General features: G+C 33.8%; 5 protein-coding genes and 2 long non-coding RNA genes across 16 annotated transcripts; 4 read left to right on the top strand and 3 right to left on the bottom strand.

Moving 5' to 3' along the window:
- Positions 1-1,380: 1,380 nt before the first annotated feature.
- LOC110805904 (probable peroxygenase 4) lies at positions 1,381-10,871 on the bottom strand. 3 transcript variants are annotated; one of them, XM_022011521.2, is made up of 8 exons: positions 10,531-10,871; positions 9,751-9,902; positions 6,141-6,233; positions 5,902-5,987; positions 2,292-2,389; positions 2,013-2,138; positions 1,718-1,870; positions 1,381-1,609 (listed from the first exon to the last, which is right to left on the bottom strand). In XM_022011521.2, the coding sequence occupies exons 2-8, from the start codon at positions 9,845-9,847 to the stop codon at positions 1,588-1,590; spliced, it is 675 nt and encodes a 224-aa protein (XP_021867213.1). In that variant the 5' UTR covers positions 9,848-9,902; positions 10,531-10,871; the 3' UTR covers positions 1,381-1,587. The 3 variants fall into 3 exon arrangements, with proteins under 3 accessions (XP_021867213.1, XP_021867212.1, XP_021867214.1); XM_022011520.2 differs by having other exon boundaries at positions 10,519-10,871; XM_022011522.2 differs by lacking the exons at positions 9,751-9,902; positions 10,531-10,871 and adding an exon at positions 6,327-6,492.
- An 8,385-nt stretch (positions 10,872-19,256) lies between these two features.
- LOC130467806 (uncharacterized) lies at positions 19,257-23,434 on the top strand. Of its 6 annotated transcripts, XM_056836635.1 has the most exons (9): positions 19,257-19,508; positions 19,596-19,628; positions 19,802-19,861; positions 20,013-20,072; positions 21,165-21,242; positions 21,338-21,394; positions 22,020-22,076; positions 22,171-22,233; positions 22,485-23,434. In XM_056836635.1, exons 1-9 carry the CDS (start codon positions 19,450-19,452, stop codon positions 23,350-23,352), a joined length of 1,335 nt encoding a protein of 444 aa, XP_056692613.1. In that variant the 5' UTR covers positions 19,257-19,449; the 3' UTR covers positions 23,353-23,434. The 6 variants fall into 6 exon arrangements, with proteins under 6 accessions (XP_056692613.1, XP_056692614.1, XP_056692615.1 ...); XM_056836636.1 differs by lacking the exon at positions 22,171-22,233; XM_056836637.1 differs by lacking the exon at positions 21,165-21,242 and having other exon boundaries at positions 22,485-23,432.
- A 38-nt stretch (positions 23,435-23,472) lies between these two features.
- Positions 23,473-30,564, top strand: LOC130467318 (uncharacterized). Its single transcript, XM_056835793.1, has 15 exons — positions 23,473-23,523; positions 23,617-23,724; positions 23,996-24,223; positions 24,304-24,363; positions 24,449-24,553; positions 24,829-25,270; positions 25,917-26,244; positions 26,335-26,508; positions 26,960-27,987; positions 28,396-28,554; positions 28,634-28,793; positions 29,089-29,217; positions 29,321-29,464; positions 29,544-29,741; positions 29,920-30,564. Exons 3-15 carry the CDS (start codon positions 24,031-24,033, stop codon positions 30,022-30,024), a joined length of 3,225 nt encoding a protein of 1,074 aa, XP_056691771.1. The 5' UTR covers positions 23,473-23,523; positions 23,617-23,724; positions 23,996-24,030; the 3' UTR covers positions 30,025-30,564.
- A 227-nt stretch (positions 30,565-30,791) lies between these two features.
- On the bottom strand, positions 30,792-34,105 carry LOC130467319 (protein FAR1-RELATED SEQUENCE 5-like). The gene is made up of 5 exons (XM_056835794.1): positions 33,051-34,105; positions 31,845-32,850; positions 31,647-31,736; positions 31,482-31,544; positions 30,792-31,400 (listed from the first exon to the last, which is right to left on the bottom strand). The coding sequence occupies exons 1-5, from the start codon at positions 34,103-34,105 to the stop codon at positions 30,792-30,794; spliced, it is 2,823 nt and encodes a 940-aa protein (XP_056691772.1).
- Positions 34,106-45,936: 11,831 nt separating this feature from the next.
- LOC130466861 (uncharacterized) lies at positions 45,937-48,347 on the top strand. Its single transcript, XR_008927005.1, has 3 exons — positions 45,937-46,721; positions 46,974-47,037; positions 47,781-48,347. It is a non-coding gene; the product is annotated as an uncharacterized lncRNA (long non-coding RNA).
- Positions 48,348-49,508: 1,161 nt separating this feature from the next.
- On the top strand, positions 49,509-51,965 carry LOC130467807 (uncharacterized). Its single transcript, XR_008927697.1, has 4 exons — positions 49,509-50,162; positions 50,269-50,287; positions 50,489-50,634; positions 51,623-51,965. It is a non-coding gene; the product is annotated as an uncharacterized lncRNA (long non-coding RNA).
- An 11,008-nt stretch (positions 51,966-62,973) lies between these two features.
- On the bottom strand, positions 62,974-68,971 carry LOC110775918 (putative GDP-L-fucose synthase 2). 3 transcript variants are annotated; one of them, XM_021980516.2, is made up of 4 exons: positions 68,757-68,971; positions 67,968-68,078; positions 66,915-67,880; positions 62,974-63,491 (listed from the first exon to the last, which is right to left on the bottom strand). In XM_021980516.2, the coding sequence occupies exons 2-3, from the start codon at positions 67,984-67,986 to the stop codon at positions 66,931-66,933; spliced, it is 969 nt and encodes a 322-aa protein (XP_021836208.1). In that variant the 5' UTR covers positions 67,987-68,078; positions 68,757-68,971; the 3' UTR covers positions 62,974-63,491; positions 66,915-66,930. The 3 variants fall into 3 exon arrangements, with proteins under 3 accessions (XP_021836208.1, XP_021836209.1, XP_021836207.1); XM_021980517.2 differs by lacking the exon at positions 62,974-63,491 and adding an exon at positions 65,959-66,260; XM_021980515.2 differs by lacking the exon at positions 62,974-63,491 and having other exon boundaries at positions 66,683-67,880; positions 68,757-68,969.
- Positions 68,972-71,643: the final 2,672 nt, after the last annotated feature.

Below are 71,643 nucleotides of genomic sequence, written 5' to 3' on the forward strand. Positions count from 1 at the left end.
CAACATGCTCTTCTGCACATCTGCATTGACTGTCTTGCCCATATCAGCCTGGAACTCAGCCAGTATAGCTCGTAGGGCACCCACGGACACGGGCATGTCTGGATTTTCCTCAATTACTGTGCCTGATCGAGGATCTAGGTGCCCACCAGGGGGAGTGCGGTTCGCCTGCTCGTCCTCCTCACTGAGCACTTCCACCTCGGCGGCATGACGCGGTGTGTGCCCTGCTGCAAAAATCCGGGCGGCATCTCCAATGATTCTTGGAGACGACGTATGCTGCTACTCGGTCGGCGTTTCCCTTTCCATCGGTGGCCGTTCCACCCGTACAGGCCGCCCAGCATCATTTTCCTGTCGTTGCTCATCCATACTACCGTACCTCCCCACAGACGGCGCCAAATGTTGTGGGGTTTTTCCGGGAGACTAGATTTGGAGGTTTCCGGTAGCCAATGTTAAAACAAGAGGATTGTTAGAGAGAGAAAGTAGAGAGAAGGCAGAGCAGTAAAATGTTCTTGATTGTATTCTGTTTGTGACCCCTTTTTCTAGGGAAATGGGGCTATATATAGTACTAGGTTACTGTTGGAATAACCTTACATTCCTTTTACATGATTGGCTGAGGTATGAGAGGAGGACACATGTCCTTCCCTCTTACAGTTTCCTGGCCCTTTTAGGCAGAAGTGGGCTGTTAGGGCCTTTGTGCCCATCATAGAGTATTTGCTACGTATGCTCCTTAGGTATAAATACAAAACACATATTTATATACGTACATAAATACAAATACACATACTTTGCAGGTACGTAGACTGATACTTATACTCCGGAATAGACATCGTATGGTTTTTGCTTACGGGTCGTAATACGTGCCACGTGTCACATCTACATTGGTACACGATGGCACGATAATTTTGCCCACAACAACAACCATTGGAGATGCTCTTAGTTGTATCATCAACTAATAATAAAGATGTTTGGTAACAATGACCGTTGGTTGCTAATTTACAAATTACAACAGCATTAGTATTGGGGTAAAACAACCATCAAATATGTGAAAAAAAACACAATTAATTCCGTACATGCTCATGTTTCTATATATTAATCCGCTTAGTCAATTATAATCGTAAGAGATGGTACCCAACAAGCAAGAATGATAGTTTCCAAGCAAATTGATCATAATATATGTTTAGATTTTTTGTAGTGCTGATCTGGAAGAAAAAAATCCTGTGAATAAATATTTGAAAATGTATATAAATAAAACACCCCAATCAATCCATGATACATTGATGGTAAAGAATCAAATCTGGCCCAAGGCCCAATTGTAAGAACACCTGACAAATCAAACCCAATACTCTAGCTTTAAAGAATGAAGAAATGAAAGAAAATCGAACCTGACCAAAAGACGAGACATTATACATCCTTGTAATAAGGTACAAATAATTCATGCATTTCATAATTTACAACACCAAACAAACATCACAGTAACCGAAATGACCAGTGAAGATCATTTTGTAACACAAACCCAACTCTTAGAGATATATAGCCACACAACAACGAGTTGGTGCCGACCAGTGAAGATCAACTTCGATCAATGCTAACTTATTTATCTCCTCTGTGAATACTTCAGAGACGAAAAAGAAAAAGAAAAATTAGAAACTAATTAAAATCGCTTTACAATTATTACATATATTTGAATCATATACTCCAATTAGCTTCTTGGAAAGTTTACCCTTGTTTATGTTTCTTAGCAGATTGTGTGTCCATCTCCATCTTCTCGAATAAGCTTCCATCATATACTCCTCTAATCGTATCTTTTTGTAACAACCCATTCTTGTCCTTGCACAGATAAAATAGAATCTTCCATTCTGAAAAGGCCCCGACCCTTCAAAAACAATGACACAATTTAACAATCATGTAACATGAAACATTAAACATTAAACATTAAACATTAAACATTAAACATACTTGTATGCACATAAATATGAAACTTGATTCAGAATTTCAAGTAAAAAAGTAGTGCTAACCATCCTCCAAAGTCCTTTGGTTCTCTGTTTGCCTTCAGCATTTCACCAAGTTCATCAGAAGTAAGAGCGTCTGAATTTGTTCGTGCATGTTTCCTAAAGATATCTTCAAACTTCGATTGTACAAACCTTTGATAAAATACACAAATAGTTCAACACACATAATTTTGTCCATAAGAAACGGACGGTACACTTTGCAAAGGGGCACCAGGGTAACCCTCTCACATTTTCCCCTTGCCAGTGAGAAGACATTCATAGAAGTTAAGTATGCGTACAACATACCTTCCTTGTGAATCATAGACACCAGAATCACTCCCGTGTTTGGCTTTGACGATGTTCTTTATCTCTATAGGGAACAACAAATTAGGAAATAATTTCCCCTGGATGCAAAAATAAACCAACATAAAGAAAATGTCAATATTAACTTATGGAAATTGATTTTGGCACACCACCTTTTATCCAATTTAACACATGAATATACGTAACTATCATTACTAGGCTAATAGGTGTAATATAAGTCCCATTTTGCAAGTGTCGTTGATAGGTTTCCTTGCTTAATAGACTAGATTGCAATTTGCTTTTTTTAACCAAGGAAACGTGGGAGACTTCCTCTCTTTAAGCGTAGTCACCAAGGATTAACGAGCAACTAAAACGGAAATCCATAATATAAGTGTTAAAAATATTGGGGCAAATAAAGCCCGGTAATTAAGCAACAAAGACTCTACACAATCAATATAAGTCTACAACACTATAATGTAAGTAGGATATTTAGGTTTATATTAGCTTAATTATGTACATACAGAATATTAGCAAAAAAAATTATCTCTAACATGTTGTACGTACTTAGAGAAACATGCGTACAGAATATTCATATACTATGTACTTAAAGAAACGATGTATGGAGTAATCAGTAAGAGTTTTTATTCTACGTAAAGAATATTACCGGATTTTTTTTAATTGAGGAAATACAACTTCTATGAATTGAAGTTCAATGCATAATCCACCCAAATCAAACCTCTTCTCTGCCAACACCTTCGTAATTAAGAATTTTCATTATTTTTTCTTTTTGTATCACCCTGTATTTTTTAAGTTTTGAGATTTGAACCCGTGACATTTGCGTCATGTTGGCACTGATACCATGTCAAATAACCAACTTAACCAAAAGCTTAAGCTGATGGTTGAAGCCCCAATATTAGTTTTATACTATATCAGTTTTCTCCTCCCCTCTCATACTTCAATCTCTATCTTTTTCAAACAATTAATTTTATCACTTTCTCCCATAAGCAATTGAACAATATTGTATCAAACTCTGACCCACCCTCTTCTTTATTCTATTACATGTTCCATAGATAACCCAACCAATATTTAACATGAATAGAAGTGTACCGCTTAAAAACTAGTTTCCTAAGGAAATAACTTCGCTTTGATTTTTGTAATAGCATTTGTTTACATTAACCATCACTATTAATGAAAACTTATATATGTATGTTTATTAAAGTGAATTGTTATATAACGCTCTACTTTTACACAAAACGCCCTAAACTATCCTACTTTCCTATTTTACCCTTACTAAACTCCAATTCCCATTTACCCCTTTCACTTGATGTCTCATCTCATCTCATCGCACTTCCTTCTCTCTCCTGTATTTGACACTCACTTGCGGTTGATTGTGCAACTCCACCATCCTTGTCCCCTCTATCACACTCCGGTTATCGCACACACAACTATCACATTTCTCCGCCGCTGCCCAGCCCCTTGGTCGCTTCTCTCTTTCTCTTCCCCCGCCCTCAGCGCACACATAACACCTACGTTGCGCCACTCAGTTTAGCCATCAGGTTCTAGGCGGAAGGTGGTGTAGTGGTGTTCCTTATTGATGTAGGGTTGATGAATTGTCGAGTAAGGGAGCATCGGCGAGTTGAAGGCCATCACATTTTTCTGACTAATTGGCGGTGCTCTATCAACTGGTGGTTTATGTGTTTGGGAAAAGTAAAAGACATTGTAAAAGAAGTGAGAGGAGATAAGAGGAGTTGTATAAAATAGGACGTTTTTGCTTAATTTTAGGGCGTTAAATAACAACACTTTTATTGAAAGTTTACATACCCATAGTGTGCAATATAGTGAAATTGTATTACGTGATACAATTACTAAAAAAAATTCAACTTAATAATAATAGATTTTGATACTTATGCACCAAATTGATTTCCATTCTTTTACACATAGATAGCTAGCTAAAATTAATAGAACAAAACACAATCCATCGTACACTATGTTGGAATTTACATGAGAAAGTATTATTGCGCTTTTAGTTAGCATTGTATTTTTGGAAGTAATTTCATCTTAATTTTTGAGTGATAATTGAATAAGTGTAGAATAGTATAAGAGAATGTTTCATTTCATTCTTGTAGGGAAATGTTTACTTTCTATCGGCTATTAATAAATTCTAGTAAATGAACTAGTGTTGCCCTAAAAAATATAGTAATCGTATATATTTTTAGTAATGAACCTAACCTACTCATACAATGGAGGATTGCATACTTATAACACTTGTATGTCGGTAACTTGAGTTTCCAAACTCTCGCTAGATCATTCTACTCTTAGTTAACTAGATTAATTATTATAATTCTAGAATTTTAAGTTTCATGCTTCTTCTATTATTAGATATTTCTTAGGAATACTCTCGACTATAGTTCACATAAAGCAATTTTAGATTTTTCTAGATTAATATTACTACTCCCTCCGAGTTTTTTTTTAAAACTTAAATCACTTGGAATGGGCACACTTATCATTGCATCACTTGACCATTAAATGTCTCCAATTTTGTATTTGTAAAAAATATAAAATTTAACATTATAAAATTATGTAATGTGGCCAATGTAACAACATTTTAGATAATAACATTTGATTATTATATATTGGTAAAAAAATTCAAGACCAAACTTATTATATGAATAGCACCAAAATCTAAGTGATGCAAGTAAAAATAACAGACGGAGTAACCCACAACACGGCTCAAGTATCCAATTTTCTTGGGTCGGTTATGAACTGCTTCATTGCCCCACTGGCCAATTGGCCATCATCCTACCGACGACGGTCTTTAACTACCATGTGATATGGGGCAATCATTCTAGACATGTCAATTCACGACCTCATAAACAATATACGTACGGTGCATATTGAAACGCAAAATCCCATTTATTATTAGCACCAAATAAAGAAAGATATATTGAATTCAACAGAAAATTTACAATTAATGAGTTTTCTGAGTTGTTCTTGCATTTTATTGTGAATTATACGCATAATATTGTGTAAAACGTACTAAAAGTAGGGCGGTCCAAAACCGGACCAGATCAGAACCGGAATCAAGAAAGGTTTGTGGACCAGACAGGTTTTTCCGGTCTGGTTCGGGTTTAGACCGGTCTTATTATTTTAGTAATTGTGCTTAACAACCTATTGTTTTGAAGCGGATGTATCTTTTGTCTGTAATTAAACAAATATGTCTATTAAATTTACAAAACGACTCAGTTGTATACAACTGTGTACCTTTTACCTATTGGTAAACATGATTGAAGGAATTATATTTCAATCTATATCAGACCAAAACAAGTTCAAATATGGTAATCATAAGTTCAAATATGATACTGATACGTTAAAAAACTGGTACTCGAAAATTCTAAATTTGTATTCATTTCTCAAATATGATACTCAAAAAATTTCAAAATATGTTAAAATTATCGCCTAGTTCTTAGATATGTGTTTAAAAACACAGACTTAGACATAGGTACCCAATATAGTCCTAACATAGTCCTAACATATTATTATCAGGTTATCCCTATCCCTCGTACTAAACGGCGCAGTAAAATAATAATGTTTGAGAAGCGAGAAAAATACGTACCGGGCGTGTTTTGCCACTGAGGCCCATGTTTATGAAAAGGGCGGCAACTGTGGATAACGCAAGACCGCTTCCAATTGCACGAAATCCTACCAACAAAAAAACCCCACAATTTTTACATTATATAAATGATGAAACCAAACCAACACCCTCATCGATTAATCAAAAACCCAACTCAAATCAATAAAAAATAATAAGTTAATAATTTAAAAAAATTTAAGGGAATGAAGATTAAGAAGCACCTTGGAAGGTCTCCCATGGATAAACAACACCATCATGATCCCTATCGAAGAACGAAACATGTTTCACAAGAACATTCTCTCCTGTTCCTTCAACTGCATAATCCATTAATCCCACAGCAACTATTAATAATAATTTCATAACTTATTAAGCATGATTAGTACAAGTATTAATTGAAATTAACTTACCTTCATTCGAGACATTATCCATGTTTTAGAAGTAATTAGATTGATGTTTTTCTTGTTAGCAAAAGAAGGTGATGGGTAATGGAGGAAACGTTGAGAAAAGGCGGTGAGATGGTTAATGAGAGAAAGCAATTATTATTTATAAAGTTAAGAATGTGTAATAGTAAAGTGACCAAAGATACCGTCTTATACTTATATTTATATTTATACTAAGTTTTCCTTCCGTCTTATATTACTTGTATCATTTTGACTGTTTGCACTATTTACACAATTTATTTTGATAATATTTTATTTTACTAGCATGTGAAAATATATGCTAGTAAGAAAAAGTGAAATATTTTGTATATTGTTAGATTTATCTTTATAACTATATTTTTGCTCGTAAATAATTGATGAAATTGATGTTTAAAATTATGCGTTGACAAACGTATTTAGTCAGAATGATGCAAATCATTTACGACGAACCTAATATAAAAGTAATAATTGAGATTGCTTTATGTGTGAATGAACACGTTGCTTTTACATTATGTAACGTCTATTATTATTTGTAAATATAACCGCTTTTGTGAGCTGGAAGCATAACAATAACAAGTTTGCCACGCTTTCAGTTCAATTCTTTAAATGTGTGTTTTTTCTTTTGTCGTGGATTATAATTTGGATTTGGGAAGTTTCTTTACTTATCCCAATTCTCTTCTCTTCGTTGACAAGGAATTTATTAGTAGTAGTGTGTTGAAATTCTTGCAATACTTGATACGGATGGACGTAATTGATTCGTACTAGACTCATTGACATTTGTTAGCCAAATATAGGATTAATAGATTATGTAACCGATCTTTAATTAGGCCCGAGATTAACAAACCTCAAACACTATTTTCACTAAGGGGGTGTTTGGTAAGATTAGTGGAAATGGAATGGAAAGGATTTTGATAAGAAGGGGAAATGGTAATAAAAAGTGTTACCTTAAATGATTGTTTGGTATTATTATGGAATGGAAACAATTATAATGCATTCCTTTCTTTTTGTTTGGTATGATCAATAGTGGAATGGAAAGGAAACACGACTCTTATTTATTTATGCATATTTTTTTCAATTTTAAAAAAAAGGAAAAGAAAAATGCAAAAAATTGGTACGGTTAATTACAAGAATATTTCCACTCTTTAATTCTCTCTCCTCCAACTACAAGCAAACTCTGTTTTCATTATTTCTCTTCAATTAATTTGTCTTCTTCTTCTTTGATTTTTTGTTTTTTGTTTTATTCATCCTCAAAATCATCAGACCATCAAACATCAAAATCATTAACACCAGATCATCAAAAACAGATCATCGTAAAGGCAGATCATGGCTCACGAAGTCGTGATCATTTGCAATTACCATCATCCATTATCACGATTGTTTACAATCAGCATTTGATCATCACCCACCATCAAATTCAAATCGCGACCATCAATCGTAATCATGTTCGATCATCATGAAAACAATCAGATCAATCGCAAATAAACCCAGAAATACGTTGATGTTGATGATGATGATCAAATGCTGCAACCCATGAACCGTTTCCAATGATGTTGATGGTGGATGATGATGATCAAAGGTTGATGATCAACGGTCGTGAAGATAGATGAATGACAGGTTGATGAGTGTTTGAGCCGATGGAAACGGTTTTTGTTTCCTTGGGATTTTGAGCGGAAACAGAGTGGGGGGATGTGTTACCGTCGAGAAACGGTAATTGTTACCTCCAATCACTAATCAAACAAAAAGTAACGGCAATTGTTACTTGTTTCCGTTTCTTGTGTTAAAAAATGGCATACCAAACACCCCCTAAATATCCCTATTGCAAAATTTATTACACAAAATACTCATTCACATCTTAAAATTGTGGGCGAATGTACATGAAAAAACCGTAAACAAATTAATAACTAATACTACCTATGTTCCTTAATGTTCTTTATACTTCCTATTTGCACGGACTCCAATGCAATATTTGACCACTTATATATCCTATTTCGTATGTGAAAAAATTATAAAAAGTTAATATTTTCAAAATACATTTCGAGACCAATCTAAAAAGATCTTACATGATAAAGTTTTGATTTATATAATATATAACAGTGAGAATTTACAATCAAAGTTTTAATACTTTGCACACATATTCCAAGGCGTAAAGAACTTTAAAGAACAGAGGTAGTAATTGACAAGTGTTATTTTCATATTTTGAACGAATTTATTTACGGATTTGGTCAATGACAAAAGGTGAGATGGGAGATAGGGTCATTAAGGGTATATTCGGTGTGCGTGGCTGCTTCCGAAATCTGATGGGCTTAGGGATTTTCCGGAAACCTAGGCTTGGAGCATGGCTCCGGCGTTGGAGATTAGCAGGGGCGACGAGAGACGTGGGAGGTCGGCCGAGAGAAAAAAGAAGTAAAGGGGAGAGAGAAAAGAAAAAATGGGTTAATAAGATGTTGATTATTGCCCGATGGGGTCATTATAAGGATATTTTGTGTATCGAGTTTTGAAATAGGGGTTTTGGTGAATTTTTGAAACTTGAGAGTTATTTGATAAATTTCCTTAAAGCTTAGAGGCATCTCATGAAAAATTCGAAAAATCTATTTTAGTTAAAAATTGTATTTGGATAACCCTTATTTTAATGAACTTATCATTTCCGGATTTATCTAAACTTATATGAACTTATTTTTCCTAAAATAAGTGAAAGAAGGTGAATAGCACAAGAACTAAGCCTAACTTTCAAGATTTTCTTGGAGATTTGACAATGACTATCATCACAAAAGGTTAACCTTGATGAAAAGATTATAAAGGTTGAGTAATAATCAAACCTTGTTGGATCTGGTAGAAAACGCTTAAACTAAGAAAAAATAAAAATGAGAAATTGCTATGAGAGTGCTAGTAGAAGGCAGATGATAGATAAGTTGTTGCTATTAGGCCAAAAGGCTAATAGTTGGATTATTTGGATATGATTTAGTTCTAACTTCTAAATTCTTGGATATGATAAGTTGTTAACATTGTTCCACTAGTTGCCTAGTGTTTGTAAATGTGTCAATGAATGTTGACAAATGTCCACACGTTACTCCGACTCTTCATTTTACCTCAATTATCCGTATCGGATTCTCGACACTTCGGCATGGGTACGGACACTTCGACACTTCATTTTCGACTGAAATCCTGGAAAATTTTCACAATTTAGCCGAGTCGGACACTTGAACACGTACCCGTGTCCAACACTAGTACCCGAGTCCAAGTAACATAACTCACACATCGAATGACCCATGTGTGTTACCATTAAATTTGTCTCGAAGTATACTCTCACATACCAGCTTTATAAATTCTTTTACTCATTTTATCATTATTAGAGATATTTGTGATCAAAATAGTGCGTTGAAAATAATAAAAAGAGAATGTGGCTAAGCATTACCCTCAAAAGTTAGCCATGAAAATGTGGACAACCATAGAATGCCCACCAACCACACATACATGTACACTTTTTCCACTAGTGCTTGCCTTTGCTCCATTAGTCTTGGGGGTCTCTCCAACTCTAGTTACATACTGTCTCATTCCCACTGCATGCTGTAAATCCACAAGAATAAACATCCAATTGAAGGAAGATCAACTAGCTAATTGATCTTAATTAACTACTCGGGACTTAGATTTTAAAGCTCATTACATTGTTGTTTGGGCATCAATACACATGGGTTAAGACGGCAAGAAACTGCGAATAGGCGATAAGGGCAATACCAATTATAAATGGAGGAACGGAATTCGAACATAAGAACTATCATACACATATATATATATATATGCCTTCAGTCGTAATTATTAAGGATAGTATATCAAGGAGATGATATCTCCTTGATTATAGACTTAGAATATATTAATTGATTGATTTCAATCAATCAGAATAATTTAATTTAGTATAGTAATGAACCTAAATAAGAAGATTACAATCAACTATATATGGTAGTAAATACATTAGAATAAAATCTATACTAAATTAAATTATTCTGATTGATTAAAATCAATCAATTAATATATTCTAAGTCTATAATCAAGTATACTATCCTTAATAGTAATCACTATGTCAAAAACTCATCGGTGATAAGAAATGATTGTGAAGTTAACTAATGTTTGGAAATACTTAATCAGTAACAATAAATAATCAAAGAAAAAAGGAGAAATTATATACCACAAAACTTGCCTTCGTTGCGTCGTTGTATAGCCATTGTCTTAGAAGCGAGTTCAGTGCAAGTTTACAACCGATTCAATCACAAAACTCGGGCATCACCCTCTAAAACGATATCCTTCTCTCCTAACCCGTGCACCTTAACTTGGATATCTGAATTACTTAAAAGTTGCTCCGAAGACTCTAAACAAAATATATAGGATTTAATTAATTTGTGTTTAGTACTCTGTTTCTCTCAGTAGATCTCTGGCCAGATATAAATTTGAGGGAAATTATCTCATCAATTCGTTCTCAAGTTTTAATTTTTGTAATTTTCTTCAAGATTAACGTTTTTTTTTCCCCTCTCTATACCAAGGTAACGTTTATTAGCCAACCAAAATCCTCAAATGTAGCGACTAAAAATGTGGTGACAGAGCAATTATAAGAACCAACAAAACAAAAACATTAAAAGTTGCCGTTTTTATTATGCGAGGTATGCGCACAATTTAGCTCCGGTAACACAGGGATTTCGTGAAGTGGCCACGATGAGCCCGTGAACTTCACTCATCCACTAATTACTCTCTTTGTTTCAGAATTAGTGCAACGGTTTGACTAGCATGTAATATATGGAGTATCGATGTATAAATTTGACCAGCGATATTTTTAGTTGTCAATTACTCATTACAAAAAAAACAACTCCGTAAGAAATTAATATTATAAAAAAATACATCGTGAATCTGTGATTAATTCAACAACATAACATATGATAACATTTTTTAATATACATTAGTAAAAAAATAATCAAAATAAACTTATTTGCGTGTAAAAAGTCTGAAAATTTTATTTTTTATCAGCTTATCTTATCTAAACTTGTTTTTTATGAATTTATCTTATCTAAACTTATTTTGTCTGTAATAAATAGGGCTGCAAATAAGCTGATACATTCACGGACGAGCTCGGACAAAGGTTGGTCAAAGCTCGTTTATTTCAATTGTGTTTTTTTAATATTACTCGTTTATAAAAGATGATTATATAAGAGTATGAATATATTTTTCCTTCCATTTGGGTTTTGGGGCTATTTACATACTCTTTTATAATCAACTTTTTATAAATGATATGCAAGGAAAAATATATTTGTGTGAGATCTTATTAGAATAGTCTCAAAATATACTTTTAAAATATGTAACTTCAATAAATTTTTGTAGTGTATAATGAGAGATAGTAGTGGTTAAAATTGTGCAATGACAAACGTGAAACAATTATAAAAAAACGGAGGAAATATTATTGTTGGGCAATCTTCACTTGTGAATGCATTACAGCATTAATTAATGGTGTAGCGCACCATACAGCAAACCCGGTGAATTGCGTTAAGCTACACCCTCATCTCGGCGTTTGTTCACAAAAAATTTGTTTGAAAAACACTTGTCTACCCTTCTTCTAATGTATATGTATATCTGACCATAACTTTAGATAAGTTAAGTTAAGTAACCCTCAATCAAATTTTTTGGCAACAAATCTAAATGTAACTTTTTGTTATCCCGTACTTGCACGTCATGCTGTTTAGGAAGTAGATACTTGACATTGACATACTCATTTCTTGTTCTTTTGATCAACATATGTATTCTGTACCGTGTACGTATAATGTGTAAATTGGGCGTGAAACATGATGAAGATATTTACTTCGTATAAATTTTATCCAATATTTGAATCACGCAAATTTTCTGTTAGACTGTTACTCCATAGATCGAATTGGACGTCATCTTAAATCTTAATCATAAAACACAATCAAAAGCCCAGACATTAATGACGACTTTTGGTCAACAAGTACTACTTTCTTAGACAACTTCTGAAATATTTATCAAAGTGGGCTATGGCCCATTGATTTGTAGGGTTGCTTAAATGATTAAATCATTCCAATATTTTGTGCCTTTGGGCCTTCTTATCTTTCTTAGTTTCTTTCCTTTTTGGCATAATATTGGTGTTGAACTCTTTCCGCTTTCTTTTATTAGTCCTGTTTATTTTTTCAATATTTAATGGTAAATTTTTTCAAATATGTATTATAAAAAAATATCATACATTCTCTGTTTTTTTATATTCTCGTCTATGATAGTCTCTTGTTTCGATGAGTGATGATGGGTGTAAGAAAAATGTGCAAAAAGTAAGAGAGATGTAATAAATTAATGGATAAAAAAAGTGAAATGTTCTTCCGACTTATACAATATTCTTTATTACTCCATGCTGATTATTTATAGTAGTAATATTTACAAATTTATTTATTTTCAAAAATTGTACAGAGTATTTTTTATTCCCTTTAATAAAGGGAGGAAAAAAAGTACCAAATTATGACGTCACCTCAAGAGTCAAGAGTTCCCTTATATAAAGAGACTACTTTAGGGCCCGTGCAATGCACGGCTACTACTAAAACAATTTATTATTTTAATAGTAACTAAAAGACTTGTGATATTAGGAAAATATGAAAGTAAAAAGGATATATGAAAAAGAATAAATTCAAAGTTGTGTAAAAAAAAATATTCAAATGAACTAAATTTGCATATTACAACACAAAGTTAAAAATTAAAGTCGTTTACTTGTATGTAGAACGATCTAACAACGTTAACCAAAATCGAATGACTCAAGACTAATTTTCGAAAAGACCCGAGCATAACCGAGTTAGTCAAATACAACATATTTTGAATTGAGTAAAATCTTGATAAATAAACTTATATGTTAGTCTACTTACCATGTATTATTATTTTAATTAACATTCTTACTTACCAGTTACCATGTATTATATTATTAATAGTAGACTAACATTAGAAGTTCATTTATCAATATTTTTTATATTTCTTATCAGGTTAAAAAGTTGTACTAATACATAAATAGAATTATATCATAAAGGAAAAAATAATATTGATTTAGCTTTCCTCCAATAATATATTATGCAGTACACATTTATGGTAATGAAAATATATTTTTATCTTAGTTTCCTAAAAAAACGTAATGTAATTTACTTATTTTAAAGTAAAAAAATAAAAAAACATTTTGGTGGGAAAAAATCGCACCAGAAGATGACACGTGTCATTCCTGGTGTCTCTTTTAGTATATATAGTAATAGATTTGCAACACCCTTGCGACATCGAGAATATTGTTGCAATATTTTACGCAACGACAAGTGATTTTTTGCAATGACTTTAATTGTTGCTTAAAAAAAAGGGGTTTTCTTGTATAATCTCCAATTTTAAATGAGTTATCGGTTATTTGTGTTGACTCCTATAGAACCGATAGTCTTGATGCTGTGGATTGGAAAATAAGATTTTTATTAATTATTGCTAAAAAAATAGGATTTCTTGTAAAATCTCTAATTTCAAATGAGTTGGTGTATTTTGAAAATTTAACGACTTCTGTCCAGTACTACTTAAAGGGCCTAAAGGCATTTGTGTTGCCAATTTAATTGTTGTTTAGGAACAAAAGTACAACATGTATGCATTTCTCTTTGTGGAATCAAAACTGCTTTGCAAGATTTGATTACTATTAACACAGTTTCCTTTTGCCAGAGATAATAAAAAGGAACAAAAAAAAAAAAGTTGAATAAAGTGAAGAAAACGGCATTGTTTAGCTGTTCATCAGGCAATGTTGAAGCCTTTATCCTATTTTATAGAAAAAAAAAGTGTAGAATTCTGAACTTAAAAAATACGAAGTAATAAATATTTAAAGGTGACTAATATCTTTAAAAATATAACAGAAATTGAAATTTTAAATAAAAATTAGAAATAAAAAAAAAAAAAAAAAAGTAAAGAAGAAATGAAGAAAAGGGGAAAATCACTTTAATTATCCTTTTCCAATTCCAAATTTCCAATCAACTTTATATTACTATATTATTATAAAGTTAAATAGTATTAATAAAATGTCTCTTTTGAAGAAGAAGATCTTCATATGCAGCTTTAAACAACTCAAAATGCTATAATTTGGACATTATCTTGGTTGTCTTCTTTCTCATTGATCTGAATTGCATGTACTCCACTTATTATGCATGCCATCATTTCATAAGCTTCCAAAGTTGTGAAGAAGCTAAGAGAATGATATGATGGTGCAATTAGCATGTTTTGCCTCTCTCTCACTTCTATCCTATGGAAACTTCTTCCTCATTTTGTTCTTGTGATGTTATCGCCATCCTAAAATAGTAATACGAAATACAAATATGTATAAACGAACTTCTTATCAAATAGTTGTACTTAATAATTATATAGTTATGCGTACTTTATAATTAAATAGTTATATTTTTTAAAAGTTAAAATTTATATGCATGACGATTTCATAGAATACCTACCCAATAAATAAATACTTTGTATCAAGAAATCATGTATCTCAATTAGACATGGAAATCATATACTTCGGACAAACAAATTAGAAAGTTTGATAAGATAAAAGTAATCCATCCCAATTGAAATTTGAAAATAGGTTTTTTTTCCTCTCCTCCTCTTATTTTCATTTTTTCAAATCTAATAAGAGTTTAGCTAGGTGTGGAGTGAGTTCTTACTTCGAATAATATTAGTTTAGGGTTAATAAGTTCAAATAAGATAAATTCATGACTTGTAAGTTCAAATAAGCTAGATAACTTTAGGGACAATATAAGTTTAGGGCTCTATTTTCCCAACACATCATTCTCACTTATATATATAAGGAAAATTTGTCAGAAAAGATCTTTTAAAACACAAAAATTGTGAGAAAGGACCTTTTAAAAAAAGTTGTGAAAGAAGATCCAATTGGGTTTTTTTGTTGTGAATAAGGACCATAAGCCATATTTCGGTGGTCAACAACTGTTCTCCGGCGTTGACCATCACGTGACATGCACGTGTCTTAAATTTTTACAATTTTTCAAAAAGTTTCCCTCCATATTTCCCCCACCCCCACCTAACTTATTCAGATCTTAAAAAAATCGATTCTTGAAATTAAGTAACACTAAGAACCCTAATTTCAAGAACCAAAAAATTGGAGAAATTTGAGGGAAAAAAATTAGGGCTTTTAGTGTTATCTCGTACCGAAAGGACCGACAAGCAATTGGGTTGCGCGAATTTGGTTGATTTCAACTGGGGAGAAGAAATTCGTGGTTGGAAGGAAGAAGAAAATGGTGGAGGAGCAGCAGAGCAGGAGAGAAAATCGAGTTTCTTTTAAGATCTGAATTATAAGTTAGGAACTCGATTAAACTATATGTGAATAGTTTAATCGAGTTCCTAATTAAACTATTCACATGCATACTCGGCTTCACTTTCACTAATGTTGGTAATTAACACTGACCCATAACAAAACTTAAGTTATAGTCATATGAATGTTTAGCAAAATAATCACAATTTAACTTTTAAAGTCAAACTTCGATTAATTTTGACTACAATTTATAATTGAGTCTTGGAGATCGTAAAATTCAAAATATGACTTATCTTTCTTTGTTTGAGGGATAGATGTGACTCTTATCTTGAACATACAGTTAGTGAACTGTAAATCTGTGTTGCTGTAGCTGTAGCTGTAGCTGTAGCTGTAACCTGTATTTTTATTTTACTTTATTTTTATTATATTTTAAGGTTGCTGTTGGGGAATGAGAAGGTGAAAGAAGAGCCGTTGGATATTACTCCCTCCGTCCCGGAATACTTGACCTGTTTTCCTTATCGGGTCGTCCCTTAATACTTGACCTGTTTCTAAAAATGGAAATATTCTAACAATACTATATTATTTCTCACTCCACCCCTATTAACCCACCTACCCCCTACTCTATACAAAAAATAATTAAAAATTCAACCCCTACTCTCCCCCAAATCCACCCCTTCACACATTTCCCACTAACTACATTAAAATAATACCCCACTATCAACTACTACCTATTAAATTAAATAAGTCAATTTAAGTTCCTTAAACTCTGTGCCGGTCAAACCGGGTCGAGCATTCCGGGACGGAGGGAGTAAGAAAAGACATGAGCAAATGAAAATGGAGAAAATACAAGTGTAGGATTAAACCCGTATGCATGCATGCCTGAGGTATGAGCTATCCTTTTCCATTTTCAACTGATTTTACTTTTTTACCCCCCTCGACACTTTTTCTCTCTCCTCGTCTTTCACCCTCTTCCTCAGTTTTTCTGACATTTTTTGTCAGAAATCTCTGTCGCTTGCTGTTTTTCCCCCTCCTATAAAATATCATCAATTTTTATTTTTCATTTTTTTTTAAACCCTCTTTTGCGCTTCAAAATTTTTATTTTTAGTTTCCCAACTTCAGGTTTTGGGACATTAGTTATTGAGCAATCATTTTATTTCATTGACTAATGTCAAAGCCAGCTAAAGATTAAAGAAAAAGAGCTTCTCTGCCATCTGAACTTGAAGATGAAGTTTGTGTAAAGATTTGGATAATGACTTTTTACCATAAATTTTGGGGTTTACTAAATCCCGCCCTAGTATTACTTCTACATTACCGCCCTATTAAATGACCTAATTCCCTTTTTATATTTCTTCCATCTTTTATACTTTGTAACCCATTTTAATTAACATATAATCAATAATTAATAAACTAATTAAATAAATAAATAATTATTTCAACATTAAATTATAAAACACTAATTAAAATCACAAATAAAAATTGAAATAATTTTTTTTAAATTTTAACATGGAGACTTCCTCAGTATAAGCTTCTACCGTGGTAGAGACTTCTTTTGTTTGAGCTCCTACCATGGTATGAGCTCAAAAAGCAGAAGTCTCAAACATGGTAGGAGCTCAAATCATGGAAGTCTTTGTAAGTTTTGTTATACATTAAGACAAACTTTTTAACATGGAGACTTCTACAATTTGAGCTTTCACGTGGTGGACATGATGAAAACTTCTTCTGTTTGAGCTTCAACCATGGTGGAGACTTCAATTCTTCTGTTTGAGATTCAACCAAGGTGGAGACTAGCTTCTTCTGTTTGAGCTTTCACCATGGTGCAAGCTCAAACAGTAAAAGCCTATGTGAAGTAGCATTTTCTTAAAAAAAATATATTAATTAGATTTTTATTATTTAGGGAACAAATTAATTTCTATTTATTATTATTATTATTATTATTATTATTATTATTAACCAAATTAATATTTATTACTCCTTCCGTCCCAGATTAGTTGTTACACTCTCTTTTTTCGTCTGTCCCAGATTAGTTGTTACACTTATAAATAAGGAATGACCCCACAATTATTATATTATCTCTCTCTTCCCACTAAATATTTTTTTGTCCTCACCCTCTCTCTCATTCAATTAAAAACATACCCTACTAACTTCTATCACATCCACTTTTTCAATAAAATAACAATTGATAACCAAACAACCACTTATCACCTAAAACTTTGTGCAAAGATAAGTGTAACGACTATTATGGGACGGAGGGAGTATTATCATTAATTAAAATTTGATTATTTTGTTTAAACACGTGGGCTTCTTCATTTTGAGCTTAGCACATGGTAGAGACTTCTGCGCTTTAAGCTTCTACCGTAGACGGAGCTTAAAACGCAGAAGCCTCTACCATGGACCAAGCTCAAAACGAAGAAGTCTAAATTAATCTAAATTATTGTTTTTAATTTTTGGATTTTTATTAAATTTATGAACCAAATTCATTAAATTCTAAAAATACATTAACTAAATTTATTAACAAGTTTGGTGGAGAGATTAAAAGTGAGGTGCGGATAAAATGGGGGAGAGAGAAAGCTAATGTAATCAAGGGTATTTTATTAGCTATATAGGGCGGGTGAGTAATAATGGGGCGGGGTTTAGCGCTCCACTAAATTTTCCCACCATCCCTTATTTAATTCATTCACATTTCCTTATTCACGGGAGATGATACATATACCACAGGGGTATGTAGGACCCACATACCCTGGTCTTTTATTGGTCCAAATCAGCTTAAAGAAATTTTATTTTGGAGGAAAATGAGTTTTATTTGGGGTGGGACCAATAATAACCAATCAAATAATATGGTATGTAAGGGCCCACATACGCCGAGGTATGTGAAGCCTTTGCGCTTATTTACCCATCTAACCCCACTTTTATGATTTTTTATTACTTTATTAAAAATATCTTACTCCCTCCGTCTCTTTTTGTTTTTTTACGTTTGATGTTATTCACGCGATTTAATGACTATTTATTGTGCATTGAGATTACTTGTAATACCCCGAAATTTTAAACTTGATAAATTAAACTTAATTATTTTTATCATTTTAAATCCTAATTTTAAACTTTAATATAATTAACGAAATTTATTTGACTGGAAAAAAAAAGAATATATTAAAATTTAAATTAGATTTATTTTCAGATTTTGTAATTTAATTAGAAAAAAAAAAAGAAATTTTGATTTACATATTATTTTCGGATTTTAAGCCCAAATGGAGAAACTTATTTCAGAAATTTATTTAGAAAATTATTACTAAATGGACTTGTTCATCTAAGGAAGCCCAAATCAGTTTGTTCTTCCTTCCTCCTTCCCCATATCCCTAATTGCTATACCCAGGTACAGCCAAGATGGCTGTACCCCCTGCCCAAAACGACGCGCAGCGTCGTTTGGGTAAAATACCCAGGTACAGCCAACTTGGCTGTACCCCCTGCCATTGTTAGGCGCGTGAATCCCACGCGCGGGTAGTTAATTTTGAAAAAAAAAATGGCACGTGAGGGTAATAATTTCGCGCAGGAATGGCCTATAAATACAAAAAAAAAAGAGGAAAATCATTTCGAAAACTGTTCAAATTCTCAGCACGCAAAAAATTTTCTCTCTCCTCTGCCCAATCTTCTACTTCGTTGTTTTCTCTCTCTTAAAACCGCCATTAAACTTCCTGCAACCACCTCAATCAACTTTCTCTCTCTTCAAACCGCTACTAATCTTCATTATTAAAGCTGAATTTCCACAAAATATCAAGAGAAGAAATCTGTGACTTCTTTTTACTGAAAAAAAAGAGAAAAATGGATGTTCGTGACGAAATTGACATGAACAAGCTTCAAAATCCACCGAAAAGCAAAAAGTAAGTAATTACAATTGATTCTGATGTTTCGATTTTATTTTCGAACTAAAATGAAATCTAATTTTGCTTATTTTCGTTCTATTTCAGAAAAACGAAGATGCCGAAAGAAAAAAAGGAAACGTATGTAATTTAATTTCAGATTTCCAACATGCAACTGTTTTATTACTTAAATATTTGTTTAATTCAGTTATTTTCAGTATTTTTCTTTATAATGTTCAAGTAATTTCATTATAATGGTCAATTTTTTGGTTTATGATGTTAGCAAACCCTAACTTCTGATTTTTTGGCTATAGGACTGGAAGATCTAGTGAAGAGCAAAAAATCGGGAATGCAAAGCAACTAGACATGAAGGAGTAAGTTATTTTAAGTTTTCGTAGATAAATTCATTTTAATTTACATATGTTCAATCAATTTTATGTTAATGTTCAATCGTTTTTAATTTAATGTTCATTTTCGTTGCGTGATGATTTAACCAAACCCTAACTATTGGTTTTTTGATCACAGAACTGGAAAATACGAAATTGAGAAGGAAATTGAAGCTGAAAAGCAAATAGACACATTCCAGTAAGTAATTTTTATGTTTTTGAATATCTATTTCTATTTAATTTGCGAATGTGCCGTTTTTGACATTTGATACAATACAAATACAAATTAATGATACATTGTTCATATTCATAGAGATTTAACAATAATCTTATTGATGATTAAAATTTGGATTGGGAATGTCAATTAATTTAAATATTATTATAATAATGTAAATGTGATGAACTTTTGTCGAGTTTTTCTAATCTTATGTTAGACGTTCAATTTATGTGTAAAATGTTCATATTGTTTAAGCTAGATATTCATTTTGGTCCACTGAGTTTTGTTCATTCCTCTGTAAAATAAATTAAGTCTTTAGAACTCATGATAACTATCTTATGCAAAATGTTCAATTGATTATAGCAGAATATTCAATATCTTTTTGGAAAATGATCATATATTCCAAACTGGATATCCTTTTTGGTCTACTGAGATTTTCTTTAGGAATACTGAATTATTTCGAATGTTATATATATAATTAAAATAATTTGAACATTTGTTCATTCATATGTCCAAAAACTAAATCCAGAAATCATGGTAACTGTCTGTCTCCAAAATGTTCAATATATTTTGATAAAATATTCATTTTCTTTTTATAAAATATTCAATATATTTTGATAGTTCATTTTCTTTTTATAAAATGTTCAATTTTTTTTCTGGAATATATTTTGTTACAGAGTTTTGTTTTGGAATATACTATGAATTATTTCTAGTATTATATTCATAATGGAAATGTTCTTTGTACTAATATTCAATTTTTCTACAGTAAAATTTTAAATCTACACTCATCTGCGAAAAATGTTCAATTTATTTTGCTAAAATATTCAATTCCTTTTTATAAAATGTTCGTTTACTCTGATATACTAAGTTGGTTTAGAAATCTTCAATTATTTCAACTACTATATTCATAATTTCAATGTTTGAACTTTTGTTCATTTCTTCAGTCCTTTTTATTATTAAAACTCATGATAACTGTTTTTATGTTAAATGTTCATTTTGTTTTCATAAAATATTCATTTCTTCAAACTGAATTTTGCTCTGGACACTCATTAGTTATACATTTATAAAACCTAGAGAACAACCACAAAGGTTAATACTCAAATTTAAGCGAAGACCAACTAAATCCCAGCCAGAGGTTCAGAAAGTATTAAGGTATAAGATAATATCAATTTTTTATTAAATTTGAATGATTTTTAATATTATATAATATAATGTGTGCATTAACATCATATTAATAAAAAATACAGTGAAGGAGATGGGAAGGCATGTACAACTTCTGAGACAGAAGTTCAAAAACCATTGAGGTATAATATAATGTCCATTTTTTACTACATTATGCATGTAATATAAATGTTCTTTTTCTTAAAGTTATTTGTTCCATTGTGTATGGCTTAATATTCATTCATAAATTGAAAGTTTATCTCATCTGCGTTTATGAATTATGTTCAAAAAATTTCCTCCTTGTGTTCAAAGTTTTTATGAATTATGATCAAAAAATTTACTTATTATGTTTAAAGCTTCTCCTATATGTTCAAAGCTTTTCTCCATTGTTCGTTCAAATTTTTTAACCTTTATGTTCTAAGTTTTTAGTCATATGTTCAAAGCCTTTCTTTCTGTTTATATCTCAGTCAAACTATTTGGTTATAATATGTTCAAAGCTTTTCTCCATTTTGTTCAAAGTTTTTAACCTTTATGCTCAAAGTTTTTAGTCAAATGTTCAAATTTACCTATTATGTTTAAAACTTTTCTCCATTTTGTTCAAAGTTTATTACCTTTATGTTCAAAGTTTTTACCCTAATGTTCAAGTTTTTAGTCATGGGTTCAAATTTCACAGTATAATATAATGTCCATTTTTAGCTTTTTAAATAATTTTTTATTAATTTTATATAAAATGACTTGTACGTTTACACCTTACTATTCAAATTACAGTGAAGGAGATAAGAAATCTTCGTCAAAATCACAGCCTGAAGTTCAAAAAACATCAAGGTAAAAATTAATATGAATTTTCAATTTAGTTGAATCGTTCATAATTTTTATATAAAATAGCATGTATATTAAAAATATATTATTCAAATAACAGTGAAGAAGATCAAGAAGAGTCTTCAAAATCTTTGGTACAAAGAAAGATTGCTACAAAAAATAGGTAGAATTTGGCATTTTTTTACAATTCATTTTCTTCTGCATATTTGTTCATAATGGTTTCATTGTTTGTTCATTCATTTGGAATTGTTTGTTCTTTATTTTATATGGTTTATTCTTTATTATTGAACGACTCTTTCTTTCTTCTTTATTTGTAACTTTATATATAAATGATATTTTACATACGTTTTCATATATATGATCACACATTTGTCGTTTTAATTTATTGAATTTTTTTTGTTCTTTGTTTATCAGGGGCAACAACTTACTGAAACAACTTTTAGCAAAGAGCATAAAGCAGAACAACAAAAAAAAGGCTGCACAAATGGTAGCTGCAGCTGCTGCTGCTGCAATGGCCAGCAAAGAAGCTGACAAAAGGATAGATACAGCTGCCGTTGCAGCACAAATAGAAGCTGAGAAAATGGCACCTGCAGCTGATGCAGAAGACAAAAGAGTCGCTCAGGAAAAGGCGTCTGCAGCTGAGAAAGAAGCCAAAAGAGTGGCTGAGGAAAAGGCATCTGCAGCTGATGCAGAAGCGAAAAAACTGGATGAGGAGAAGGCATCTGCAGCTGATGCCCAAAGAGAAGCTGAGCTGAAAGAAGCTGAAAACAAGAGGATCGAGGCTAATAAGAAGAAGGAAGAAGAAGATAAAGCTGAAGCAATGAAGAAGGATTTAGAGGAAAGAAAGAAAGAATATGAAGAAAAAATGAGCCAGCTTATGGCTAAAAACAACAAAGAGTTGATAGAGGAAGCGGAAAGGAAAGAAGCTGAGAGAAAGAAAAGAGAAGATGAGAGAAAGAAAAAAGAAGACGATGATGCCACAAAAGCAATTGCCATGGTGGTTGAAAATGTAAATGCTTCAGAGAGTGAAGCTCAAACCATTGGTGGTAAAGGCACAAAAAGAGGAAAGAAGACAACAGCTACCAAGAAGAACACCATTCTAAGTATTACTATGGATGAAGAACTACAAAAGAAGTTGCACAACATATCAGATTCATACAATCCGAGAAGAAGTACAAGATCAATGGTGAAATTGCAACAAAATGTTGGTGCTGAAGTAGTTAGCAAAGAAGAATTTGAAGGCAAAGGTAACTATTTACATTGTTCAATCTTATTTCAATAAATATTCAAAATATATTATTATGTAAGTTGTACTTAGTATTTGTTAATAATGTAGATGTTTCTGGAGTTACTTCCAAAGTAACAAATACTCCAAAGAAAAGGAAAGCGGCTGAAAAAGAAGATGAGGATGAGCCTTTGAATGTTGAGATAATAAAAATAAAAAAACAAAAAGGTAAACATATTTACAAAAAAACAGTGTTAAAAAATAATTTAAGATAATTGATAAAATGTTAATATGTTAAATACATTGTAATTTTTTTTACAGGAGTTGAAAAAAAAGCACCTGTTAAGGGAAGAATTCTTCCTCTTAGGAGTGCATTGAAAAGAAATAAGAAAAATGATATTGAAGAAGTGAAAGAAGAACAGAAAACAGGTATTACATTTAACATTGTTCAAAGTTTTTTCAAAGAACGTTCATTTGGTTATCATAAAATGTTATTTTTGTTTGGATAAAAATTCTTTCTGTTTTTATCTCACAGTTATTCAAACTATTTGGTTATATGTTCAAAGTTTTTCTCCATCATGTTCAAAAGTTTTCTATATTAAGTTCAAAGTTTTCTCCATTATATTCAAAGCTTTACTATTTCGTTCAAAGTTTTTGGGTAATATGTTCAAACATTTTTACTATTTTGTTCTGTTCACAGAACTTGCAAAAGTCAATGTTAAAGGAAAAAGGAAAATGAAAAAAAGAAAGGAAGAAGAAGAAGAGGTTCAAGAAGAAGAGGAGTTAGAGGGAAATGATGAAGAAGAGCAAGAAGAGGAGGAAGAACAAAATGAGGAAGAAGAGGAAGAAGAGGAAGAAGATGAGGAAAATGAGGAAGATGAAGAATGGGAAGAAGAAGAAGAAAAAGAACAAAACAAGATGCCAAAAGGTATATTTAGTATACTAAAATATTAAACATTGTATTACATGTTTATCAAAACTTCTTAATTGTATGTTCTTCTCCAACAGAGAAAACAGTACCGGTGAAAGAGAGGTTGGTTCAGTTTGAAAAACAAAGACAAAAAATAGGTAAAATTAAAATTTATTTGTTCTCCATAAAATTAAAAATTCTACAATTGTTATTAAAACTTACTTATACGTGTTCCTTTTCCAGCATCAAAAAGAACAGCAGCAAAAGCAAACCTACCTGCTGAAAGAAAAACAAAAAGGAAAATAACTGATGAAGAATATGAAGTGAAGGAAGAAAATATAGAAAAAGGTAAAATAAACTCTTCCTTTCAACAGTTCCATATGTAAGTATAATAATTGATGTTATTTAAAATGTTCATTTTGTTTATATAAAATGATCAATTTTCTTAAAAAGAATGTTCAATAGTAAAACAAGTAATGTTTAATATATTTAAATAGAATGTTCATAATTACAATACATAATGTTCAAAATTTTGAAATACAATATTCATTATTGAAATAATTAATGTTCTACAAAATTTTGAAATACAATATGCATCATTAATTTTTGGTTTTGTTAATCAGCTTTAATTGTGGAACGGGAGGTTTCCCCTTTGGCGATGATTACCAAAGAAGTTCCTGCAAAAAAGAAACCAAAGAAATCAATTGCTGTTTACAAGGAAAAAGTAGCAGAAGAAGAGGAAGAAAAAACTGGAGTTAGAGGAGGACATGGAAAATTCATCAGTTTCATTTCCATGATGAATGAACAGAAGAAGGAGGCCGTTCGGAATATCGGTCTAGGAGCATTGCTAGATTTCCAGCTACCTACTTCATCCCAACAATTTGTTACATGGCTATGTAACAACTTTGAGGAAAACAACCAATATCTTTATCTGCCGAAGAATGAGAAAATCCTGATAGAATTTGAGGACGTGAAAAAGATATATGGCCTTCCTAGCGGTGAAGTAGACATAGTTGAGGCAAAGTCTGACAAGGCTAGTGAAGAGTTTTCTGCATTCATGGCAAGGTAAATGATCTTAAATCTATACTTATATTTTCAATATATTATAGACTTCAAAAATCTAACTGCATTATGCATGTACTACAAATGTTCTTTTTCTTAAAGTTATTTGTTCAATTGTGTATGGCTTAATATACATTCAGAATTTGAAAGTTTTACTACAATTATAATGAGAAAAAGTTTTTTCTGTGTTTCTCATAGAATTATTCATAGTTTTTCCTTCTTATGTTCAAAGTTTTTATCAATTATGTTCAAAAAATTTCCCTAATATGTTTAAAGCTTCTCCAATATGTTCAAACCTTTTCTCCATTATGTTCAAAGTTTTTTTCCTTTATGTTCAAAGTTTTTAGTCTTATGTTCAAAATATTTTCCTTAATTAAATTTTGTTCATTAACAAAAACAGATGGAAGAAGACAGTAATACATGAAAAGTGGAAACCTAAATAAATTTTGTTCATATTTATTAAATTTTGTTTTTCTTAATTAAATTTTGTTCATATGTCTATGCTTGTTCTTTTTCTATAACCCTGATTCATATAATTGTTCATAATTGTTCATAGTTGTTGTTGAGTTTGTTCTTTCTTTTTATATTGGTTGTTCTTTCTGTTTGGGAATGTTTATCTTAATTAAATTTTGCTCATTTAAATAAACAGTTGGAAAAAGATCTTTGGGAATAAGGTCCCATCAGTTCAGAAAATTTTAAAGTACTACAGTCAAGAAGACCAAATTGAGGCTGGACCGGATGCAAATTTCATTACAAGCTTCTTGGTGGTCACTGTCAACACGTTGATCAAGAGCACGTTGTCAAACCAAGCATACTTCAAATTTTTGTTCTCAATGATGAATCATGAGCAGATCCGGAACTTGAATTGGTGCAAGTATGTGTGGGAGACACTGCTCTCAACTACTGCACAGTATAAGAAAAACCTGAAACAAAAGGACAAAGCAACATTTTTCACAGGACCATTGCCGTTATTGACGGTATAACTTCATTTACACCTTCTAAATTGATGATTTTAATGTACTTGATCAATCTTAGAGATTTTCTAACACTTATACTTTGAATGTCAGATTTTCTATTTTGACAGAGTTCAAAGAATGAACTTTTTTCCTCCAAGACGAATTCCACTTGTGTCCTGCTGGACAAAGGAAATAGGACACAAACGGAATAAATTGGAGGAAAGTGGCTTTGGATTGGGGAAGGTGTTACCCAAAATCAATATTGAAGAAAAACAAACTCGCAAGGTATTATTAAATACATCAAATTCTAATAGATTAAATTTAATTCTTCTGCCAAATATAAATATGGGTAATATTAATTTTATGTTCCTTCCTTTAATATGTTAAATAATATTTTTAGAACATATATAAATAAATGCTCATAACCCTTTGCTTAAATGTTCTTTATTTTTGCATATAATGTTCATACCTCTCTAAGACATATCATAACATAACATAATGAAGAATTTGTGCAATATATAAAGATAAAATGTTCAAACTTCTTTAGTTATTTATTCAAACTGTATCAATAAATGATAAAAAATAAGTGTTCAAGCCTATTTATTTATATATTGTATATGTGCACAAGTGTCATTCAGTATATATAGTTGTTCATAGTTCTACTTTTAAATGTTCAAACTGAAACACCTAAAAGTTTACTATTCCCTAATATATGTCAATGGGTTTTAAAACACAGGAGTTTATGGATGAGTTTGTCGGTATAATTCAAGCTGTTGGTGACAATTTGTCAAAGCTTTCTGATTCACTGAAGAAGGCGCAAGAATTCTTCCCAGGAAATGAGTTGGTATCTAAAGTGGAAGAGTTCTTGTCAAAAATGGCAAAAGAACCATCATTAAGCCAAGATGAGTGGTCTGGTGACTTCATTAAGGCTCTGTTGGAAAAAGAAAAGGAGTTGTTGGATGCAATTGAGCTGGAGAAAAACAAAGCAAAAAAGGATAAGAAGAGATATGAGTATGATATCAAGAATGCATTCGACTTGGGACTTTCACCATCACCGATAATAGATGATGACAAGTTGAAACGTGAGAAAGCTGGTACATCCACCTCTACGCCAAATTTGTCACTTGAAGAAATAGATGAATCTTTGGCTTCTGCTATGCTGAATCTAAAACAAAGAAGGGAGGAAGAGAAAAAAGAAAATGAAATTGCAAAAGCTAAGAAAATGATGCAAGCAGAATCAGAAGTGAGTGAACCAGCTTCAGAAAAACCAAAAACAACAGTGGAGGAGATTGTTGTACAAGAAGAGAAGATTGTGAGCTCGGATGAAGCTACAGTGGAGCCTGAGTTGCATGTATCAGAAATGATGCCTGTAACTAATGTAATTGAAGAGGAGCCTGCACCAGAAGTGAGAAATGAAGAGGTTTCTGCACCACAAGTGATTGAGAAGAAGGTTACACCAGATGGGGTCGAGGAGCAGCCTGCAAAAAATAAGAAAAATGAAAGTGCTGAACCACAAGTGGTTGAGAACACGGTTGCACAACAAATGGTTGAGGAGCCAGCAGAACCTCATACTCCTACACAGTCGCAGGTGCAACAACCAGTGGAAGCTGAACTATCTGTTGGTGCAGAACAATCTTCTCTTCCTTCACCAAAAACTCCATTGAATGAAGTCTCAATATCAACATTAATTTCAAGCACAAAAACAGATTTGAAATTGGACGAAATTTTTGAAGACAAAGGAGAAAAAGAAGATGAAGGAGAAGGGTAAATTTTAACTGTATTAAAACTGAATTAGTATTTGTGAAACTTTGGTTATATTATGAAAACTATTTTAAAGACATAATAATGTTTTGGTTATTTAAAATGTCATAATAATATGTCATACTCTTCTAGTTTTTGTTCTATCCTTTTCAAACCTGTTAAATTTTTTTGGATCATTCTTTTTGAATGTTATGTTCTTTCTTTTTGTACCTTTTGTTCATTCTTTTTACTTTATATGTTCATACTCTTAATCTTATATGTTCATACTCTTAATCTTATATGTTCATTTTATAATTATGTTGATTTTTTGTTAAATTTTTGGTACTCTTAATCTTATATGTTCATATTAGTAATCTTATATGTTCAATTTATAATTATGTTGATTTTTTGTTAAATTTTTTGTATATACAGAAATGAGAAAGGTGACAAAGGAAAAAGACCTCAAAGGATTCACAAACTACCGGCTGCCTTCTCTTCTCCATATTTGGTCAAGTATCGAGACTTGTTCAAAAATCTGGACACAATGCATCAAAGCCTAGCAGATTATGTCTTAAGTGGTCAGGACAACAGGTATTTTCTTTAATTTCACGTAAAAATAATTTAAAATTTAAATTCTTATACTTCCTCCTAATTTACTTCCTGTTTGTAGTGAGGTTCTTTATTTTGATGGATACAACTACATCAATAGAGAGGACATGAAAACACTGGTTGATGAAGTGGAAGTGGTTGACTGTGTGATTGATTCATGGTCAAAGTATCTAAATGCAAAGGGCCATAAAGATAAACTCTTCCTTTCAACAGTTCCATATGTAAGTATAATAATTGATGTTATTTAAAATGTTCATTTTGTTTATATAAAATGATCAATTTTATTAAAAAGAATGTTCAATATTAAAACAAGTAATGTTTAATATATTTAAATAGAATGTTCATAATTACAATACATAATGTTCAAAATTTTGAAATACAATATTCATTATTGAAATAATTAATGTTCTACAAAATTAAGATAAAAATTACAAATGATTAAATTGAAATTTTCATTATCATTGTAACTAATTTTACATATATTTATAATTGAATGTTGATTATGTTTAAATGCAGCATATTATGTGCACAAACAAGGTGTGTCCAGCAGGATCCTCCTACGAAAAAAGGCTTGAGGATTTTAACAGAAGGGTTAACGAAGAACTGGTTAACTATAATTTCAAAAACATTCATCAATTTAAACAGGTAAACCTATATAACTACTAACCCATTCTTCAAACTTTAATGTTCATTTTAATGTTTGTAATTTGTTCATTGTTTTTAAGTTAAATAATTACCTCTTTTTCAGATATTCATCCCTGTTCTTGCTGCAAAACACTTCTATCTCCTAGTCATCAACCATTACAATGCAACTGTGGATGTAATTGACAACAGGCCTCTACCAAGAAATGTAAAATTTGAGGATAAATATGAGGGACACCCAGAAGTTGTGGTAAGAAATAAATCATTCATAAAATGTATATTTGAAACATCGTAGATAATTATCTTACATTTATGAACATAAATTCCAGTTGGATGCTTTTGCAAAATATATGGGCACATTTGGATATGAGGTAGAACCAATGCAAAAGTATGAAATGAATTTGGTCAAGATGAAATGGAGAAGCATGAAAGACTATACAAACTGCGGTGTGTATGTCATGAAGCACATGGAGACCTATACTGGTGATCCAGAACATGAATGGATATGTGACTTGAAGGCAAATGATGTAAGTTGAATTTTGTTCATTCTTCTTTTGTATTTTGTTCATTTATTTTTATTGTTTTGGTCTTTTCTGTTTTATTGTTCTGCCTGTTGAATTTCTTTTATATTCCTCAAATTTATAATTTAATATTTGGATTTTATAAAACATTTTTAATTTTTTTATTTTTATTTTTGATATACAGACAAATCAAATAAGGAAGCTTCGTGTCACTTTCTGTGGTCTCCTAATGCTTTCAAAGCAAAATGAAATGCATGAGTCAAACATAAATGAAGCATGGAGGAGTTAATGAAAAATTAAGCAGATAGTATTTCAAGGTTAACAAACAATAGATAGATTTTTAGTACAATGTAAAGACAATATTTTGGTATTTTGGTGGTTTGTTCAAAAACATATAACTTGGTGTTCATTTCCTTTATGTTTAATATTCAGTTTCCTTTGCTGTAGAAAATCCAATGCACAAACAAATACTCCAAATCAATAATGCATACAAAATAAATGTTTTTTAACTGCTTGATTGATGAAAGTTACATATAATGATTAATATCGTTAAACAATGTTCATTGTAAAAATAGGTAATAATCAATATGATTCATACAACGTTCAATTATTAAATTACTGATATTTATTGTATTTCAATAAAATGTTCATTATTAAAATACTTAATGCTCAAAATTTTCATATAGAATATTCACTTTGAAATACGTATTGTTCAAAACCTTTAAAGAAAACACATTAACAAATACGTATTGTTCAAAATCAAGTGAACAAAAGTAGATAATGTTGAATATATTTGATTAAAATGTTCATAAATTTCAGAAGGATGCCTTAAAAAAAAAAAAAAAATTCAAACATAAAATATTATGAAAAAAGGTGATGTTCAAAATGTTTGACCTCAATGTTCATTCTATTAAAACTAAATGATCAAACAGAAAAAGAGCACGTACTACTTGAACTAAATGTTCATTCTATTAAAACTATATGTTCAAAATGTTTGAACTCAATGTTCATTCTATTAAAACTAAATGTTCAACTCAATAATCAACAGTTACTAAATCATTGACTTTTAATGGCTTCTTCAGCAGCCATTGATTCATCAAAAAGAGCTAAGAAAGCATCATACTTAAATTTCAAATAAGCTTGATCATTAGCAGATTGATGAGATCCTTTAATACCCAACGGAGGTTTAGTAACCAATGAAACTTGAGGTCCTTGAACCTTAGATCCAACTTGAGTAATTTTTTCAGCCTGAATAGATCCGTGAACTGTAGGTACTACTTGAATAATTTCTGAAGCATGAATAGGTCGTTGAACTTTAGCTTCAGTACAAGATGGAGCTTTAGTAACAGATGAAACTTTAGTAAGCATCGGTGTTGGTGAAAGTCCCAAGTCAAATGCACTCTTGATATTATACTCAAATCTCTGCTGATCCTTTTTTGCTTTAGTGGCTGATGTTCCTTTAGTAGCCAATGGTGCTTTATTAACCGATGGTGCTTTAGTAGCCGATGGTGCTTTATTAACCGATGGTGCTTTAGTAGCCGATGGTGCTTTAGTAGCCGATGGTGCTTTAGTAGCCAATGGTGCTTTAACTTTTGTACATGCATCGGTTTTAGTACTTCCATGAATATATGAATCATTTGATGTTTCATTTGTTGAATTGTTTTCCTAAAATTGACACAAAATGTAAAGACATTCAAAAACAGAAATTTAAATATTCACTTTAAAGAATTAAATATTAATATCTACCTTGTCCGATGATTCTACATTTTTATCAACAGCTGCACCTCTTCTAAAATATTTTGGAGGTGGCTTTGGAAAAGAAGCATCAACGTGAAATAATATAGTGATCATTTATCAAGTAAATGTTACTATATTTATAACTAAATGTTCAAACTTCGCAAGAAAAAAAACCTGAAATAGTGATGGATCTAGTACAACTAGATCAGATGAGTCACTAAGAGAATTAGAAAAAATCACAGGAGCACCAACTTCATCCAACTCCTGCAAAAACCAAGCAAAAAAAAAAAAAAAAAAACAAAAATGTTCAATTAGTTATAAGCAAATGATCAGTTTATAAAACATATATGTTCAATATTAATAAATATTTACCATGACTGCAGATTGAGCCTTAAACCTTGTTGCATCTGTAAATTTTGCTTTCCTCCTCCTCCAATTCCCTTTAGCTTTATTGTAGATTTTCTCAACTGTACCCTTCAATCTGTCATTCCTCTCACCTTTTTTCCTTAAATTCTGTGGGTTTTTTACTAACGGCACAAAGATATCTTCACCCTCTTTAGGATCAGAAAAATCAATAGTACCCCTAATACTCTCCACTTTTTCTTTTAAAAGACCAAAGGCAGAATCAACCTCAGCCCTAGCTTGAAGAGAATCTTGACTAGACATAACAAGCTTAACAAAATTCCTAAGGGTCTGTGCCCTCCAAACAGAAGCCGCAACTATATTAGACTTTTCCCCATCATCTTCAACCAAATGACTGCACATAGCCGCTTTTGTCCACCTCTTCAATATATAAAGATTGGGAATCTCTGGGACACAATGCACATGATAAACACGAAGCGCATGAGAACATAAAAAACCCATTTCAGTAAAGTACTGACAAGTACAATCCACTGCAAAAGTCTCTTGGTTAAACCGAACTTCATGTTTAATCAAGTCTTTTTTAGGCCTCCACACATAATAACTTTTCTCTATAGCTGTGTTTCCACGTATTTCTTCTTGAGAACATGCCATCCCTTTAAGAAATTGTTCTTCAAACAAAACATATGCTTCTATAGTGTAAATCTTTCTCGCATGAAGAAGAATTCCGCAATTTGCAGCTGCAACTTCTGGTCTACCTTTCCAATTTCTGTAGTCATGACCATTCTCTTTGCTCCTCCAATCAGAAATAACATCCAAAAAAACATGATAAAAATCACATAACCCTTGTGTCTTATCAAGTCGATGGGAAACTGACTTGTTGGTAGTTTCACATCGCTGTGATGATAACACACCACCAGACCAATAATTCTTAGAATAAGCAGGACACCACATCTCTCTAATTGTATATAAATTCTTCAACCATGGATTTTCAACGCATTTATAGTGAGTCAACATTCTGAAAAACAAAATGTTCAATATAAAAATCAAATTTGTTCATCGGAATATACCTATTTGATCAAAGTCGATCAGAAAGCATATAACTTAGTAATAACATGAAATTCCTAAATGTTCATTTGTTTGTAAGTAGATGTTCATAAGGTTACAAGTACATATTATTTATTAATTAAAAGTAAATAAGTAATCCAAATTAATTACCTTGGCCAATGATATTCAAACTCAGCAGCAGTTTCACAATACTTCAGAAGATAATTGAATATGTCAGAAAAACCATCTAAAGCTCTATACTGCCCAATATGCTTCTTTGAATTTTCCCCAATATGCCACGTACATAATCTATGTCTAGCATCTGGAAAAACATTCCTTATCCCAGCAGCAATGGATGGAGCTTGGTCTGTCATAATGGTTATTGGGGGATTTCCACCCATGGATGTAAGGAAAGTTTGAAAAAGCCAATTAAAAGATTCGGTTTTTTCATTGATAACAAAACCCATTCCAAACATAACATTATTAGAATGATGGTTCATACCAACAAAAGGAGCACAAATCATATCATATTTATTGGTCCTATAAGTAGTATCAAAAACCAATAAATCCCCAAAATAATCATAATCTCTCTTCATCCGACCATCACGCCAAAAGAAACTTAAAAGTCCCTCTTCTTCACTAAGCTCAAAGTCATAATAAAAACCTTCTTCACTAGAATTTCTCTGAGCAAAATACTTGATTAACTGATGACAGTCATGACCTTCAAGTTTATTAGCTTTTGCACGTGATAAAGCATTATAAGCATCACTAGCTGTAAAACCGACCATAGGTGATCCGCCTACTTCTTTCCTCAAAACCCTCAAGGTATCAGACACTTTAACACCACTAGCTTTTAAAGTAGACATAAAGTAAAGAGCCTCCTTACTAACCTTCCTTTGTGATCTTATCAAATGCCTCTTATTTAGAGGAACCATAGCATGATTATGAATCATATTATGATTCACAACCGTCCATACACCATCTTTACCAATAGAAAACTGAACAAAAGCAGTACACCCAGTACGCGTATCCAATCTAGCATAAGACCTTGTTCTCTTCCTTTTTTCATCTTTAACCCCTTCACAGCTACACAAGAACCGTTTCATAGTATAAAATTCACTGTTTTGACGCTTCCGACCTTTCCCAACCCTAATACCAAAACCTTTACTAAAAGCATATTCATTATACAAATCATAAGCTTCGTCTTCATTTTTAACTTCCTTCATCATTAACATAGATTCTGACTGTTATTCCAGTAGGAACACGCACAAGAGGGGGGGGGGGTGAATTGTAATTAGAACTTTGATAAAGTTTCTTGCGGAACTTAAGAAACAATCAAGAAACTGAGAATAGAGAAGACAATAACAACAATTGTGAAAACTTCTTGATACTAATCAAGAAGAGAATTCTTTTATTATGGTAATGCCTCGATTACAATAATCTCTCCAACACAAGTTCCTCTCAAACTCGTGTTCCTCACAGTAATCTACTTCGATTACAACTCCTTAACTTCTCTCTCTCAGACTTAAACTCTAAGTCTAAACAGGATAACTCTATCCTTACTAATACAAAATATAATTCGTGTTTGGATAACTCTAGATATTAATAATGCTTTTGTGAGGATATAAGAAACTTAGGAACTTTGAATTAACTAGGACACAAACTGTTTTAGAAAATCTTAGACAAAACGTTTTTAGGAAAGCAAAAACTCTCAGAATGTTTGTGTACTTTAAACCAAAAACGATTTCCCTTTTATAGTGTTTATCCTTAGGGTTAGTTCCCTTCAAAACCTCAACTGCTAACTGCCAGCACTTTGGTCTCCACGTCCCTTGACTTGAGGAACAAGGGGAAGACCACTTCCCACGTTCAGCCATAAAGCAGTTGGTGATTTGACTCAATCAAACCCTAAAATATTTCTTTAAAACAGATTTTATTTATCTACAAAAACTTAGGAGAATTTTTAGGAAAATAAGTTTTGTTTAAATAAAATAAAACGTAAATCTATTTTATATTAAATATGCAAAACTTGTTTTTATTTATGAAAATGTTTTCCATAAAAATTGCTTCCAATAAAATAAATGGCCTAATTAAATCATAAGTTCCTTGAGTACTCTATATACCATTAGCATAATTAATATTTACATAAAATTCTAAGTACAGTGGACTACCTAGACTTCATGTCTTCCCTTTGTCTGGAACTTGCAACTCAGAAGCTTCAGACGTTCCAGCCAAGGAACATTGATGAGTTCCTCTCTAGCTAACACAGGAACTCTTGGCTATGAGTCTGTAATAGTTCTTGTGGATATTCGGAACTCTTGATATGTAACTGTGTTGCTCCTCTTGTGACTTCAAACTGGAACAGATACAACTTCCAGCTCTGAAACTCCATTGACTGTTCCAAGTGTACCTCAGGAACTTCACCAGTTTATTCAAGTTCCTATCCTAATAGAAACTTGGGCATATGCCTGTTCAAAGTCATTTAGCAACCATAATCAGGAAGTTTGCAATATGTGTGTGTCATCAACCAAAACTTAGGAACAACAATATTCCCCCTTTTTGGTGATGACAACACTTGCAAACTTTTTACAAAGAGAGTAAGTACAAACAAACAAGAACTTATACAGACTATTGTGAAACAGAACATAAAAATTGAAAAACAAAAGAGAAAGATTAGAGAGAAGAAAGAGGAGCACCCTTGGCTTACAGAGAGATTCAGAGAGATTGATTCAGGAACTGGATTGAGTGTGCCTTGGAAGTTTGCACCCATGACTTCCCCCTGTTGACATCAACAAAAAGCATAGCACGAAATATAGCCATTCCAAACACAGTGCCCCACGATCAACGTTTGGCAAGTTAAGCTAGCCTCAAAGTATTAAACTAACTCATACAATAAATTGAAAGCAAGCAGTAATGATCAAGACTAGAAAGCATAGATATGTGTAACCAAGCAAGTCAAAATAAGATGGAACAAATACCCAAGTTTAAAAATTATACAAACCGAAAGCAAATTAAAAAGATTGTTCCATGGCAAAAGATAAAAGAAACATGGGATAGGGTGATTTAGGCTTGGGATGGGGAACCAGAACCAGCAGTTTCTTCTATCACAGTCTCCTCAAAAGATTCCAGATTGTTGATCTTGGTGAGGATTGTGGCACGAGTTGCATTGGCTTGTTCTGAGTAGTGGTGAAGATCGTTTTGGAGAGTCTTGACACTTGTAACCAATGCACCTATGTGGGCCTGCATTGAGCTAATCCTGTGATCTGTTCCCTCCTGTAGTTCCACCAGACGAGCAACTGTTGCCTTTAGCTCCAATATCTGATCATCCTTTGTGTTCCAGGCACCCCCATGATCTTGAACATGTTCCTGTTCAGATGGAACACGACGAGCTTTGGACTTTTTGGAGGATCTGGGTGTCCTTTTTCTTGGCCTAACAGTTTCAGGCAGTTCCTCTTGATTCAGTGGAACAGCATCCTCCTCTATGGGCATCTCCTTGACATCCCCTTCCTCATTTATTTCCATGAAGACAGGCCCTCTTTTCTTGTTCTCCTTCATTGCTACCCTCATGCTCTTTCTTTTTCCTACACTCTTCCTGTTCCCTCGAGGTAAAGGGACCTCTATTTGTTCGAGTTCCTCCTCCTCCTCCACTTCTTCTTTAACTGCAATTCCTTCCTGATCTTCCTCATCTTGTTTCTCTTCCTTTCCAGCCCTAATGACTTTACCCTGAACCACTTTAAGATTTAATAGATGGAGCATTTCAAGTTGAAGGATTTGGGTGGATTTTAAGGGAATCACAAAGTATGGGCTAAGGTCAACTGAGAAGCTTTTGAAGATTTCTGTAAGAAGGGAGGAGTATGGAATTTTGAATTTGGGGATACAGGTGGATAAGTGTTTGATCATGATTGCAGGAAAGTTTATGGGAATTTTCCTTTCAAGACAATACATGAGACATGCATCAAACAGACTTGCTATGTTCCTTTTCTGAGTTCGAGGAACTACACCTCTCCACACAATATTAAACAGTAATTTTTGAAGAGGTGAAAAGCAGTTGTGTGAGGTGGAGGTGGATACTTTAGAATCTCCTCCAATGGAACCAACTATATCTTTCTCATCTACATTATCTATGGTCACTGTGATTTGACCTTTGAGCCACATATCAAAACCCCTATTGGGTGTACCAAACAGCTGTTCCAGATAAGAGGCATCAAATTCGATGCGAGTTCCATTCACTTTACTTGAGCATACATTATCAACACATGCAAAGTTCTTGCAGAATTCTTTCATAGCTTCAGGAATTAAGGGGGATTTGGCATAGGTACTCAACAGACTTACCCACTTTTGTTGTTCAAGGATTTCCATCAACTCTTTAAATTTCGTGGCTTCACACCATGTTGAGTTGATTGCGAACCCCTCGACCAGATTGTTTTCCTTTGCAGTGAGTTTCTTGGACCCTTTTACTTCCCCCTGAGTTTGAGCATTCTCCTCTGTTTCCTCGATGTTTTCACCAGAAGCTTCCACTCGTCGTTTTTTGGATTTTCTTGTGGAGGATCTAGGGTTTGAGATTGGGGATTTCATTTCGATGTCAGTGTTGGTTTGTTCCCCCTGAGTGATTGCGAGCATTGGATTGTGGGATCGAAGAGGAATTGGCGATTGAATGGGTGAGGTATCCATGGGAACAGGAGATGAAGGGTTTCTCTTTCGTTTGAGGGATGTGAGATCAGTGTTGTTGCTTGTGAGAACCATGGTTGAGGTTTTTTTTTTTTTTTTATAGGTGGAAGGAGAGGTGATGTCAGTGGAGAAGGCGTGTGAGAGAGAGAAAGGGGGTTGCATGGATTGATTGTGGAAAGTGAAGAGTTTCTCCTATTTATTGCCAATGGAACCGTTCCAAACATTCTTTGAATATGGGTATTCGGTTTTTAATTAAAAAAAATAAATAGATAAAAATAAAAGGAAAATGAAAAAAATTGTGTTTGACTTTGACTTGCTTAATTTCGTATCTCTGACTTAACTAGTTTGAAAGGAACTGCTTACCTTGCTCATTTGAAGTGTGAGTGAATTTGCCACGATGGTAAGCTTCAACTATGTTTGCACACAAGATTTTGTGTTTGTAATAGTCTATATGTACCATGATTTTTGCTTTTGCCTTAGAGGAACTCCAATTTGGCAATTACCTTAGCTTGATCATTCCGAGTTCCATTCTCATTTTCTCATGTTTCTCTCTGTTCAAAGGCTTAGTTAAAATATCAGCAATTTGGTGATCAGTTTGGCAAAAGTCTAATTTGATCAAACCTTTCTCAACATTATCTTTAAGGAAATGGTGTCTGATGTGGATGTGTTTGACTCGGGAATGATGAACCGGATCTTTTGAAATACAAATAGCACTAGTGTTATCACAATAGATAGGAACACAATCATAGATAATACCAAAATCTCTTAGCTGTTGTTTTATCCATAGAATTTGTGAGCAACAAGCTGCAGCAGCTACATACTCAGCTTCAGCTGTGGATAGAGCAACAGTATTCTGTTTCTTGGAACCCCAAGAAACCATGCATGGACCTAGGAACTGTACCATACCTGATGTGCTTTTTCTATTCACTAAGTCACCTGCATAATCAGCATCTGCATATCCTCTTAGCTCGAAGGATCCACTTCTTGGATAGTAAAGGCATAGGTCATCAGTTCCTTTGAGATATCTTAGTATTCTTTTCACCGCAGTTAGATGGGACTCCTTTGGATTTGATTGAAATCTTGCACATAGTCCTACACTAAAAGAAATGTCAGGTCTACTGGCTGTTAAATATAATAGAGATCCAATCATACCTCTGTATTTTGTTTGATTCACACTTTTCCCATTTGGATCAGTGTCTAATCTGGTAGCAGTTCCCATGGGAGTGTGATTTACTTTGGCTGATTCTAGCTCATATTTCTTTAGGAGTTCCTTCACATACTTTTGTTGGTGTATCATGATTCCCTCCTCGGTTTGCTTGATTTGTAAACCAAGGAAGAAGTTGAGTTCCCCCATCATACTCATTTCAAATTCACTGCTCATCAAGCTTGCAAAATCTTTGCACAAATTTTCATTAGTTGCTCCAAATAATATATCATCAACATAAATTTGAACTACTAACAAGTCAGTTCCTCTAGATTTTAAGAATAAGGTTTTGTCTATTCTACCTCTTTTAAAATCATTTTGAAGGAGGAACTTTGATAATCTCTCGTACCAAGATCTAGGGGCTTGTTTTAGTCCATAGAGAGCCTTATCTAATTTGTAAATGTGATTTGGAAATTCGGGATTTTCAAATCCAGGGGGCTGTTCCACATAAACATCTTCCTCTAAGAAACCGTTTAAGAAAGCACATTTAACATCCATTTGATAAAGTTTAAAACCCATGAAAGCAGCAAAAGCAATTAAGATTCTAATGGCTTCTAATCTAGCAACAGGTGCAAATGTTTCTTCAAAGTCAATGCCTTCCTGTTGATTATAACCTTTGACCACTAACCTTGCTTTGTTCCTTATGATTGTTGCATGTTCATCTTTCTTGTTCCGGAACACCCATTTTAGCCCTATCACCTTCTGATGCTTTGGTTTGGGTTCCAAGTGCCATACCTTGTTTCTTTTGAATTCATTTAATTCTTCTTGCATGGCAATGATCCAGTCAGCATCTTCCAGAGCCTCAGTGTGATTTCTTGGCTCAAATATGGAGAGGAACGCGTGGAATGCGCAAAAGTTCCTTAGTTGTGACCTTGTCTGAGTTCCTTTTCTGATGTCACTCACAATGAGTTCCATTGGGTGGGACTTTAGATGCTTCCAAGGTTTAGGTTGAAATTGAGCTACTGGTGTTGTGGCATTTTCGTCAGTTCCTTCTATGACCTGAGTTCCCTGTTGGGGTTCCTCTGGTGTTGTTTCTGGATCTTCTTGGTTTTCTGCTTGTTCCTCTAGTACGGGAACTTCTTGATTTTGTTGAGCAGTTCCTCTTGCTGTGTGTTTGCTTATTTGGAACTCCTCATCATTTTCTGCAGCACGAGATAAACCAATCTCGAAAAATTCTTGTTCCTGTACTATGTCAGTTTTGTTAGATTCATCAAATATTATATGTACACTTTCCTCAACACACATAGATCTTTTGTTATAAACTCTATAAGCCTTGCTATTTAAGGCATATCCTAGGAACACTGCCTCGTCGCTTCTTTCATCAAACTTCCCCAAGTTCCTTTTTCCATTGTTGTGGACAAAACATTTGCTCCCAAAGGCTCTAAAGTAAGAGATGTTGGGTTTTATACCTTTTAGTAGCTCATAGGGGGTTTTGTTTAGGATTGCTCGAATCATAACTCTATTTATAATGTAACAAGCAGTATTGACTGCTTCAGCCCAGAAGTTCCTAGGCAAGGAACTGGCTATTAGCATGGTTCTTGCCATGTCCTCTAGGGTTCTATTTTTCCTCTCAACAACTCCATTTTGTTGTGGAGTTCTGGGAGCTGAGAAATTGTGGTCCATACCTTGTTCCTTGCAGTATTCATCGAATTTGTAGTTTTCAAATTCTGTTCCATGATCTGATCTTATATGGATCAGTTGGTGACCTGTGGTTTTCTGGATTTTCTTTGAAAATGTAACAAACTCATCAAACGTTTCATCCTTGCTTGTTAGAAATATGACCCAAGTAAAGCGAGAGTAATCATCAACAATAACTAATACATATTTTTTCCCACTTCTGCTTTGAATTCTCATTGGTCCACATAAGTCCATATGGATGAGTTCCAATGGTTTTGTGGTGCTTACCAATTTCTTAGATTTAAAGGAACTTCGGACATGCTTGCCTTTTGCACATGCATCACACACTTTATCAGTTAGGAACTTGATTGAGGGGAGTCCTCGAACCAGTTCCTTTGATCTTAGTTTGTCAAGCAGCGAGAAACTAGCATGTCCAAACCTCCTGTGCCATAGTAGGGAATTTTCTTCAAGGGCACTGAGGCAGGTTAGATTGTTCCTGGGAACTGTATTGAGATCCACAGAATATGTGTTCCCTTTACGAGTTCCTTCCAAAATAACCTTCCCAGTGTTATTGTTTATGATTTGACAGTTTTCAGAAGTAAAACTTACAGAGTTTCCTTTGTCACAGAATTGAGAGATGCTTAGTAGACTGTGCATCAAACTCTCGACTAAAAATACATTTTCAATGGCGTAGGAACTTGACCTTCCAACTTTTCCAATTCCAATAATTTCTCCTTTCATGTTGTCTCCAAAGGTCACAGTTCCTCCATTGTAGGCTTCTAGTGAGAGGAATTTAGATTTGTCTCCTGTCATGTGTTTGGAACACCCGCTGTCGAGATACCACGAGCTGTTCCCCTTCACTAGAATCTGTAAAGAGATCAAAGGTTAGTTACAGGAACTCGGGTTTCCTCGAGTTCCTTTTCAACTATAACTTCAGACTTCTTAACCCATTTTTGTTTTACATAATTTATGTTTCTTTGATCCTGTTCCTTCATCTTGGAACACTCAGTACTTATGTGACTTCCACTTCCACATGAGAAGCAGACTTTTACACTAGGAAGATCCACATACTTCTTCTTATGACTATTTTTATGGTTAAAGCCCAATCCTTCTGTTCTCTTAGATTGAGCATTCTCAATCCATTTGGGAGGAACTTTAGGTGGTTGTCTCTGTGCCCTGGCCATGGATAGTTCCCTTTCCAGTTTCTCTTTTTGTTCCTTTGTGGTGATCAGATCTTTGTTTAAATTTTCTAAGTCGATGTTAAAAATTCCCATGTTGATTTCCAAGGATTTTGTAGGATCTAAACTTAAATTAAACATCTTATATTGACTGAGTTGAACTTGTAGAAGGATGTTTTCATTTCTAATTTTTTCGAATGACTCATTAATAGAGGTATTTCTATCTAGTAATTCAAAGAACCTGCCTTGGACATCAGATCTAATATTGTTCAGATAATTTATGTGGTCTTTACTGAGTTCCAAGGCTCTATCACTTTGTGCTTTTAATATACTTAGCTTTTTGTAATCATCTAGAGTTTCTAGCAACAGTTCAATTAGTTTTGACTTTGAGAGACACTGAAGAGTGGAGGAACTTACTTCTTCTGATGGAACTTGATCAGTTCCTTCTGTTCTAGCCATAAGGCAGAGATTTGCAGTTTCTTCATTTGGTTGTTCCTCATCGTCTTCTGAGTCTGTTGCTTCGCCCCATGCAGCTATCATGGCCTTCTTGAAGTTTGGTCTGTTGAAGGTAGACTTGTTAAAGCGATCTTTGACCTGTTCCTTCCCTTTTCCTCTGGTCTTGTCGTTCTCCCACAGAGGGCATTCACGAATTTGGTGATCAGTTTCTCCACATTTGAAGCAACCTTGCTCAGTTTTGGAACTAGTGATTTTCTTGGCAAAGTTCCTTCCTTTCTGGTTTCCTGGTTTGAAGTTCCTATAGAGCTTTCTCATTCTTCTGACCAGCATGGCAGCCTCTTCTTCATCTGGTTCAGATTCATCGAGTTCCTCAGCCTTTAGAGCAAGTCCTCGACTTCTTGAGCTCTCGGGAACAGCAGCTCCAAGATGCAGTTCGTGTGTCATCAAGGAACCAGCAAGTTGTTCAATGTTGAACTTGGTGAAGTCCTTGGTCTCAAACAGTGCAGTGACCTTTGTTCTCCAGCGATCATCTTGTGGCATGCTTCTTAGTATTTTTCTTACCTGTTCATCTGTGGGAATGATTCTACCAAGAGAAACTAATTCATTGGTTATGTTAGTAAATCTAGTGAACATTTCTTGAATAGTTTCTTTTGGAAGCATCTCAAATCTTTCATATTTAGACATCAAAAGGTCAATTTTGGAACGCTTAACTTCATTAGTTCCTTCGTGGGTTACTTGAAGTAGTTCCCAAATCTGTTTTGCGTTCTTGCACCCCATGACTCTGTTGTGTTCATGAGGTCCAAGCCCGCAATGCAAGATTTTTACAGCCATGGCATTCATCTCATATTTATCAAAGTCTTCTTTAGAAAATTCAGACATTGGTTTAGGAACTACCTCGTTTTCAGCATTGGTCTTTGTTACCTCGAAGTCTCCAACTTCAATTACACGCCAAACTTGGTAATTTTCAGCTTTGATGAATATCTCCATTCTATTCTTCCAGTATGAGTAGAACTTGCCATTGAACATAGGTGGCCTTTGTGTCGAGTAACCTTCTTCCAGTTTCTCTTGTGAGTTCATACTTTCAGGAACTTGACTCAAACAGGGTTTCCTGTGTTTTGGTGAGTACTGGCTCTGATACCAACTGTTATTCCAGTAGGAACACGCACAAGAGGGGGGGGGGTGAATTGTAATTAGAACTTTGATAAAGTTTCTTGCGGAACTTAAGAAACAATCAAGAAACTGAGAATAGAGAAGACAATAACAACAATTGTGAAAACTTCTTGATACTAATCAAGAAGAGAATTCTTTTATTATGGTAATGCCTCGATTACAATAATCTCTCCAACACAAGTTCCTCTCAAACTCGTGTTCCTCACAGTAATCTACTTCGATTACAACTCCTTAACTTCTCTCTCTCAGACTTAAACTCTAAGTCTAAACAGGATAACTCTATCCTTACTAATACAAAATATAATTCGTGTTTGGATAACTCTAGATATTAATAATGCTTTTGTGAGGATATAAGAAACTTAGGAACTTTGAATTAACTAGGACACAAACTGTTTTAGAAAATCTTAGACAAAACGTTTTTAGGAAAGCAAAAACTCTCAGAATGTTTGTGTACTTTAAACCAAAAACGATTTCCCTTTTATAGTGTTTATCCTTAGGGTTAGTTCCCTTCAAAACCTCAACTGCTAACTGCCAGCACTTTGGTCTCCACGTCCCTTGACTTGAGGAACAAGGGGAAGACCACTTCCCACGTTCAGCCATAAAGCAGTTGGTGATTTGACTCAATCAAACCCTAAAATATTTCTTTAAAACAGATTTTATTTATCTACAAAAACTTAGGAGAATTTTTAGGAAAATAAGTTTTGTTTAAATAAAATAAAACGTAAATCTATTTTATATTAAATATGCAAAACTTGTTTTTATTTATGAAAATGTTTTCCATAAAAATTGCTTCCAATAAAATAAATGGCCTAATTAAATCATAAGTTCCTTGAGTACTCTATATACCATTAGCATAATTAATATTTACATAAAATTCTAAGTACAGTGGACTACCTAGACTTCATGTCTTCCCTTTGTCTGGAACTTGCAACTCAGAAGCTTCAGACGTTCCAGCCAAGGAACATTGATGAGTTCCTCTCTAGCTAACACAGGAACTCTTGGCTATGAGTCTGTAATAGTTCTTGTGGATATTCGGAACTCTTGATATGTAACTGTGTTGCTCCTCTTGTGACTTCAAACTGGAACAGATACAACTTCCAGCTCTGAAACTCCATTGACTGTTCCAAGTGTACCTCAGGAACTTCACCAGTTTATTCAAGTTCCTATCCTAATAGAAACTTGGGCATATGCCTGTTCAAAGTCATTTAGCAACCATAATCAGGAAGTTTGCAATATGTGTGTGTCATCAACCAAAACTTAGGAACAACACTGACCCTTCAACAAAAACACTTACTTCCTTATTCACTGCGAAAGGAAGAAATGTTCAATGTTAAACTAGTGATTGTTCAATGTTAAAATAGTGAATGATCAATTTCAATAATAACTAACAATGGAAAATTGAAATGTTCAATATCCTTAAATAAAATATTCAATATTAAAATAGTAATGTTAAAAATAGAATGTCCATTGCTTAATTAGGTGTTGTTCAATGTACTTAAATAAAATGGTAATTACGAACATAGGTAATATTCAAAATCATTAAATAAAATGTTCATTATAAATTATAAATAATGATAAAATACTTGAATTAAATGTTCATTGTAACATAGGTAATGATCAATAACTCTTAATAGAAAGTTCAATATAATACAATACAATGTTCATTATCTAAATAAAAAATATTCAATATATTTTAATGCAATGTTCATTACTAATATACGTAACATTCAAAGTCATTCAATAAAATGTTCATTATTGTTGTAGACAATGTTCAATTTCCTTGAACTGAATATTCATATATTTGTTAAGAATGTTATAACTAAACAATGAACAATATTTTCTTTTGGGACAGAACAATTCAAAAATTCATAACATAATATGTATTTTATCAAAATATATAATGTTCATAAGATCTGAGGTAAAAATTCATTAACATTATATACATTGATAATAAATAAAATTATGAATAAAAATCGAACAAAAAATAACGTACAATTGCAAAAAAATAAGAAAATCTGCAGAAAACAAAAACAAAGAAACAAATCAAAATCGAAATATCCAGCGAAAACACGAAAAATAACAAAATTCTAAACACATTTTATCCAAAATCAAAATATAAAATCGAAAACAATCAAAACCAAAAACATTGAAATCAAAACAAATAAATGAAAATAATAAAAATATAAACTTACGTTCTGACATCAATGTACTTAAAATTCCAGAATTAGATTCGAAAAGAGCTTCAGAATTTTCCATAACTGCGAGATCCATGGAAACAGAGGAGAGAGAAAATAGGAGAGAAAAAATCGAAATAAACCCTAAGAACAAGATATATCGCAACTTGAAGAAGAAGAAACAAAAAATTAAAGAGTTGTCTAACTTAGGAAACTCAGGAAGGGGATAAAAATACGCTGAACGACGTCGTTTTCGGGGGGGTACAGCCAGCGCTGGCTGTACCCGCATCACACGACGTCGTTTGATTAGGGGTACAGCCAGCTTGGCTGTACCCGAGGGCAGCCAAAAAATTGCGTCCTTCCCCTTCACGCAACACTGACTATGAAAGACAAACAACTTTACAGATGTCTCAAGCAAAACTTCAATTCCAGTAATTGAAGCCACGATTCATTCCACTCCTCCTTAGTCAACAATTGATCTCACTTACTCTTTACATTTGTCACCCAAATACTTGCAATGTGAGCTGATTTCTCACGACAATAAACATCATTCCATCTCTATAAATAGACCCATAATTAATCCATGAAATTCCAGAATCAAACCTACTTCCAATTTCAATGTTCATAAACCAAAAACCATGAGAATTAATCATCTTACTACCTCCGTTTCAGAAAGTTTTTTACGCTTTGGAAAATGTGTCCAAAGTATGAAAACTTTGATCGTAAATTCCCACTATTATATACATCAAAATGTTACATGTAAGATCTTGTGAGATTGGTCTCGTTATTCATTTTGAGAATATTAACTTTTTATAATTTTTTTCCATACAAAATTGGATATATTAACAGTCAAACAATGTATCGGAGTCCGTGCAAATAGTAAGTGTAAAGATCTTTTTGAAACGGAGGAAGTATATCCCTGTAATTTTGAATTTTGAACAACCACCACCACTAACCACCGTGAGCAACACCCCTGCAAACCAATGCACCACCAAGCCCCGTCATCTGGTAGCTATGGACGACCACCAGCACCACCTCCACACTGCAAACCCACCCCCCCTCGTCTTTCTCTTCTTCTTCCCCGACTCCCCTGCCTGTCCCTCCTTCTGCGCGACCCACCGCCCGAAAATAAGTCAGCAGCGCCCATTTATGGCGTCTGCCTCGCCTGCGCCGACGCGCCACCCAGGCATAGCCGCCGCCCCTCCTTCCTTCCTCCCTTCCTTTTCTCTTTTCTCCTTCGTACCCTGCTTCCTGTTTCTTGCTTTGCTTCGTTCCAATTTTTCCAAGAGAACCAAACTTTGGAGCTTTATTTCTTCTAATCTAATTATTTTAAGTCAGCCCATTACCAACAAATTCAGCCCAACATTTACCTAAGTGGGTAAGCTTTACCTATTGCACTAATTCTAATTTTACTACTATTCTTTATAATAATAAAATATAAATTGTTATTTATTTTTACATTCCTATAATAAGGATGTTAAATGATGATTTAAAACCTCTTTTACTCAAATTTGTTTTATAACATTTTCATATTAAAGTAATATATGAATTAATAAACTTTATCTAGAAAATACTAGTTTTAATGTTTTAATCGTTTTTAATACTAATTAAATAATGAATCTTTTGAAAGAAATCGGACTCGGAGCTCAGAAGGAACGAACCAAGGAAAAAGCTTAGTAAATCACAGAATTGAGGTAACGGCTATTGCTAGTACCCGCAATTCCCTTATAAATGCGATTATGAAATTACAACGTTATGATTGGTTTATGAACTGAATGTTTTGACATGTTTTATGAATTGCGGGAAATGAAATATGATTTGATTGAATTATTTATAATATGATTGAATATTTTATTATAATATGATTTGATGAAATTATTCTTAAAATATGATTGATTGAAATTCTTGTAAAATTATGTTTATAAGAAAACCATGAAAGAAATGATGTTTATGCAATGCCATGAAAGAATTGATATTTTATTGATCCCAGGATCTAAATGATGTTTTATCATGATGTCATGATCTAAAGGATTTATGTTACTTCAACTGAAGTAAAAAGGCTAAAATGTAAAATTAAACGAAACATGATAAATGAAAGTGAAAGACCTATTCCGTTTGGCAGTATATGTTCACAGGTTACGATTCTCGGTCATGCATGTACCCAGGGGGCATCAGCCCATTGAGCCAAGGCTCTCATGTTTTCGGGCCAAGGCCCCATGTTTTATGGACATCGGTCCATCGTGGAAGACGTTCCACCATATCATACTTGTCACGGCTAGCATGTGCACCCAATAGTTATGAATGAATTAAATAAAGGACTTTATAAAATGTTTTACTTTATTCTATTCTCCTTGTGTTATTAAATAAAATGAATTGAAATGAATTTACGTTGCTAGGATAGTCGTTACTGAGTTTTCGGCTCACCGTTTTGTTTTAGGTACTGCGGGGAACGATGGAAACGATTAGTGGCGAGGAATTTCACCATTATAATATTCACTTAGTTTATGCTTTAAGTTTTAATAGTTTAATTAAAGATTTTTAGTAAGTTATGTACTTTTACCTTGGGAATATAAAACGATTATTATGTTAATTTTGGAGTTTAATAGCTTATGATTGATGGTTGCCTTGTAATTCCCAAGAGGGAGTCACGGCAGGTAATGTCCCGACCAAATTAGGTTAATTCCACTGCTAAGTATGCTTTAATATTTGAATTAGAGGTCGGGGCGTTACATTACTTTACTTTTTTATTCAAACAAGAAATATTACGTTTATTTATAATGTTTTCACTTTTATCAAAAATCTGACATTGGGAAAATGAGAAATATTTAATGTCTAATGGATTTAATTGGTTAAAATAATATTTGGGCACAAATTCTGATAGAATATTAATGCATTATGTGATAATATAAAAAGAAATGTAAAGAACAAAATGAGATACCCAAAATGAAATACGTAAAAAACAAAAAGAGACGGAGGGAGTATCTCTAATTCACTTCTTTATTACTTCTTTTTTTACTACTTTATTACTTTCTCTTACATTCAATCATTACTCTTATACCCAATCATTACAAGATTTCATTTTATTAATTCCCACACCATTTCTCAACCGAGAAGAACAAAAAGGAACATAGAGAGATAAATAAGTACGGGTAACATATTTTATTGGACATTTTTTAAGCGAGAGACAAAGGAAAGGGGGATCGGAGATTGAACAATAAAATCTGAGAAAGACACAAGACCTTGAATGTAGCAACGAATGTTAGGCCAATAAAGCACCCATTTCACTTCACCATTTATGTTACGTAGGGTTATTAAATCTAAGACCCTATGAGTCTATGACGGTATGACCCTATAACTAGGAGGTTAAAAGAAGGGTGAGCTTCTCTATGAAAACACCTCGTTTTTGGTGATCACCTTTTTTCCCTTTCTTTTTGGGTCAGATTTCTACATTTAATTAAACATTGGGGGTTAGGCCTACTACTTTAATTAGGAGAAACAAATTTTAAAATCAAATTTATTTAAGTAAGAAAATATCAAAATAAGATATGGGACATAAATCTCTATTATATAAGCCAAGAGCTGAGGGGTTTTTGGTAACTTAACTTTTCGTGTCCACCTGCTAAAATACAAAATTACCCTCCCCCGTTCAACAGCTAATCTCAATTACAAACCCTAAAATGTCGTGGTCTCTACCGCAGTACCGCACACTCTCCTCCCCCCTCTCCCTCCCTCACCCCATCTCTTCTCTTCCGATTTCTTTTACTCCCCCAAAACCTTCTCCCCGCTTCATCCTCTCCTCCGTCTCTTGCCGACGCGTCGCCATCACCATCACCATCACCGTCTTATATTCTATATGTTCGTCACGAATCCGTTGAAAACGCCGGAAACATCGGAAAAGATGACCTCCACATTAGGATCTTGCTATCCAAATTCACCCTCCTCCAGATCGCTGCTGTCATTCAGTCCCCGGTCACCGTATTCTCCGCCGCTTCCTTAGCGCAGCCACCGTATTCGTTTTTCTATTTCCATCGGAAGTTCAGATCTGAAGGTAAAATCTTCCCTCATTTCCTTTATTATTTTTATGTAATTATAGTATTTGTTGTAATATGTATTCTTCAATTTGTTTATGTGAACTTTCACCATGATTTAGGCGTAATTCTTCTACTTCACTATTTATTCTTTTGATTATGTTTTTTTTAAATTGTTGTGTGAAATTGTTGTGAATTTGGGGGAAATTGTGTGAAAGTGTTGTTCTTGATTGTATAAATTTGTGATATTTGACAGAAGTACAAGCCCTAATCTATTACGAAAGTACTAAAAAAATGAAGAGGGTCCGTTAATTGGGTTAATTGTGTGAAGATCTGATCCTTGAAATCATGTTTCGATCAACCATAAAATCATCAAGAAGGCTCAATTGAAATTCAAAGTAATTATCTCTTAATTTTTTTTTAATTTTCAGGGTTTTATTTCAGTTTTAGGGTTTTAATTCCAATTCCATTATTAGTTTTTTATTTCAGTAATTGGAAGCTGGGGAATAAAATATAAATGAGTTCTTATACTCCAATTGATTCAATTGATTTAATTCCTCTTCCTGCTAATTCCTGTGACTCCTCTTTCCGGTCTTAATTAGCTAATTGACTCCTCTTTTTTGACTTTGGGCTAATTCCAATTTATTCTGAAATAACAGCCACAGAGTTCAGTTTTAGGGTTTTTATTCTGATATGGTAATTTGTTGATTTCTGCTCAGTTTCTTCATAGAGAGCTTTTTATTCGAATTGCGCACAAGCTATTGAACTTGATAATGCGTTATCCAATTCTGGTGAGATTTCATCAATTTTTATTAAATTTTTATTTTTTTGGAATTGATTCTGGAGATTTGGTTGATTTGATGTGTTTTTCCTATTTTTGTTTGAATTTCTTAACAGGCTCTTGAATAATCAAACGGTATGAAATGTTACCTAATTTCAGTTTAAAATCTAGCACCCACTATTTCTTATTAAATTTTCATCTGAAGACTCAATTTCAATGATTTCAGTAAGTTATCTGTTGTAGATTTTCTACAGTTTTTCTTGCAGTTAGAATTCAGTTTTCCTCGGTTATTGTTACGCGTTTATTCTGAATGCAACTGTGGTTCGTTGTTTGCAGGAACAAAGCCGAGACAAGGGGGAAATACCAGCAAGTTAACAAAAAATGTCTATATTACATTTAGAACTGAATACTGTAGCCAACAACTCCATCAATTTCATGGAAATAGCCAACAACTCCATCAATTCCTCTCCATCAAACCAAAGGTAATCGATTCATCGTCTAATTCGTTCTTAGTTCCTGCTAATTTAATCAATTAATTTGAGTTTGAATGTTTGATGATGATGATGATGAACTGTAAGTAAGGTTTGCATCGATGATGGTCTAAATCGAGTTGCTTTTAATTAATTACTTCCTATTTGTGGGATTTCCCGGATGTCAATCATAAAAGTTGTGGATTCATTGATGTATAAGGGTTTCAGGTTGACTTAGCTGGAGACTTTTACTCTGTTGTGACGATTTTCTCAGATGTTATGTGTTTATCATCTACTGTTCTTTAATTACTCTGGAGACTTTTACTCTGTTATTCAATCAGGCATCAACTATTCAATCATTGTGTTTGTTTAATTGGATTTCATTTGATTAAGTTTTTGGAGGTATTGCAAAATAATGAAGAAAGAAAAGCTTTGGGTGATTATTAATTTGAACTTTTTTAAAAATTTGGTTAAACTTGAATTTCACCACGTTCAGCTGATTCTATATTCCTATTCTGTTGCAATCGCGTGAGTATGACTAAGTACTTGATTATTATAAAGTGTGCTGTTTCATTAAAATGTTCGACAGTTGTAAATAGTTATGAAAATATATGTGTATATGATTGTACAAAACTTATATGCAAAGGATCAATTAGTTTAGGTATAATATAGAGTTTTGACGTCATATTTTCAGGTTCATTACTTTTTTTTACCATATGTTAATATGCATTTCTTAAATGCCCAAGGTCATATGAAAAATCAAGCAAAATCCTAATCAAAGATTTCAACCGTTTTTTTTATCCATTTGATCAAGTTGCTAAGTAATAATGGATTAGTAAAAAAAACAAATACTTTGATGGTCTGACAAAATAAACAGCAAAAATTAATATATGAAATTAATTACATACTTTTCAATTTGATAATGTGCACGAAAATGTACTTTCTTTATTATATTTGTTGGATTTTATGTCAAATACTGATAAATTCAACATTTCTGCAGAAGTCAATCTAAGGCAAGAATTAAGATCATTACAGGAAGCTATGCATAGCTGTGAATCTAAACATGGAGAACAATAATAGCGATCATGAAGTTAGGCAAGGGACTTGAGGTGAAACAAGAGGATCAATTGCCCCATCTATTATCATGCAGTTTGTTCTGTTTGGTGTGAATTGTTATAGGTTATGAATTATTAAATTGTTTTATTATTTAGATTTTTAAAATAGAGATGACTTTTAATCTCTATTCTGTAGGTGAGCTTTTTTTCTTACCTATTATTTAGGGTGATTTACTGTAATAAATATAATCTAGCATGCATTGTGTGCATATAAAGAAAGAAGGTATCAATAAGCTTTGGAAATATAAGTTCATGTCCTGGATTTATATTTTGATTTTGCGTATATTAGTCGTAACAATACAATTTAAGTTTCTTAATGATTCCGCACGCATCGCGTGCATATAAGACTAGTGGGATTATGAGAAAAGGCAGGGGTAGGAAGGGAAAAGTTCAAAATAAAAATAAGATAGAGATTGCTTGCGCAAATCTAGCGAATGCACTGCTGGAGCGTCTGGTACAAGTTAAATACAAGTGAAATTGTGAATTTTCAAAATTACGGAGTAGTACTACTTCCTAATTCCCTCACTAGTACTAAATCTGTTTTTATGTCTTTTGTGCACAAGAAGTTGCACAATTTTGCAATCACAAGATTCACAACTCACGGCACTTATAAAAAAGAGAATATACAATGTAATTTCGAATATAAATAATTACGTATCAAGAGCTGTTTGAAGTCGATTAAAATTAAAATATAACAATATTTTGAGATGTTAGGGGTCTCCCAATATTTGTAACATGTGCTAGACGTGAATTAATGTGTGTAGCTTAAGAGGAGTTCTACACTATAGTTTAGGTCCTACCGGATACATTAATGGTAATTGGTAACACATGAAATGGATTAAAAAGGCATATTCTACGTAGGATTAGCAAATGAATTAAGTAGTGGTAGGTTTGTGTTATGTGAAAACTAGTCTTATATGCATGCGATGCGTGCGAAATTATTTAAAAAACTTAAAATTGTATTATTACAACTAATCACAACAAATATTAGGCACAAAAATATTCGCAAGTTCATATTTAAACACATTAAGGTCATGCTATAGGTCAATTTTGCAATCTAAGTTCATATTTAACTAATCACAACTATTGCATCAATCAAAAATCTATGTATGTAAGAAATGTAAATAATAATACAAAGTAATTAACATTTAATTAATCAGTTTTTTAAAATAATAAATAATCATATTTACATTAATATGTCATTGTGAAGAGCTGAGGGTATTTTTGTCTTTTAGTTGGTGGACACCAAAAGCGTGATTACGAAAATAACCCTCCCTTCTTGGCTTATATAATAGAGATTAAACACGTTGAATATTCTTGACCTATATACTTCGCAATTCTGTAATTTTATATATTATGATTCCTTTATTATTTGAGTGAACTAGTAATACTCCCTCCGTCCCGGAATACTCGACCCGGTTTGACCGGCACAGAGTTTAAGGGACTTGAATTGACTTATTTAATTTAATAGGTAGTAGTTGATAGTGGGGTATTATTTTAATGTAGTTAGTGAGAGGTGTGTTAAGAGGTGGGGTTGGGGGAGAGTAGGGGTTGAATTTTTAATTATTTTTTGTATGGAGTAGGGGGTAGGTGAGTTAATAGGGGTGGAGTGAGAAATAATATAATATTGTTAGAATATTTCTATTTTTAGAAACATGTCAAGTATTAAGGGACGGCCCGATAAGGAAAACAGGTCAAGTATTCCGGGACGGAGGGAGTACTAATGATATAAACGTAATTATACTACAGAAAAAATATTTACTCCCTCTGTCCCTTAATACTCGCCTCGATTTCCTTGTAAAGTCGTCTCTTAATATTTGCGCCGTTTTATAAATGACATAAGCTTTTACTAATATTACTCCCTCTGTCCCTTAATACTAGCCCCAATTTGACCGACACAAAGTTTTAGGTAATTTAATTGACTTATTAATTTATTAGGTGATACTCCCTCCGTTTCTTTTTGTTTTTTACGTATTTCATTTCGGGTGTCTCATTTTGTTCTTTACATTTCTTTTTATATTATCACATAATGCATTACTAGTCTATCAGAATTTGTGCCCAAATATTATTTTAACCAATTAAATTCATTGGACATTAAATATTTCTCATTTTCCCAATGTCAGATTTTTGATAAAAGTGAAAACATTATAAATAAACGTAATTTTTCTTGTATAAATAAAAAAGTAGAGTAATTTCAATTCACATTAAATAGTCGTTAAATCGCGTGAATAACATCAAACGTAAAGAACAAAAAGAGACGGAGGGAGTAGTTGATAGTGAAGAATTTTTTTAATATAATTAGTGGAAAATATGTCAAATAAAGGGGAAAGGGTGGGGGAATGCTTTCTAAGGAAATAAAAATATATTTGGGTCATTATTGAAAATAACGCAATTATCCTATACGATAATATCATATGTAGTAAGTTAAATTATAACTAAGCCATATGATATAAGATATAAGTCTGTATGAATTATGAAACATCTATTTATAATACAAATTAGATCTCCTATTCTTCATTTCCTACATATGATATCAGACCAGATCAGATCAGGAGAAATAAAGTGAAATAAACGGGGCCTTAATTTATGAATAATAAAGTCGTTGAATTTTCAGATTCATTAAATCCAAGATCCTTAGGGTGAAATTTTCTCATAAAATAATGGAATCCAACAATAAGATTTAATAGGTCCTCACATTGGAGGGAGCAATAAATAGGCAATTTCCATTTTTGAGGAGAGTTTTTGTTTTTCCAAGACAAAGACATAAGAACAACAAAATCCCATTAAAGCCTTCCTCTCTCCCCAGTCCCCCCAACCCAAATCCAACAATAAGATTTATTACCACCCTGTTTTTTTTAACTTCTCATTTTTCTCGAACTGAACCTCTTTTCTTCCCAATTTCTCTCTCTCCTCTGCCTATCCCCATCCCCCTGTTCCACACCCACACCCTCATTCTCCCTACAAAAATGCATCAAATTTGCAACTCAAAGTTCAAATCAACACCTCAAGATCTCAACTCTACCATTTCCCAAACTCCTAAACCCCCCAAAATGGTGATTTAATGGGAAAAGGTGGAGAGAGAAAGACAAGATTTGGTTATAAAAGAAGGGAAGATTATTGAAGAAAAAGAAAAGCTTGGATTTTGGTTGATTTTTGTAAGAATGAAGAAGAAATATGGAATGTTTAGGTACTTTGTAAAATGGGTTTTGTGTATAAATCATGTTGTTGAAAAACCCATTTCTAGTCGTTGTAAAAGCAGCTTCAAGCTTAAGCTTCTTTTGTTCCCTGTTTCTCTCTCATCATCACCATGTTAATGGCGGATAGATAATTACCTCATTTTACTGGGTTTCTGTTTCTTGTGATATTGGCGGGACGGCTCAATCTATGGATTTCTTAGTAAAATTTCCCACCTTTTATTTTATTTATTTATTTTTATAATTTCCCATTTAATTTCCTTGTTTTTTATTTTTTATCAAATTATTGTTCATATGAAGTAGATTTGGAAATATTCATTTGCTATGTCCTTCAAGCTTTCCTTCTATCTTGCACTTAATTACTATATTTGATACTTTAACAGTATAAAACTAATCAGCTTAATCTTTTTTCGTTGAGTTAATACTTTAACAGTATTATACAACGGTTTATCTGTATGCAATTCTAAAGGCTACATATAAGCAGTAAATTGGTGGTAACGATTTAGGAATTTATGACAAAATTACGTGAAGGTTAATATTATCAAGGACTAATTCATGCTTAATGTTTATTTATAGACATAATAGTTATGTTAATTTGGTAAATGGTTTGAAATAGTGAGTAAGTTGGATTCAAAATGTAGGATGCAGAGTCCAATGCAGTGAGCAGTGGAGCAGCAGAGAGAGTATGAAAACTCATTGTCATTTATCAATTTGGCATTTTGTCATTTTTACCATTCTCGTATCTTTACTTGTTCATTGGAACTAGTTACACTAATGTTACATATGCATATAATTTTAGTATATTCGGTTACACATTTTTTTTTGTTTTTGCCATGATTTTATATCATGAATTTTGAACAAAATTTCAACTATTTTTCTTCGGTTACACATTTTTCTTTTGTTTTTGCCATGATTTTATATCACGAATTTGACAAAAAAATCAAGTATTTTTCCTCGGCACATCTAAGGTGTACATGACATCGCTTTATATGGGTTGATGTGCATGTGCATATTATACAAGGAGAAAATATAAGAAAGACTATCGATATTCCATAGGCACAAATATTGTACATTTGTAATTTTCCTGTTATTATCATCTTTTTGCAAAATGCGGAGTATTATAATATAATCATATTCTATGTAAAAATAATAATAATAATAATAATAATAATCATATTATCACCTTATTTCATTTTATTAATGGGGTTGGGATAGATATGATAATATGAGCGTAGTTCTGTAGTTGCATTTTACTCTTCAATATTTTTTTATTTTTATTATTTCGAGCAAAGTTTAGACCGTGTGTTTAGATTTTCTTTCCTAATCAAATTAAAAAAATATACGGAGTATTTATTTATTTTTAAAAAATTAAACTTTTGGCTTTTGTACTCCATGTTGTATTGATTGGTTTCTCATAATGTCTTTGAATTTTGGAACTCCGTAGTAAAAGTACATGCCTTGATGGCAATGACTCGACAGTGAACATGTTGATTTTGTTTTTTTATAAATTTTTTCCTTTTGACATTAGGTTCCAAAATTTTGTGCTAATACCCCGTTTTGCAACAGACACATTGCTTTAATTTTCTAAACTATTTTATAAAAATGTACGAATTTTAACCATATTTATTTACTATTGAGTAATATTCAAAGACAAATATCATTATTGTAATTGTTGTAAGGTTAGTATAGAGTACAAAGTGTATTAGCATTAATGTATATTTCCATGAACAATGCGTCCGATCAAAATTGTGCATTTTTGATATGTGTTAGTTCTCTTTTAATTGTACGTAGTATGGCAATGCACTGTTTTAACTTTTAAGAACACGAGAGATGAAAATGATGGATTGTTTTTGTCCAAGCTATGAAGATAAATACGGAGTATAGTGTAAACCGTCGGATAAACTATGTAATGTTGTTCTATATATAGTATTTTTTTGTACCAAGTACGATATAACTTTAATAAAGAATACGCTGCAATTAAAAGAAAACATACCAAGTGAAAAAATGTTCTTTTAAAGCAAAAAAATGTACGTAATAGGATTGAATTTCGTCTACATTATTCATTTTATTTACTTAAAATAAATCCTAAAAAACATCAAGTAAAATTGGGAAGTACTAAATAGGAAGAAATTTGGAGGCAGTGAAAATACCAATAGAGGCAAGAAAACAAGAACACAAAGAAAGACAATAAAAAAGGAGAGCAGCCATAGAAGTGTCCTATCATATCAATGCAAACTGTTTAACATTTCGTTTTTACCTGTCCACGTGAAGTTACTTTGATGTCAAATTATTTGTGCCCTTAAATTTTAGGGTGAAAAGTGTTACAATTCCATATTTTTATGTTTTTTTTTATAGGCACTACCTTTGTCTAATGTCTCACTTGGCTCGATATTTCTGTTTATCTTACTCATAATGTATAGGGTGTATTACTCCTAATGCTAGGGTAAAACCACCTTTGATATTTTCTAAGGTCAATGTAGGTGTCATAAGTTGTATTCTAGTTAGTCCCTAATCCATATATTTTACAATTAATATGTGGCATTATCGAAAATTAGCCTCGTAGCCTAACATGGCTCAAAACTTCAAAAGCTTATATGATTAGAAATGAGTAGGTATATTATGTTATGAGGTCTCACTAAATAATGATCAGATCAATTAACTTTCTAGTTTATCTTTTCTAGTTTTTGTGTACTCAAAATTTGCCGAGCCTGTTTTTTTTATAAGAATTTGCCAAGTGTAATATTATTATGGTGAAGTATAATCGACAAGTATCTGAAGTCTGAATGGATCCTAATTGGGCTCTTGGGAAATGATACACGAAGTACATAATGTTGAGTAACATTTACTAAATTAGAGCATGTGTCCTACTGTACACGACGCTCAGTCTGTTCAAGACTTTATTGATACATTCACTAGCTCAGTTTAGGTTTGGTCACAAATCTTACAATTTCTATTGATTAGAATAAAATAAAGTGAACTAGCATAAAGTAAAAGCAATAAACATGGAATAAAAGTGATGTAAACCATCAATGAAGTAAGGCATATAAGATTAGGAATCCAACATATTAGAGACATTAAGCATGATATTCTTGACTTCCTAGTTCCTACCATCAATCCCACTTTTTTTCATGGGGAGAAATCAATCAAAATCGGACTCTCATTGGAATCAAGACAATGGAATTTTAATCAATATATTATTATTTGATTTATTTCTATTATTAAATTATAGAAGTACACATTTTCTTATGTTTTATATTCAGAACATACGAAACACAAGTTCTTATTTAAGAACATGTACTGTTATAACCAAACGCGTGCCACGAACGATTGAGAACAAACCCACAAATATAATATAGGACAAATAACAAACACAATAATAATAGACACAAGTGTTTATGAGAAAATTTAGATTTCCTCCCCTCAAATATTATGGTATTATTAAGTTCCTGCAAAATAACACAATAACCCCTCAATTGATGATTCCTCTCACCAATGTATTTTCCCCTCTTATTTTCTAGCTAGGCCTAAACCTCCTTTTATAGGCTAAACTAGAAACCCACGTCTACTAGAATTATACTTGCTCCACAAGTCTAAGTAATTCTAGAGATTGTTACATATCAAAATATATCTACTTTCCTAATTACAATTCTAATTAAACTAGGAAACAAGATATTAAATCAAACAAGTCCGTTTCGTATTTTTATCAACTTAACTAAGTTGTGTTTATTTCCTAACATGTACAATAAATAAAAATTGTACATTTGAGTTAAAGTTAACTCAAAATATTTAAAAGTAATCTGTATTTGAGTGATAAACATTTCATTTAAATAATAATTATTCCTTCAAAATCACTAATAATGTATAAAATTAATCATTTAACCCTTTAAAATATTTATCTAGCAATATTTTTTTTTAATAATATAAAGTTACATAAAAATAGGGTAAAAGTTATATTGTTTTTACTGTATTTGAAAGTTGTGTTTTCCCTTTACCGTATTCGGCTGACATTACATATGTGTCTAATTTTAGACGCAAATTTGACGATTGTACTCGGAGAGCAACACATATAAGGTGCACCCGGGTGCACATTCTCACATTTTCCCCATACACCCTTACATGTGCAATATGGTTGTGGACGCCGGGTCGAGCTTCTACCGACTCCATGGGTCGTAAGCCTGGATCATGTCAAACCCACTCTTCATCGGGCAAGGCCAAGCCGACCCAAAAATTCCAAAACAGGGCTCAAGCTCACGTGCATAAGCCTAACTTTACTAAATTTCGTGTGCGTGTCTGGTCGAGTTGTGCCTTGTCGTGTTTTTTCCAAAAATATGCGGCCCGATCCATGACTCACGACTTCATACTCGTGTTGGGCCGTGTTTTTTCGTGCCTGTGTCGGGACGAGCTTTTTCATGCCGGTCTGGCTTGGCCCAACCATCTGTATGTGCATATCTAGAGATGGCAATGGTTCCTGGACCCGGTCCAAATCCGTTTTACAAGATCTAAATCTTCAAATTTTGGACCATCTGAATCCGGATCAGTTTCTAGCGGATAGGATCTGGATCCTATTTTTGAGATCCTGATCCGGTCCAGATTCTGCTTATGGCTCCGTTTTAAAAAGAAATTATAATTTTTTAAAAAATTATGTGCTTCAACATGTATAAAATAATGTGCTTCAACATGTATAAAAGAAATTATAATTTTTTAAAAATTATGTGCTTCAACATGATTTTGATATTTATTTTCTTTATTCCGTTAGATTATTTTGCATCGTAGGGTGAATGCATAATTTTAATGTTTTTGTGGTAAAAAGTAGCAAAGAAATAATATTTTTTTGAAGAAAGAACAAAATTAGGATCCAGATCATACCTGCGGATCTGGATCCATGTGTGGAAAATTGTGGAAATTATCGAGTAATCGGAGATGAAAAAGAAGACCCAAAATTTTGGAACCCAATAGGATCCTGTCCAGATCCTATCCATTCCCATCTCTATGCATATAATGCGAGAAGAAATGTAAAAGGGACCACCAATGGACATAAAAATACCATTTGGTGTACGGTACACTCAGATGCACCTAAGATTTTTACTCAAGATATAGCTTATAGTTTCATGTAAAACTAAAGGAGACGCAAAGAACCACTCCTCTTCTTATTAAATTAATGAATATATATATATATTACAATTCCTAACTATTTTCAACCTAACTATTCTTAGATATATTAAGATAATACTACTAATAATATGGTAATCCTAATTTTAAGATAATATACTACTATTATGTTAATCCTAATATTAGGATACTAATATTATGGCAATCCTAATATTAACATAATATTAATATTCCTAATATAGCTTAACATCCCCCCCTCAAGGTGGAGCATGTAGATCTCGAATGCCCATCTTGTCAAGAAAAAAATTCAAATTGCGCTTTTCCTAACGCCTTTGTAAAAATATCTGCTAATTGCACCTTCGTTGACACATACGAAAGACAAATAACACCTTCCTTGATTGCATCTCGTATGAAATGACAATCTGCCTCAATATGTTTAGCCCTTTCATGAAAAACTGGATTATGTGCAATGTGAAGTGCTGACTGACTATCACAAAACACACGCATACCTTGCTTGTGCTCCACGCCCAAATCTCTAAGTAGTTGTTTTAACCACTTTAACTCACATGTCAATGCTGCCTTCGAACGATACTCTGATTATGCTGATGAGCGCGATACTGTATATTGTTTCTTAGTCTTCCAGGAAATCGGAGAAAGACCGAGTAACACAAACCATCCAGTTAATGAGCAACGAGTCAAAGGAAAACTAGCCCAATCCGAGTCACACCATCCCTCTAGTCGCAAAGGCACTATCAGAACGTAAAAGAATGCCTTGACCAGAGCACTTCTTTAAGTATCGCACTACTCTTAATGCTGCCTCCCAATGTTTTTCCTTTGGTGTCTGCATAAACTGCGATAAAATGTGCACAGAATATGCCAAATCTGGCCTAGTCACGGCCAAGTAAATTAGACGGCCTACGAGACGTCTGTATTTCTCTACATCTTCCAGTTCCTTTCCTTCTGCAAGTGCTAGCTTATGATTTTGTTCTATTGGAAAATCTGAGGGTTTTGCACCTAGTAGACCTGTTTCTGAAATAATATCTAGAGCATATTTTCGCTGCCAGACATAAAATCCACTCTTGCTACGTGCAACCTCCATTCCTAGAAAATATTTAAGATGACTTGGATCCTTCATTTTAAAGCATTGACTCAAATACGCTTTAAAACTATTTAATGCAAATACATTGTTTCCGGCAATAATCATGTCATCAGCATATACTAGAACGCTCAACTGTAACTCTCCTTTCGAAAGGGTGAATAGCGAGTAATCTGAATATGACTGTTTAAACCCATACTTCTTCAAAGCAATGAACAACTTTTCAAACCAACACTGGGGTGCCTGTTTCAATCCATACAAAGATTTTTTCATTCTGCAAACCATGTCAGTATTATCTTTATGAAACCCAGGTGGAATTTTCATATAGATTTCCTCCTCTAAATCACCATGTAAGAAAGCATTATGTACATCCATTTGATGCACTTCCAAGTTTTTCACTGCTGCAACAGCCAAGAAAGTTCAGACTGTTGACATTTTAGCAATTGGAGCAAAAGTTTCATAATAATCTGTACCTTCTATCTGATGATTGCCTAAGCACACCAATCGTGCCTTGTTCCGGATCAAATTTCCATCCTCATCTCTTTTCTCCGTATACACCCACTTGCTCCCTAGTGCTTTCTTTCCTTGAGGTAATTTTTCTAGGACCCATGTCCCCTGTCCTTCAAGTGCGTCTATTTCTGCACCCATAGCCCCTCTCCACGCTTCGTGTTTCATTGCCTCTTTAAAAGATTTTGAGGCTTTTCCCTCTGTAATAGCTGCAATAAAATTTCTATGTTTCGCAGAAAATCTTTCATAATTAACAAAATATGTTATAGGATAGGGAGTACCTGAGGAGGAAGATGTCAAGGATGAACTTTCCGATGGAACTTTATTTTTCCGTATAGTATGCATCAAACAATCTCGAAATTTGAAGGAAGGGTATTTTTGTCTCTTCCCTCGCCCCAACTCCTCCTCACTTCCCGAGCCTACCGTCGTACTGCCAGACATAATATTTCCTGCACTATTGCTGCTCATTTGCCCAATAGTTGTTGTCTGGTTCGAAGCAGGTGTTGTGATCTGCGCCTCTTGCTGCACTTCGGCGTGCGCTTCATGCGACACCTCGTCTAATTCCTCCTGCAATACTTCTCCATCACTCGCATCTACTGGCACACTTGATGCCCCTGTGTTTCGTGCATTATCGCTTATTCCTACCACCTCACTACTACTAGGCCTTAGAGGTTGCTTGACATTGCGACTATTAACACATTCTGCCTCATCATCACTCCCACAAACTACCACATGTTCCTCATTAGCAAATACCCCGACAATATCATCTGCCATACCCTCAGCATAAGGGAAAGCCTTCTCATGAAACTTAACATCACGCGACCCAAAGAATTCTCGTGTTTCTAAATCAAATAATTTCCACCCTTTCTTGCCAAACGGATATCCAATAAGAATACATTTTCTACCCCGAGAATCAAATTTGTCCCCTTTACTCCGTTGATTATATGCATAACAAAGACATCCAAAAATACGAATCAACTCATACGACGGAATTTTACCAAACAACATTTCATATGGTGTTTTATTATTGAGCAAAGGAGTTGGCGTTCTATTTATCAAATAACATGCCGCTGAAATACATTCCCCCCAAAATTTCTTTGGTAACTTAGCCTGAAAACGTAATGCCCGTGCCGCATTTAATAAATGTTGGTGTTTCCGCTCTACCCTACCATTCTGTTGGGGAGTCCCAACACATGATGATTCAAACCAAATTCCATTTTTTAAAAAAAATAACCTTGCAGGCAATTAAATTCAGTACCATTATCACTTCGTATCACTTCGTATCACCTTAATATCTTGATTAAATTGACGTTTAGTCATTGCAACAAAATTCATAAACACATCTTCAACCTTAGTTTTATTACGAAGCAAATAAATCCATACTCCTCTAGACAAATCATCTACAATAGTTAAAAAATATCGAGCACCACAAGACGAATGTGTCTTATAGGGCCCCCACAAATCTAAATGTATCAATTCTAACATTTCACCAGCTTTATTTTCACTAACAGGAAAAGGATTCCTAGTATGCTTAGCACGAGGACAAACATCGCATACATTATTATTTCTCCTAACAACAAAAAAACAAAAAATTTGGAAAACCCAAGGGATTCCGCAAATAGGACAAAAGGATGGCAGAGCCGCACTCCTCCTGTTGAGGGCTGCCGCGCCACTCACAGGAGGAAGAAGCTTCACAATTCGTTCCGATGGATGCCCCATTCGTTGATGCCACAGTTCGACCACACATTTTGTCTCAACCGCACACACCTTGACTAACGGGGTTCCACAGAAAAAATAAAGTCCATCCGTTCGTTCACCCAGGCCAATCATCTTCCTCGTCAACCGGTCCTGTATAACACATATCTTGTTAGTAAATTGAATCACACAATTTGATTCATCACTCAATTGCGTCACAGAAATTAAATTGCAATTTAAAGTAGGTACAAATAACACATTATCAAGTATTAATCCTCCATTCAATTCCACCGAACCAATTTGATTCGAGTTAGTGAATTGTCCATCTGGGAGGCCTACAGGGCAATTTTGGATCGTCCGCACATTCATCAATGTTGAGAGGTCGTTTGTAACATGATTTGATGCTCCCGTATCAACGATCCATAATAAATTATTATCGCATATACCTTGCAATTTCGTATTGGTTTTTGATGTCAACAGGTCAATAATCTGCTGGACTTGAGTGGAGGATACTCCTGCTAGCCCACCAGTCATCCCAAAAGCATCCAAAGTAGTTGTTGTGCATGGCTTGTGAGTTTGTTAGCTCGCACACCACCTACTGCCCCTTGATTACTTGGCCCTGTGACACCATTGCCTCCTACGCGACCTCGGCCCCCACGACCCCCTCTACTATTATTGTTACGACCAGAGTATCGTGCTCCTTTTCTCCTATCATCCCACCATTCAGGAAAGCCAACTAGCTGGTAGCACGTCTCATCCTCATGGCCTTCCCTATTGCAATGGTTACAAAATCTAGTGGCATGATCTCGATAACCCGACTTACCTCGTACCTCAGTCTTGAAAGCCATAATGTTACCCTCACGTTGATGACCTTCCTTTATTCGTAAATCCTCAGTATTAGTCAATGATTGGTATGCTTCATCTATCGAAGGTAGAGGCGTCTGTCCTAGTAATTGGGCTCGGATGGCTTCGTAAGGTTTGTCAAGCCCAATAAAAAAATAATGTAGATGATCCTCTTCTCTAATCTCCGCTACCTGCGCTACGTGCAGCCTCCACAATCACACTTACGTACCCTTGCATAATTCACAAGTTCCTTCATGATAATTGACAGCCTGCCATAATACTCAGCTACTGTCTCATTACCTCCCTGCTTGCATTCACCGAGGCTTGTTTTTAATTTGCAGACACGTGTGCCGCTGACCACGCAGAAGCGCTTCTTCAGGTGAAGCCACAAAGTTCCGGCATTATCATAATCTCCTACAGTTGATCTCAACGATTCCTCCAACGTGTGTGTGATCCATGATACCAACATAGATTGGACAGCAATCCAATCTGCAAGTCTGTCCGGGTCTGTTGTTGGTTCTTTGATTGTTCCATCAATGAAGCCAAATTTTCTCTTTGAAATCAAAGCTCTACGAACCGATGTAGACCTAGTTCTTGGAGCCTCTAAGTTTAATTGGTGTAATTATATTTCCTGGACCATCAAATGATCCTAGATAGTATTCCTTTGCGAGTTCCCTCATCATCTTTCGCCATTACACGACCTCAAAACTCACCGTATTTCTCTCCTCAAATTTGCGGCGGAAAAAAAATCTTACCTTGCTCTTGATACCATGACAAATATGACGCAAAGAACCACTCATCTTCTTATTAAATTAATGAATATATATATTACAATTCCTAACTATTTTCAACCTAACTATTCTTAGATATATTAAGATAATACTACTAATAATATGGTAATCCTAATTTTAAGATAATATGCTACTATTATGTTAATCCTAATATTAGGATACTAATATTATGGCAATCCTAATATTAACATAATATTAATATTCCTAATATAGCTTAACAGAAAGCCTAAATCAAGCTAGACCCCCAAAAATGATCAGTAAACAGTAATAAGCATGGCAGAGAAACAATAACTTGGTGACCAGGTCCTCCTCAACTAAAAACTTGCAGAAATCTTCCACTAACAAACCAAACAGGCCCAAGTGAGTCAACCTAATCTTAGAGACTCCATTTCAGGTATTTGCTTCAGTTCTGTCGAGTTATTTCAGGTTATGAGCACGCCAGTCTACGTAGCTCAGTTCTTGTTTAGGCTTTCTAGGGTCGGGTCAGTTCTACCAAGTCCGTTTTCAAATAGTTCAGGTGGGTTGTGGTGGTGGTGGTGGTGTAAATGCTGCTGCAGTACATAACCCATAACGAAGCGCCCTAACAGTTATACTAACTGCAGTTGGACATGACCTTTCATGAGTCTTGTTCAGTTCAGAAAGACATACTTCACAAAATTAAATGGAATAACACATTTTAACTTTGTCCCTTGAAAATAATTTCACACTACAATCACAAAAGCTAGCTCAAAGAGAGGAGAGGCCATAAACCTATATAATGTCCAATCACACAGGGTATCGTAAACTTTAGCCACAAACTGCAGATTCTCACAACTGTTTACCAGTAAAAAGAACTAATCAAAAGATTCAGGGACACTTACTAACAAAAGGAGATTAGGGTGAGTTGCAGAAACAGGAACCGGCTGGTTCAGCTAATGGACCAGACATCAAAATGCACAAATATAATCATGACACTATAACATTGATTCCTCATCCCAATCTCTACTTGTTTTTGCAATGTACAAACTCTGAAAACTATGGAGTATGCACCTATCTAATAAATCTTTCAGTCAACAGATAACAATGTCAGTTATAGGGGTTACGACAAATACTAAAAAGCATAGCCTTCTTGCAGTGCCTTCAATACAATAATCTCAATTATTTTCTTAGAAAGACTTAGGTAGAAGATCTTTGTATACATCTAGCCTGTAAACTGGGGCTATGAGCTCCAAATATTTTTTCTTCTCATTCCTTGCCTTCACTACTTGGCCTTTTGTAAGTTTTGTTCATGTACCTCCGAAACCTCAACCTTGCACCAAAATAGCTAAATACTTAGCAGCCTTGACTTAGCTTTTACGGGGCTGCAAAGTAAATTGCCCCTAGGAGTATAACTAAAACTCGAAACATCCAGCTTATGAAAATTTTAGCATGTTCTTTCCATTATACGAGATGAAACAACTGGCTAATATTGTATCTTGTACTTCCTCCATTTAGACGGAGGAAGGATTTATACAACATCACTTTCTAAACGGATTTATACAACATCAAACACCAATGAATTCACATCCCACACTTGAAATGGATTCACCATAAACATTTCTAGTTCTATACTTATTAAACAACTACAGAAAGTTTGCATATGAAGGTTATCTTGCATCAAAATATAGTGAACTGGAAGTTAATCAAAATAGTCAAAATGCAGGCCATAATTACCAATTATCAACAGAAATATAAGAAATTAACAGATTTTATGTTTTAAAAAACGCAACAGCTTGGTCATTATAATTATAATTCAAAAAAGGATAATCACTAATAACACGAATAACAGTAAGATTTTCAGATTACTTGTGATATGAAATGGTACAATTTTAAACCAAAAAGGCACTAAATATAACTTTATCAAGTAATTGATACGAATCAAAGCAAGTAATAATATCTGTCAAGCTGGGAGATAGTTCTTCACCTGATCAAGGCCAGCATCATTGCTTGGCAGCATAATTCTCCAAGTACCATTTATAAGCATCTACAAGACCGTCTTTAAGCGAAATTTTGGGTTCCCAACCCAATTCCATCAACATAGAGCTGTCCATAAGCTTCCTCGGGGTGCCATCTGGTTTAGTTTTATCCCAAACAAGCTCCCCTTCGAACCCAACAACCTCTTTCACAAGCTCGGCCAATTCCTTAATAGTCACCTCCTTCCCACTCCCAACGTTCAAGTGGCTCAACCCACTATACTTATCCATCATAAACACAACAGCATCGGCAAGATCATCAACGTGCAAGAACTCCCTCAAAGGAGATCCACTCCCCCACACAACCACCTCCTTATCCTTGCTCACCTTCGCTTCGTGGAACCTCCGAATCAACGCAGGCAAAACATGGGAATTCTCGGGATGGAAATTGTCATTAGGGCCATATAAGTTAGTGGGCATCCCAGAAATCGCATTCCAGTTATGTTGAATTCGATAAGCTTGGCATATTTTGATTCCAGCAATTTTAGCAATGGCATACCATTCATTGGTGGGCTCCAAAGGACCGGTCAAAAGTGCAGATTCAGGGATTGGTTGAGGGGCAAACTTAGGGTAAATGCAGGAGGAACCAAGAAAGAGGAGCTTTTCAACACCATGGGTGAAAGATGAGTGGATAACATTAGTTTGGATTTGAAGGTTAATGGCAATGAAATCAGCAGGGTAGGTGTTATTAGCATGGATGCCCCCAACTTTAGCAGCAGCAAGTATGACAAATTTAGGTTTCTCAGAAGTAAAGAAGGCATCAACAGCAGATTGGACAGTGAGGTCGAGTTCAGAATGGGTTCGGAGAACAAGGTTGGAGAATCCAAAGGATTGGAGCTTACGGACTATGGCAGATCCTACTAACCCTCGATGACCTGCTACAAAGATCTTTGCTGATTTATCAGAGAAGAAGGAACCTGCAACAAATAACAAGAGAATGTGATAAGTAAAATTCAAAAGAAAACATGAAAGACCAAGGAGGAAGGGGTGAAGCGCAAACGTACCAGCATTGGTGTCAACCATGATTAGAAAGGAGGCAGAATCAATGCAACCACAAAACCAGCTTCAACTTCAACTTGGATGATGTTAATGCATAAAATAGACAACTTCCAAGTCTGCAGACACCCAACAATCAGGTTATCAACGGCGGATCCAGGATTTTCAATTTCGGGTGGCATCAATCATTTTTATAGTCGATTCTAAAACGTAGGGGAAAAATTAAGATTGTAAACAAGGCTACGATTTCGAAGAAAGTACTAGATAAACCCTTGCACTGCAAATCCAAGGTGAAGATTTTATCCCCAATATCAAACCTTTGATTCTAGCAATAGGAAGCAGAAGCCAAACTAGTTATTCCCACCTCAAATTATATCGTCTTAGTAATTACTATTCCAATAAACAACAACATTACTGCATCCAATATTCACCAGAATTCATCCCATTTGTCCTGCATTTAAACTAATCAAGCTTTTGATTAATCTTGTTTCATCAATCTCAACTAAATCTATTGATTCCTACGTGACCCCCCAAAACCCCATATACCAAATTACTGGCAGAACATTGAAAAGAATAGAAAATTCATGATCCAAAGAATCCCTCCTTGAAAAATGGATCAGATGCACACCAACTGTTCGACATTATGTCTCAAAGACACAGATTGCACTTTCACTTCCAAATTTTGTGGGCATTACACAGAATTCATTATATTCAAGATTTAAAAAGTGGGTGTCTGTAGATTCAAACAAACATTGCAAGAGAATGGGAGAAGGGTTTTCAGAGTTCAGTAATTTTACCTGTGTGCGTCGGTCGATGCGCTGCTTCTGGGTGATGTCTCCTTCCTCGCAGATGGCTGGTGCTGCTTCTGTCGAATTCCAATAAAATGTTGCTACGATAAGTTTTTTAATGAAATTAAATTAGAAATTTTAAAGCCTATTTCTTTTTGGCTCAAGAGTCAAGAGGAGAGCTTGATGAACTATTGAACTGCGATTGATATTTTATTTGTCTGTATGAGGGCTTGAAATGGCAATCGTGCATTCCTGTCCACAGTACAAAAGTGGCATTGTTTTTTTTTTTTTGAATACATAGAACCAAGTCATTGTTATCCCACTTTTTGGACTAACGACATAATTGCTTTGACGTTTGATCATTTCGTGTCGACCAGGTACTGTCGTGTCATAGGTGACGTCGTGTCGAATGAACAGGTTGGACGTAGCATCAGGCGACAAGGCATGGACGACAGAAGACCAGTGACAAGGCATAGACGACAAGTGACCAGCGACAAGGCATAGGCGACAAGTGACCAACGACAACAAATAGGCGACTAAGTGAAGATAGGTCAAGATCCAAGCCCAAGGCCCAAGATATGTCGCGCCGTCATACAAGCAGAACAAGTCCAAAGAGTTGTCTAAGATTACGGAAGTAGTTGGAGACTGGAAAAGATCATGGGACAACGGTCAGTGGAAGATCCCTATCTTCTAGGGATCCTCTCAACCAACAGTACCGTTGAACTTCACGTATAAAAGCATGGAGCAGCTATATCTGAAGACACAAGTTAACTCAAGCTCACAAGCATAAAAGCAAGCATTATATTTTCATTCTTTAAAGCGATCATTGTATTAGCGGTTTTTTCATGAAATGCCCCTGAGGTTTGCAAGAATGCACCAAATACTCTCGCGTCTTTTGAATCACATAATATACCCCTATTTTTTCATACTGTTCATGAGATGCACTTGGAGTTAACGGACGTTAGTCCTCCGTTAGCTACAGTTTACCATTTTGCCCTTAATGCATATTTTTCGACATAAATTTCCAAAAAAAAAAAAAAACTCAAACTTCATCTCTTTATCTCTCCTCTCCCCTGTTCTTCCTCCTACTCTCTGGTCGCCGACGGCGGCCGATCTCTGATCTCTAGTCGCCGGCGAGCCTAACCCCAAGATTTTGAAGTATAACAGTTCGATCTCCATCGAATTGCAAGGATTGGTTGTTTGGTTGTGATTCTTGGATTCTTTGTTTGGAGCAAGGCATCTCATTCCTCAGTCGGCAATTCACCTCTACAAACTCCGGAGTTCTCCAGCGTCCTCCACCCCTGGTTGAGAGCAACTCGGAACTGTTGACTGAGATTCTTGATTCGTTGTTTGGACCGTTCTTGCAATTTCTTCTGCTAGGTTTGATTTCTTGATCTTCTTTATTAGTTCTTTTGATTGCAAATTGGCTAAACTTTAGCACTATTTTAGTGATTCGGTGCTTGATGAATGTTGGTGAATTTCTGGGCACTTTTTCTTTGGTTGAACATGTTCTGCTTCTCTGGTATTTTTCTGTCGTGTTGATGGGTGAATAACTTATAGGCTTTTGCAGGGGGGTCCTGTTCTGTGTGAGCAATGTGCAGGAAATGGTATGTTGTTTCTTTGTTCCCAAATCCTTGCACTTTATCATAGACATTTGCATAAGTTCTGTCTGACTATGCTAAACATGTAACTACAGTGTTAGGAATACATGATTAGTGGAAGATTATAGGATTTACACATTGGTTTTTCACTTTGTTGATACTTTGTATGTAAACCAGCGTGAAGTGCGGATAATTGTTGTATGCACGTTGCTAGTACAGTTTATGCGTTTAACGTGTTAACTCAGAACTTGATTGATCATTTGTGCCTCCCCCCTCCCCAATTAAGTCTTCTGACTGTTATAACTCATAAGTATTTTTGAACCGGCCAGCAGTGTTTGAAAAAAAATCTTTGGCTCTTGTATAGGGGGTACAAAATGTGTGTATTGCAACGATGGTAAGATGAAGTCAGATTTATAATGCCAGATTGATTGCAAAGTCTGCAACGGTGCAACTATTGATTTATAATGCCATAACTTCACTTACATTTGTCATTTGTTACTACTTTGTATAGATGAGTATTATGCAGCTCTGTAATTTTTATAAGGTGATGGTGAGCCGATATGTCACTGGCTATGTTATTTTTGCTCTTCATTTTTTCCGGGGATACTTTGACAGAGGAATACTCTTCCCAATCAATACCAATTTTTTGCCTTATCAGATTGGGTAATATACACAAGTACAATATATTATGTGACATCTCCATTGGCTAGAATCAGGAAGTTTTGAAAGAAATATATACGGAGTAGGATTTTGTTTAGTACATAGTTTTATCTTACAAAGCTTTTGCACTTTGTAAACTTACAACAGCAGTTGGAACACATTTTGCAGCATATTTTGTAAATATTTATCTTACTCTTTTCATAGCTTAAATTGCCCCAGGCAGCTTAGTCAACTGCATTTCTCTCGTTAAACACTTGATTTTGGTAAATTTTCGTTAAGCTGGTTGAATTTTACTTTATACTTTTGGCTCAGTAAACATTTTTTGTGTTGTCGTTGATATTAAGTAATGCTGCATCAAATTATGCAAATATTTACTCTTCTAGCAGCAGTAGTGAGTTCGATTTTCCAACTTGGAAGACACAATCTCCTGCTACTCTTTATCCTAGCAGGCCGATTTACTAGTGATTAAGAAGCTAATCAATGCAGCGAGGAAATTACCAAGTGTTAGTTGGTTTCCTAGGATATTTGCGGGAGAAGTTGTGTACCTAATGAACCACCAACAAGCAAGGCATGTCGTTCAATAGTGTTTTGTTTCATTAGTTACGGATTCGATCAACTCACCAATACAACCAGAT

This window comes from Spinacia oleracea, chromosome 2 (assembly GCF_020520425.1).
Source record: "Spinacia oleracea cultivar Varoflay chromosome 2, BTI_SOV_V1, whole genome shotgun sequence".
Classification (NCBI taxonomy): Eukaryota; Viridiplantae; Streptophyta; class Magnoliopsida; order Caryophyllales; family Amaranthaceae; genus Spinacia; species Spinacia oleracea.

Excerpts from the sequence above, each read along its gene's own strand:
- LOC130467318 (XM_056835793.1), top strand. The coding sequence starts at position 24,031 with ATGAAAAAAAGAAAGGAAGAAGAAGAAGAGGTTCAAGAAGAAGAGGAG. Across the intron at positions 27,988-28,395 it reads AAAGAAGATGAAGGAGAAGG|AAATGAGAAAGGTGACAAAG; the intron begins GTAAATTTTAAC and ends TTGTATATACAG. Across the intron at positions 28,555-28,633 it reads TTAAGTGGTCAGGACAACAG|TGAGGTTCTTTATTTTGATG; the intron begins GTATTTTCTTTA and ends TCCTGTTTGTAG.
- LOC130467319 (XM_056835794.1), bottom strand. The coding sequence starts at position 34,105 with ATGAAGGAAGTTAAAAATGAAGACGAAGCTTATGATTTGTATAATGAA. Across the intron at positions 32,851-33,050 it reads TTTGAATATCATTGGCCAAG|AATGTTGACTCACTATAAAT; the intron begins GTAATTAATTTG and ends TTTGTTTTTCAG. Across the intron at positions 31,737-31,844 it reads AGGCTCAATCTGCAGTCATG|GAGTTGGATGAAGTTGGTGC; the intron begins GTAAATATTTAT and ends TGGTTTTTGCAG.
- LOC130467806 (XM_056836635.1), top strand. The coding sequence starts at position 19,450 with ATGGATGTTCGTGACGAAATTGACATGAACAAGCTTCAAAATCCACCG. Across the intron at positions 19,509-19,595 it reads AATCCACCGAAAAGCAAAAA|AAAAACGAAGATGCCGAAAG; the intron begins GTAAGTAATTAC and ends GTTCTATTTCAG. Across the intron at positions 22,077-22,170 it reads GAAGTTCAAAAAACATCAAG|TGAAGAAGATCAAGAAGAGT; the intron begins GTAAAAATTAAT and ends TTCAAATAACAG.
- LOC110805904 (XM_022011521.2), bottom strand. The coding sequence starts at position 9,847 with ATGGAGCAAAGGCAAGCACTAGTGGAAAAAGTGTACATGTATGTGTGG. Across the intron at positions 2,139-2,291 it reads GTCTATGATTCACAAGGAAG|GTTTGTACAATCGAAGTTTG; the intron begins GTATGTTGTACG and ends ATTTTATCAAAG. Across the intron at positions 1,610-1,717 it reads GCTAAGAAACATAAACAAGG|TATTCACAGAGGAGATAAAT; the intron begins GTAAACTTTCCA and ends TCGTCTCTGAAG.